Genomic DNA, 72,089 nt, shown 5'->3' with positions numbered 1-72,089 from the left:
GAATATTTTCGAGTGTCGTAGCCCCCACTATTAGGTGGCTTCAATGACTTGTTTGTTTTTAATAATTAGACCATTTCATGTTGCTCAAAATGGGTCCAGAAATCCCGTGTTTCGTCTTATTGTGATAACAACTAGAATCTTGGAAACGATTAAATGAGTGTGTTTAAATTGTTTTCGACCATTCATAGTTTTAACAAAGGATATTTGCTAAGTCTAGTACTATTGGTCGTTCGTTAGAACAAGTAAGAGGGAAAATGAAATGTTGTTTAACTTTTTCCTCTATTCTCTCTACTTTCAAACCCTTTCCTTCGAGCTAGAATTTTGTTACTGATTGAAGCTCTAGAAAGTAGATATTATCCTCTTTGCGAAATTATATTGGTTTAAATTTTATCATTTGTGCATGAATAGAGAATTCAAATGAAGACCCCTTAATTTTGAACTTAGGAGTCTTTTATTTACGTTTTAACTCATGAAATTGTTTGTCTTATGTTAATAAAGTGTTTTGATACAGTTTTCATGATGAATGAGTATTAAAATTTCGTATGAGCAAGCATGTTGTATGCATTTGAGTTCTTTGTTAGTTTGATACTCATGATTTCGTTTCTTTTGCTCTATACTAGTCATACTCTCTAATCATTAGAGTAAATTAAAGTATTGAAACAACAATTATGCACTAAGATTAGTTTTTGAAGTTAAATTGAAAATGGCTCGAATATGTGATATTTTCGTGTTTGTAGCTTGTTCTATGGCGAAGTTCAGTTGCAAACTTAGTTTTCAAAGGAACAAAATAATTATTAAATCATTATGATGCATTTGAAAATTGTAAGGCTCGAGATCTATATAAACCATTTATAGTTTAGGCGATTCTCGAAAGTAGCTTGAATGACATGAATATTTCATTCTGTTAGTTATGGATATTGAGCCCCCATATGTCTGGTTATGCACATTCTTGCTATTTCTCAAGTCTTGGAGCCCCCAATTTGGGGTAGTTCTAATGACTTGGTATTGTTTAGGCCATTCATATCATCATGATGTGGGAATGGGCCTATGTAACCCATGTTTTGCGTTTTGAGAACATTTTAGGATAATGACATGGCTTATGCATTTTTAGCTAAAGTCATGTTTAAGGAAGCAAGTTAGTTCTTTGCTTGTTTATAAACCAAAAACAATTGTAGTTAAGGTTTAGTAATCTTTACCTAATGTCAAAACGTTCATAGAAATCATTGCGCTGATATTATTCTCAAAGTTGATTTAGAATATCAAATAATTTCTTCGTTCTTATCAATTTTTGATTTTAATCTTGTAGGTGGTTTGTTTACCATCCTTAAGCCAACATTCGCAACATGACTAGGCGAGAACAAGTTCGAGAAAAGAAAAAGTCGAATCTTAGTTCATTCCTTTTGGAAATATTTATGTATATACATGTATTGTCCAAAAGGTTATGGAAAATCTGAAAATTATTTATTTGAGAAAATGAAACAAAATTCAGATAGGGAATTTGTTGCGAGAGTAGCAAACACATTATTTGGAACTAGAATTCAAAATTTGGAGAGGTCCAATAAATTTAGTGAAAGTTTGTTTTGAAAATAAAGTGAAGCTACAATTTCTAATAGTCAAAATACATAAACATGTTATTTTTGAAACTGGACCCAAAATGGAAAGAAATGTCTAGCTCGTAATTGAGTGTGACTTTTTTGTCCAAAATTGATGAAGGCAAGTTGTAATTTGCAACTTATCTCGAAAAGATATGAAAATGTGAGCAAACTCTTATTTATTCAATCTTGTCGTCTCTTTTTTGTGTTTGTCATCATTGTCATATTTTTCTAATTGAAAGTGAAGTTCTCTCAATTAAGTAGGCACCGTAGTTTGAAAATGAATATTATCAAATTTAGGTTTGATTGAGTGTTAGAATATTTTGTAAAATCATTCAAATCACTTTCCAAATTATGGTCTTAATTAATTCAAAAACGAAAGTTGGGTTAGACCTATATCTTAGCAGCCCCCAAGTGTGGACTTAGGTGTCTTTTGCAATTCATGTATACATATGCTAGGGGATGTTTCTCATATTCAAAGCCCCAGGATTTACGTTTCCAATTCGTGGGATTTTGCATAGGTTTATCATGAATTGTTTGATCAGGTAGGAAGTAATGTTCTTCCCTTTGTCATTTAAAGTTATTAAGATGGTTTATAATAAGCTTTGCATGACATTGATCTTGTAACATAATTAGCGTGTTCAAATCTGTGAATAGAGTAAAGTGGGGATGTCTTGGCTCTTTTAGCCCCCGGTTTGAGGCAAAGAGCGAATTTTTTTTACCCTTTTTGGAGTTTTTAGTTGCCGATGGAGGGATTATCCCGACTTAGCCCTAAAAAAGAAATGAACAAAAAAGACGGATTTGCATAAAAAAGGAAGGGGAATCCAACTTTTCCATAGAAGAATAAAGAAAGCGAATTTGATATGTTTTCGAAAAGCAAGGATTATTGACTTAATAGTTGAATCATCGTGATGACTTGGTAGTGAGGTGTACGTGTAATAGCGATAACGATCATTTTTGCATCTAGTGATCATTTTCAATCAATGTTTCTCGCTTAGAGAGGATGAATATATCCCACGCATGCGGCCATAAAAATTGCTCCAAATGAGATGGCTAATGCTCAAGAAGTGTAAAAGACAACAATAGTTGACGTCAAGGCTGTCAATATATCAAATCAATTAACTGTATTCACTCGATTTTTTTCTAGGCAACGTATATAGAACTTGAATCACCTCGGTAATAAATAGCCTTATTATTAAAAGAAAATAAGATGATTGTTTTTTAAAGTGATAGTCACCTAATTTTTCTTAGCAAAAGATACGGAAAACATCGAATTTAATTTGATTCGATTGCTTTACTAAAAACGATAGGTGTAATCAAGCCAATGGCTATCAAATCATCCAAATTATTTGAATTTTTTTTTCGATTTTCTAATCATTTCTCAACACTTCATGCACTTTATGTATAGGCATGAGTATTCAATAGTAGGTCCATATATGCAAAGGCCTAAGGTGGCCATATTTTATTAGAATGATGATTTTTGTGGTACATGGTTATGGTCAACCTCAAGGAGGGCCTTTCCAGGGTTGTAACGTGGCTAGGCTCAAGGTTATAAAAAAACATGGATAGGCTCAAGTATACTCCCTTAATCCCTTACTTTTGGTGCTTTCTCAAATTAAAACCTTTCTAATTCGTTTCACAACTCCTACATTTGATGCTTTTTCCTTGCTCTCTTTTTTTTTGGCAAGTTTGGTTTCGGGTATAGAACGATTTTTTTTAACTTTTGCATTGGATTTTCTCCTGTTTTTAGGTTTAGACCTAACTTTGTGTCCCCCTCTTATATTTCGTTACCCCAAATTTTCATTTCATCTATTTGCACCATTCCCATCCCAAGGTTTGGAATAATGTAGGTTGAATAAGTAAGGCTCAATTGACGAGGCTCAAAAGGGTTGCCAAAAGATGGGTTTGTTCTAAGGTTAAAAAACATGGGATCATCTTCGTGGAGTTTCAAGTTACCTCCTGTGTTGGTGTAATCATCATATTCTTTATTTGTGGGCCAAAGATAGGCCTCTTTTTACTTGATAAATCTTGTAACCCAAAGCTCATCAAGATTCTTAAAGTGTTAAGCACGTATGCCTTTTTTGATATTGCCTGTTTGTATGTGTAATTTATTTAATTCGAGCTAATAACAAAAAAGTGATTGAAAAGAGAAATAGATAGACGTACTTGAATATAAAAATATTATTCATTAATTAATGAGCGTACATAAAAAGCAGATTCGACAACATGAATCTCTTAGTCTTTCATAGAGAAAACAAAAAGGAAAAAACAAAACAAGACCTAAGATGCTAAATTTTGAATTGTTGACAACTTCTTAAGATTACGTCTTCGAGCTTTGTCCATTTCCAGCGTAGGTGAGATCCTCTCTAAATATCTAGTCTATCTATATGATTCATGGTTTCATTTATCAAGTCCTTTTCAATTAATGTTCCTATAGTATAGACTTTATGAAATGTGTCTAAACCAAGGTAGTGTAAATGACACTTGTATGGTGGAGACATATTGTCTATGAACTTTAGGACAATTTCATGATCCGCAGGTCTTTGTGAAAGAAGAGTAACCTTTAATCACCACCTAGAAAAGAAGTCAATGAAGCCTTCTTCTTCCCCTTGCTTAAGTAACTCAAGATCGCGCAAGGCAGTTGTGAGCACAATGTTATCTCCATATTGGGCTAGAAACGCTTTTACAACGTCCTCCTAAGTGGAAGTTTATTTTGCATTGAGGTTATAAAACCATGATCTAGCAGTTGGGTCCAATGAAAGAGGGAAAGTACATGCATATAAGCTATGCTCGACCCCTTTCAATGGCATCATTCCAAGAAATCTCATTAAGTGAGTCCTAGGATTGGCCGTAACCTTAAAGGTTGGTAAATCCGTAGTTAAGAACTTTTCTGGGAGAGTCTTGCCACTAGGTTCTGGGTGCAAGCTTGTAATTGAAGAACTTAATCCCTGAGCTAGCTCAAAGGACAAGTTTCTCCAAGGCCTTTAGTCTTTCGACTCTTGCTTTATTCTTGTAGAATTTTTTCTTTTTCTTTCTCTGCTTTTATTTTAGCCTATTCTGCTTTTCTATGAGCCTTCATTAGGGCTTCTTCTTCTTTTAGGACCTTTAGGTTTTGGAGTTCCTCTCTAAGTTTCTCCAATGCTGCTTTGTCACCCATGATTGGACTAGGATGCGAATGTGGAATATGATCTAGTAATTTGTATCACGAGAAATTGAGCGCATTCACTTAAAGTCTTTTCTGCCAAGCATTAAAACAATGAACAAAATTCAAAATTTTTTGTTTTTTATCCTTCTAATACAAATTCCCTTTAAGCAAGTTTGTTAATGAAAAATGTCAATAAATTAACGAACAGTCATTAATGGAATGTCATGATTTATGTTGACCTCAACAAGGTAATCATCTAAGGATTTTACTTTAAGTGAACTGTTTTCTAAAAAGGCAGAAGAGAAAGAAAAGGGAAGTTGGATTAAAAAACGCTCATCAAATTTTTAGAAATATTAATCAACCAGAATAAACTCCTTAAAATGATTAATATACTAGAATGTGGTATTTGTTGATCATTTAGATTACAAATTGATAGAAAAAATCAGATAAAAATCCGAAATTCCCAACAAATACTAGTAGATCGAAAACCGAAATTCCCAACAAATACTAGTAGATCGAATAATTCAATGGGGTTGTTGCCGTGCCGCCGTGACAAGGAGCCCGTTGTGGTGGAGGTGGAGTCGTGCGCGCTTCAATGACAAGCCCTAGATTACCAGAACCCTAAAATTACAAAATTGAAAACCAAATCAACGACAAACCCTAGATTACGAAGGAATTCGGTAGATTAAGAAGACCACAACAAAAATCTTACCTCGAAGATGCTTCAATGGAGGTGAGAAAGCTCATAATCCGCTTCAATGGAGAATAAAGAGCACGAGTTCAATGGAGGAGAGATATGGAGAGAGAAGGAGGTGCAGCTGCTTCAATGGAGTGAGTAAGCTCATAAACGGCTTCAATGAAGAAGGTGGGAATTCAGAGGTGGTGGAAGAGAAGGCGAGAGCGAGGGAAAAAAGAAGATGGAAAAGCAGGGGGAAAGAAAGGAAGAAGAAGAAATACGCGAGCCTGGTTTTATTTTTTTTTGAACAGATTTGCCACCGGTTTGTATTGAACCGGTGGCAAAAGCATTTTTCCCACCGGTTTTTGTTGAACCGGTGGCAAATCTGTTTTCCTCTTTTTTTTTCTTTTTTTTTTTTTTTTAACAAAAACAATTAGGATTTGCCACCAGTTTATCAGGAACCGGTGGCAAAAGTGTTTATCTAATACCAACCCCACTATTTTTGCCACCGGTTTTTAAGAACCGGTGGCAAAAAGGGGGTGCCTTTTTCAATTTTTCTACTAGTTCCTTTCGCGTACGTAATTCTCCCGAGTCGTGTCTTGATTTTGTCTAAGCTACAAAATCCGACGAAATTTGGGCGCATGGGTGTATGAAGTTGGAGGAGCGCACAAGCTTCTGGCATTCAATGATCTTGTTTAAGTAATCGCAGAGGCACGCTTCTAGGGAAATATATTCCCCTTATGTGTTTAATACATGTTTATGCTTTATGTTTGCTATTTAGTCATAATTATTTATGCACGTGGTTCGGGGCGGGGTTTAGTTTCCGCACGGTCTTTGGAACACTGTATAACCCAACAGCGATATCACGAGCCTCTTGTATTTAATTTTTACGACTAAAATTAATTAAAGGGATTTAAAATTGGATACAAAATCTAGATGGCACCTAATTAGATTAGGGTTTTGGTTTTATTGGATAAAAATTGGATTAATACTAAATTATGCTAACGAACCCAGATTTCGACGTATGAGTAGTGAATTTTGGGTGGAAAATGCAGTCTAAATTAGACTTTACCAACATAGTGATTAAAAAAATCCACCCAAAAACACGCTATTCGAAGGGTTTTTCATTTGGAACGAAAAATTTTACATTTTTAGACCTTAAATAATTATGACATGTAATGGTTGATTATGTGAGTGATTGTGTGTGAGGAGGGTGGCCCATGGGATCCCATTTTCTCTATGCCCTTGGCCCTTTAAAAGCCTAGTACTTTACACTTTTTAGTGTGTATTAGGTTTTAAAATTCCTGGCTATTTGGTCGACCTTAAATTAGAATTGAGTCTATCATTACTTTTATTGTTTTAATTTTATTGGTTTTATAATAAACCACTATAGAGTTGCCAATGAGTTTTAGGAAAACTCATAAATCTCGTTCATGCCTTTCTCCCAAGTAGAGTTCCATAGATAATAAGGATGAATCATAAGTTTACCCATGCCCAAATTGGTCTACTAAACAGAAATGAGTTCGGCAGCGAGGATACTAGAAAAACGTTCTCTTTGAGAATCGCAATCCTAGCCCTAGCATGTCTCTACTAGCTCTTCCTTTTTCACAATTTCATTGCCAAATAATATATGCAACGCGATTTCTAAAAACTATGTTAGTTGATTTCATTTACAAACATTAATCACAAAAACTCTACATTGCAACGAATGTCGTTATTCTTTTTTTTTTTTTTAATTCAAATTCATTAGAGGAGCAAGAAATAAAACAAGATTCGCCTTGACTTAAATGATAAAACAAAAATTAATTATTCCAATTCTAGATTTTAGTTAACGAAAAAATACTACGTGAATTAATTAATTAGAGTTTATTTAATGTGATCAGAAAACACTAATTAATTTATTAAAGTTATTTGAAACAAGAAAAAAATAAAAGGTGATTAATCAAAGTGCTCAGGAAACTAACCGTTCTTCTTTTCTTGCTAAATCTACGTTTTAGATGTTTATGGACCTTCCTTGTTCTTTGTACCTCTAAGGATTTCAATGGAATAATTCAGGGTTGGAGAGTATTTGGGAATAGAGGAGAAAAGTAGTATGATAGTAAGAGGGTTTGAGAGATTAGGGTTTTCAGAATTCTAGGGCTTGATTTCAATTTTTTCTATTGTGTTCAAGTCTAAGCGAAGACCCCTATTAATAGGGGTAGGAATCTAGGTTTAGGGTTTTAGAGTCGCGACATTAGGGGGAACTCGCAACTCTTAAAGTTGCGCTGAATGCTGAGTGCAACTTTAAGACTGGTGCTGTGCTGTCGCGCGCAACATTGAAAGTTGCGCGCAGCGCGATTCTGCCTTATTTGAAAACGCTTTTTAATACTTCCATAACATTTGATCGTTAAGTTGGATTTAGGAAAATAAGATATTATTGGAACTCTCTGAATTTCTACTTTTCAATGCCATTAAAATTGGGTTAAAATCTGTTTTGTATCAAAAGATATGACCGTTTTAGTGCAAGGGTGTCGATTTTCGAGCCCGGTTTAGTATTTTGATGATATCTTCTTCGTTTTAACTCGGAATTTGGCTTATAATATACCGTTGGAAAGATCTTTAAAAGGGCTATCTATCTGCATAAGCCTTAACTACATATAAATTTTTTTAATTATTCTGGTTGGCTTGGTTTTCAACAATGTTCCATTTGATCCAATCATTGCATTTGACACATTTGGGTCCGTTATTAATTAAGATTAATCATGTATGAGCACGTTTTAGCCCTAATTAGTAATTGAACTTGGCTCTAATATAATTTGGTCTTAAATAGGGGTTTTATCTTAGTTCATAATGCATTTCGGAGTCCATAAACACTTCAACTTTGATCTAGCATGTAGAACGGATTTTTGTAACATCATCTTACTTCACGTCGGGACAGGAGGCCAAAATTAGGTGTGTACAGTTAGCTCCCACTTTGATCAAGTCTAGAATAGACAAAGATCAAAGTAGTCAAGGAATTAAGTCCGTGACTCATTCTGCAAAGTTCCTTAAAAATTAGGAATCTTTCAGTAGTGTTGAGAATGTCGAAACTATTCTCGGTTCGCTAAATGTTCGAGATAAGTAGCTACTAAGATCAAATTATTTTGAACACAGTGCAATAAAGAGTCTAGGTTGACCCTTTGCAAGTATAGAACACTCTTACAAGTAAACGCTGTCCTGGGTGATGTCATGTCATGAAAAGGTATCGGGTTTAATAAGATTAAAAAAAGATGATAGCCTCTCAATATGACATCGGTGGTATAAAGTCTCTCGATTTGTCATTAAAACATTAGTCCATGGTTTTAGCATACAGAAAGATGATAAAAGGGGGTGTGATTCGGCATTCGTAGCCTAACATTTGAATAAAAGATTGGCATTCGTTGGCAAAACAAAGATTCGATGTCCACAAGATGGAAATACACGTCTCAAGACTGGAGGCATGTATCCAAATCCAGTAAGAGAGATGAAAATTGGCAACTCGCTCAGTAGTTTTGTCCACAAGATGAAAACACGCATCTCAAGACTGGGGGCACTTGTCTAAATAAGTGCAGCTTAACATTGGCTGCTCTTTATACAGGGGGTGGACGGATATCCTAACTGACCTATGAAGCAACATTGTTTTCAAGCTAACCATATTTGCATGGTCGCCTAATGGGGATATCATTGCCCCGTTAGTTGGCGTGCTTTGTTGAATCGTAAGCTAACGCCTTCAAAAGATTCTACCTTTTTTACGAGAGGCAGATCACGTATGCTAGTGTAATTTTACGTAGCACGTATGGGATACAGTTTTATGCTACGCAGTATGATGTGCGGTATTTTTTCTAAGTAACGACAAAAATACTAAAACGTGGCATTTCTTGAAGGGAAGTACAAAAAAAAAACCAAACTGTCTGTGGGAGCTTTTACGTAACGCACCACTACGTGAATATTTTTACATGTCATCCGAAAAACGGCCAAAACGTGTGCATGGGAAGGCTCAAAGCACGATGTGCATGGAAGATGGTGCAAAAAGTTATAAAAGAAGAAAAGAAACTACTGGATGCAAAGCAATAAAAGGTTTTTGAATATTTTAAAAACTTCATGAGAAAGCCTGTCGAGGCGCGAATTTAACGAGCTAAAACATTTGGTTTGGAAGACAAAACAAAAACCGAGAAACGCTCATTTGATTGACCAGTAATCGCGCGCAACTTTGAGGGTTGTGCTGGGGTATCGCACGTAACTTTAGAAGTTGCGCGCAGTGGTCTCGCGCAACTTTGTGAGTTGTGCGCAGAACTTAAACAACAAACAATTCATGAAGAAGCGTGATCTACATCTCGTGCTCTTCTTCTTCATTTGCCATTTTTTATCTCTTTCCATTTTATTGTTATTTGAAGCTAAGGAAAGTAAATCTTGCTCCTTTTTATTGTGGCAAACTTTGAATTTGGTTAATAAAATAGGGAAAGCTGAACGAAGAACCCTAACTTTAGAAATTGGGGTTTTTTTATAAGACTTGTTTTCATGAATTTGTTTGTTCTATGATGTTATAACATGTTTAAGGAATATCTTGCAATTAACAAATTTCATGTGAAATGGTAAAGTATCGAATCCTGTATGAGCATATACATGCATGTATGAGTTTTTCTTCATTTGAGTTCGAAATTGTGGTTGAACTTATTTGTTTCTTACTCACATGGACTATACTTGTTAATTTTAATGTAAATTGAAGTGTTAGAACTACAATTTTGCGTTAAAATTAGGATCGAAATTTTGAGCTTTGATAATGGCACGAAACTGATCTTGTGGCTTATGTTTATTTTTGCCATGCTTAAGTTGCAAATTTGGTTTTATCAATGAGAAAAATAATCGATAGTTATTATTATTCAATTATAAAACTATGATTTCAAGATTTGCATAAAGCTAGTTAGTTTAGGAAATTCTTGAAGACATCATCGAACTGGTGTAGTTTGGCTATATTTCGGGCTTTCGAGCCCCCGTTTTATAATTTTAAGTGTCGTAGACCCCAATATTGGGTGGCTTAAATGACTTGTTTGTTTTTCTTAGCATTAGACACTTCCGTTCATGTTGCTGAAATGGGTCTAGAAATCTCGTGTTTCGTCTTATTATGATAGCAACTAGGATCATGGAAACGGTTAAACGAGTGTGTGTTTAAACTATTTTTGACCATTTATAGTTTTAACAAAGAAAACTTGCTAAATCTAGTAATTTTGGTCGTTTGTAGAACAAATAAAAGGGAAAATGAAATGTAATCATTTGTCTTTTCCCTCTCTTCTTATTACTTTCAAATTCTTTCCCTTAAACTCAAATTTCATCACCGATTGAAGCATGAGAAAGTAGGTATCGTCCCCTTCACAAAATTATAATGTTTTAATTTTTGTCATTTGTGTAAGAATGGAAATTTTTTGAATGATGACCTGTTTATTTTGAACTTAGGAGTCTTTGATTCGCGTTTTACCTCATGAAATTGTTTGTCTTATGATGTGTTTTGATACAATTTTCATGATAAATGGTTGAGTGTTGAACTTTTGTATGAGCATGCATTTGAGTTCTTCATCATTTTGATACTCATGGTTTTATTTCTTTTTCTCCATATACTAGTCATACTATCTAATCTCTAGAGTAAATTGAAGTATTTAATCAACATTATGCACTAAGACTAGTTTTTGAATTTGAACTTGAAAATGGCTCGAATATGTGATATGTTTGCAGCTTGTTCTATTGCCAAGTTCAGTTGCAAACTTAGTTTTAAAATGAACATAATTATTATTGAATCATTGTGATGCATTTGAAAATTATAAGGCTCGAGATCTATGTATACCATTTATAGTTTAGGCAATTCTCAAAAGTAGCTCGAATAGCAAAAATATCTCATTTTGTTTATTGTGGATACTGGAGCCCCCATGTGTGGGTTATGCGCATTCTTGCTATTTCTCAAGTCTTAGAGACCTTAATTTGGGGTAGTTCCAAAGACTTGCTATTGTTTATGGTATTCATATCATCATGATGTGAGAATGGGCCTATGTTTCCCATGTTTTGTGTTTTGAAAATATTTAGGATAATGACATGGCTTATGCATTTTAGCTAAAGTCATGTTTAAGGAAGCAAGTTAGTTATTTTCTTGTTTGTAAACCAAAACCAATCGTTGTTGAGGTTTAGTAAACTTTACCAAGTGTCAAAACGTTTGTAGGGATCATTGCGGTAATAGTATTCTATAAGTTGATTTAGAATAGCAAATATGTCCTTCTTTCTTATCAATCTCTGACTTTGGTCACGTAGGTGATTCATTAACCAACCCTAAGCTAATATTCGCACGATGACTAGTTCAAGTTAAGAAGAAAGTCGAATCTTAGTTCATTTCTTTAAAAAATATTTACGTATATGGGTGTATTGTCCAAAAGGTTATGAAAAATCTAAAAATTCGTTTATTTTGAAACAAGAGAACAAAATTCAGAAAAGGAATTTTGAAGACTATAGAAAATTTGTTATTTTAAAGTAGAATTCAAAATTCAAAAAGCATCCAGTAAATCTAATTAATGAAAGCTTAGTTTGAAAACATAAGTGGAACCACTATTTCTAGTAAACACATTATTTTTGAAGCTGGACTCGAAGTGGAAAGAAGAGCCTAGCTCATAAGTGAGTGTGACTCTTGTGTCCAAAAGTAATGCATGGCAAGTTTTAATTTGCAACTTATTAAAAAAAATATATATATATGAAAATGTGAGCGAACTCTTGTATATCTAATCTTGTCGTCTCCCTTTTTTTGTGTTTGTCATCATTTTCATATTTTGCTAATTGAAAGCGAAGTTCTCTCAATAAAGTAGGCACTTTAGTTTGAAAATTTACCAAACTTAGGTTTTATGGAGTGTTAGAATAATTTGTAAGATTATTCGAATCAGTTTCCAAAATATGGTCGTAAAAACGATAGTAAGAAATTCATTTATATATGTGCTAGGGGATGTTTCTCATATTCGAAGCCCTAAGAATTTGTGTTTACAATTTGTAGAATTTTGCGTAGGTTTATCATAAATTGTCTCGGTCAAATAATAGCAAGTAGTATTTTTCCCTTTGTCATTTTAAGTTATTAATATTGTTCGTAATAAGCTTTGCATGACATTGATTTTACAACTTACAAGTTTGCAATCAATTAGCCTGTTCACATCTGTAAATCGAGGGAACTGGGGATGTCCTGGCTTTTTTAGCTCCCAGATTGAGGCAAAGAGCAAAAAATTATACCATTTTTGGGTATTTTAGTTTTTAAATGGGAGGGATCATCCTGACTTACCCCCCAAATAAGAAATGAACAAAAAAGACAGATATGCTAAATAAGGAAGGGTAATCCAACTTTCCCATAAAAGAATAAAGAAAGAGAATTATATATGTTTTTGAAAAAGCAAGGTTTTTTTACTTAATAGTTGAATCATCATGATGACTTGGCAGTGAGGTATACGTATAATAGTGATAACGATCATTTTTTCATGTAGCGACCATGTTCAATCAATGTTTCTTGCTTAGAGAGTATGAAGATATCCCACGTAGGGGGCCATATCAATTGCTCATGATAAATGAGATGGAAAATCCTCAAGGGTTGTAAAAGACATCTAAGGTTGACGTCGAGGTCAGGCTATCGATATACCAAATCAATTTACTGTTTATACTTGTTTTCTTTCTAGGCAATGTATAAAAGACTCGAATAATAAATAGCCCTATTATTAATAGAACATAAGATGATTGTTTTGAAAGTGATAGTCATCTTAATTTTCTTGGAAAAAGATATAGGAAACGTCGAATAAATTTGATTCAATTGCTCTACTAAATCAAGCCAACGACTATCAAATCATCCAAATTCTTTGATTTTTTTTCGATTTTGTAATCATTGCTCAAATACTTCATGCACTTTATGTATGGGCATAACTACTCAATAGTAGGTCCATATATGCAAAGGCCTAAAGTGCGCATATTTTCGTATAATGATGATTTTAGTGGTACATGGTTATGGTCTATCTCAAGGAGGGTCTTTCCAAGGTTGTAACGTGGCTAGGTTTGGGGTTATGGAAAAAATGGACAGGCTGAAGTATACTCCCTTAATCTCTTACTTTTGGTGTTTCTCAAATTAAAACCTTTCTAGTTTGTTTAATAACTACATTTGATGCTTTTTTCTTCCCCCATTTTTTTTCTTCTTTTTTTTAGGCAAGTTTGGTTTTGGGGTTAGAACGATTATTTGCTTTTGCATTGGACTTTTCCCTTTTGGGTTTAGGACAACTATGTGTCACACTTTTTTGGTTCGTTCCCCAATTTTTTCATTTCTGTTTCTTTGCACCATTCCCATCCAAAGGTTTGGAATAATGTAGGTTGAAAAGATAACACTCAATCGACGAGGCTCAAAAGGACTTCCAAAAAGATTGGTTTTATTTCAAGGTTAAAAACATGGGATTATCCTTGTGGAGACTCAAGTTTCCTCCTTTGTTGGTGTAATCATCATATCCTTTTTTATTAGTGGGCCAAAAGATGGGCCTCTTAATCATGAACTTTGGGACTAGTTCATGATTATGAGGTCTTTGTGTAAGAAGAGTCACCTTTGATCACCACCTGGAAAAGAAATAAATGAAGCCTTATTCTTCCCCTTGCTTAAGTAATTCAAGAACGCAAAAGGTAGTTGTGAGCTCGATGTTATCTCCATAGCTAAAAAGGCTTTTACAACGGTATCCCAAGTGGAAGTTTGTTTTGCATTGAGATTAAAAAACCATGATCTAGCAGTTGGGTCCAATGAAAGAGGAAAATTACATGCATATAACCTATGCTCAACCCCTTTCAATGCCATCATTCCAAGAAAGCTCATAAGTGAGTCCTAGGATTATTCGTAACCTTAAAGGTTTGTAAATCCGTAGTTAAGATCTTTTTTGGGAGAGTCTTACCACTAGGTTGTGGTGCAAGCTAATAATTGAAGAACTTAGTCCCTAAGCTAGCTCGAAGGACAAGTTTTTCCAAGGCCTCTAGTCTTTCGGCTCTTGCTTTTTCTTGCATAATCCTTTCTTTTTCTTTCTCTTCTCTAATTTTAGCCCTTTTCTACTTTTCTTTGAGCCTTAATTTGGGATTCTTCTTCTCGTAGGGCCTTTAAGTCTTTGAGTTCCTCTCTATATTTTTCTAATGCTGCTTTGTCACCTATGATTGGACTAGTATGCGAATGTGAAATATGATCTAGTAATGTGTATCCCGAGAAATTGGGCGCGTTCATTTAAAACCTATTCTGCCAAGCATTCAAACAATGAACAAAAGTCAAAATGAATGTTTTCTTTAATCCTTTTAATACGAATTCACTTTAAGCAAGTTTGTTGATGAATAATGTCAAAAAATTCACAAACAATCGTTAATGGAATGTCATGATTTGTCTTGACTACAACAAGGTAATCATCTAAGGATTTTACTTTAAGTGAACTGTTTTTGAAAAAGGTAGAAATGAAAGAAAAGGAAAGTTGGATTGTAAAGGCTCGTCAAATTTTTAGAAATATTAATCAACATGAATACACTCCTTAAAATGATCAATATACTAGAATGTGGTAATTGTTGATCATTTTAATTACAATAGAGATCTTTAGATTCTCACATTGTCATGTTTAAAGGATAATTACTAATAGTTTAAAAAGAATAATTGCCTCTGAACATAAAATCCAAGAAGTAGTTAAAATATTATCTCGAATTTACTTTTCATTATTCTCTCTCTTTTTTTTTTGTTAAGAATAATATATTTTTTTCGAGTTTCTCTTTTTATATCACTTTTTTTAAAAGAATGATTTCTCGATTTTTTTTCGTTCTTTTCTCTCTCTGTCTCTCTTTCTTTTTTTTTCTCTTTTTTATTTTTACTTTTTGAGGCAATCAATCCCTAGTATGGTTCTCGGGATTTTCTTTTTAAATCATAGAAGAGTTAAATAAAGTATACTCTTAAATAAATGTTGATTAATTACAACTAAACAATGATGACCACAAAAATGAATAGGAATATTGATGACGTCCTATTAAGGGATGCAAACTTCTATTGACGAACCATATAAGAGGTAATGCCATTAGTTTAATTAAAAAGTACGTAAACGAGTCATTATAATCGAACACAGTATCGCGCGTAATTTTCCGTCTTGCGCTAAGGTGGGGAATACAACTTTGAGAGTAGCGTCTACCACATGCGTTTTTCTTTTTTTGCAAAAATAAAGGATAACACAGGGTTTTTTTTTTTTGCGAAAATAAAAGGACGATAAAACACATGTTTTTGGAATTTGTTTTTATTTTCAAAAAAAAGAAAAGACGAACAAAGTAAAATCAATTAAGTTAGACAACATTGTTAGTCAAAGAGATATGATTAGCACCTACTTTTTAATTAACCTTGAAGTGGTTAATCAAAGTCAACATTGAAAATGAGTCAAAGTCAACATATTATCGTTCTCTCCGTATAACATTGCTCGTAATGAGTCAAAGTCAACATTGAACAGTGGGCGAGTGCAAGAATCAGGGTTGCGTAGAATGTCGCGCGCAACTTCTGAACTTGCGCTTTGAGAAGGCGTGCAACTTTGATAGTTGCGAGCATCGGCTGTCATGTTCGACGTTTAGATTTATGTATATACCGAAATGCAGATTTTTTTTTTCAATCGAAATGAATTTATTTATTTATTTATTTATTTTTTTGTACATGCAAATTTTTTTTTAATATCTCTAGGTAACAAGTTGGAGTTTAATCAAATTAGACACGTAGCATATATAAACATATAGTCACATAAGCACGTAAACATAAGGAATAAAACTTTTATAGCATATATTGTCATTCTAAGGTCAATGGTCAAGGCTTGGGTGTCCAAAGGTACCATATCTTAAGAATGACGCACGAATCAATCACTCAACGTGTTAACCCATGGGATGATTCTCCCAACATTTTGTTGGCAATATGGGTGGGATGACTTTTATTAATTTTGGGATAGAAGCCTAGTGTTGGCAACCCCTAGTCAATGAGCCAAATCCCAATGGTTAAAGTGTGCTATTATTATGCATGACGCAATGTTGCTTATTTGGTTTTTACTTTTGTGAAAAAGAAAGATATTACGCGTTCGAGTCTCGCTCTCTAACTAGAGATTATCCAAGTTACCCTTTCAGTACAATTCGTAGGTAACATAAGTAGGAAACCATGAACCATAACCAAAAGCTAATATTGTAACCTCTAAGTCGTCCCTAGTGGAGTCGCCATTGTGAGGAGGGTGGCCCGTCGTTAGGGACCCCATTTCCTCTATGCCCTTGGCCCTTTAAAAGCCTAGGACTTTACACTTTTTATGGTGTATTAGGATTTGAATTCCTGACTGTTTGGGAGACCTTGAATAAGAATTGAGTCTATCAGTACTTTTTTTTTTTTAGAAACCAATAGAGAGTCACCAATGAGTTTTAGGAAAACTCATAAACCTCATTCATGCCTTTCTCCCAAGTAGAGTTCAAGAGATAATTAGGATGAATCATAAGTTTACCCATGCCCAAACTGATCTACTAAACATAAATGAGTTTGGGAGCGAGGGTACTAGAAAAACGTTCTCTTTGAGAATCGCAATTCTTGCCCTAGTGCGACCCCTTCTATCTAGCTTTATTTTCCTTTTTTATAATTTAATTACCAAGTAATATATGCAACACGATTCCTAATAACTAAGTTAGTTGATTTCATTTACAAAAATTAATCACAAAAAATCTACATTGCAACGAATATCGTTATTCTTTTTTAATTCAAATTCGTGAAAGGAACAAGATATAAAACAAGATTCGCCTTGACTTAAGTGATAAAACAACAATTAACTATTCCAATTCTAGTCTTTAATTAACGAAAGAATACTACATGAATTAATTAATTAGAGTTTATTTAATGTGATCAGAAAACATTAATTAATTTATTACAGTTATTTGAAACAAAAAGGAAAAAAAAGGTGATTGATTAAAGTGCTAAGGAAATTAACCGTTCTTCTTTGCTTGCTAAATCTCCGTTTTAGATGTTTATGGACCTTCCTTGTTCTTCGTACCTCCAAGGACTTCAATGGAATAGTTTAGGGTTGGAGAGTATTTGGGAATAGAGGAGAAAAGTAGTATGATAGTAAGAGGGTTTGTGAGATTAGGGTTTTTAGAACTCTAGGGCTTGATTTTTGATTTTTCTGTTATGTTTAGGTCTAAGCAAAGACCCCTATTTATAGGCGTAGGAATCTAGGTTTAGGATGTTAGAGCCGCGAGGTCAGGGGCGAGCGCAATTTTCAAAGTTGCGCTGAAGTGCCGAGCACAACTTTGATAATGGCGCTGGGCTATCACGTGCAACATTGAAAGTTGCGCACGCCACGGTTTTGCCTTATTCAAAATCACGTTTTTAAAACTTCCATAACTTTTGATTGCAAATTCGAATTTAGAAAAATAAGATATCATTGGAAAGCTATGAATGTGAAATTTCCAATGCTGTTAGATTTAGGTTAAAATCTGTTTTGGATAAAAAGATATGGCCGTTTTAGTGTAGTGGTGTCGGTCTTCGGCCCTGTTTAGTATCTTGATAATATCTTTTCGTTTAAACTTGGAATTAGGCTTATAATATACCGTTGAAAGATCTCTTGAAAGGGCTATCCAGCTGTATATTCCTTGAAGGGATATAAATTGTTTAATTGTTCTGGTTGGGTTGGTTTTCACAAATGTAAGATCCATTTGATCCAATCATTGCATTTAACGTATTTGAATCAGTTATTATTAATATTAAACATGTATGAGCACGTTTTAGTCCTAATTAGTAATCATTGTAGGCTATGAGATAATTTGGTCTCAAATAGGGGTTTTAGCTTACTTCATAATGCGTTTCGCAATCCATAAACACTTCAACTTTGATCTAGCATGAAGGACAGGTTTTTGTAACATCATCGCACTTCCCGTCTGGATAGGAGGCCAAAAGTAGGTGTCTACATTATGTATTTGATATACTACACTTATACTCCTTTTTAATGCATGAAATTGGTACTTTTTGGATGATTAATTTGGAGTGCTCAAATTTCCACATAAACTTGAAATTGCTTAAATTTACAATCAGATTGTTCTAAGTGACTTGATTTTTGTTAGATTGTGATTAATGACCTCTAAAATGTTTTAAGATTGAATCTTTATTGGATAATTAAGTTTAATCTTGACTACTTAAACCCTAAATGAACTAAGTTTGAATTTTAATGATTTTGGAAATCAGTTTAAGATTCATGTTGTTCATGTTTATATTTGAACGTTATTTTTCATTGGATGGTTGAAATATTCAAACATGTTGAACCTAATTGAATAAATTATTTTTCATTGGATGGTTAATTAATTTATTTGGTTAGTTTGTCAAAATCACAATTATTATAATCATTGGAAGAGTTAATTTAATTATGTTACACGCTCAAAATTTTTGATTGTCTCAAAATGATCTAAAATTATTAAAGAATGGTCTTGGAAATAATTTTGGATGTTGTACATAATTTGGTTTAATTTAGTTGGACCTAAGATTAATTAAAAATTGATTAATTTTTGATTCAAAATATGATTTGGAATTAAATAATGTCACACGAATTTTCGGGTTTAAAATCCTGAGACTTGCACAAAAATTGTGGCTTGTAGCCTTGAATACACCCTCTCGGCTAGCAGGGGCTGCTCGCGCAGCCCACATGAATGTTGCTGCCGAGAACGATGTGCGGTGTGTGCGAGTGTAGGGGCGGCAATGAGGGTGTGGGAAGGATGCTGGCATGGTGCGGCAAGTATGCGAGCTGATCCGGGGCTGCTAGGCAGCGCCCAGCAACATCAGCATGCTTGTGTGCACTATGTGCGTGCTGGGGCTGCCAGGCAGCACCCAGCACCAGCTCGGCGTGCGGGCTGGGGTTGCTAGGCAGCGCCTAGTACTTGAGTGCGTATGAGCAGTTGGGGCTGCTATGCAACACCCAGCCCAAGCCTTTGCATTGCTACTTAGCTAGGCAGCCTAGCAACACCCAGCATTTGCAAGGGAGCTAAGGGCCTAGTTTCTGTTTCAGCTAGCTTCGAGGCATTGCCTCGATTTGATTAAAACGAGGTGTGACCTCAGTTTTTCCCATGATTGCACATTTTGACAAAGTTTACTTAGTTTGTTTAATTAAATTTAATTGGATTAATTTAATTAATATGGATGCGGATTTTAGTGGGAGTATCATTAATCGATTTTGAGCATCTAAAGCGTTTTGTATGCTTAAGGGGTGCGTTTTTCACATAATTGGTTAAATAACTCGACTAGTTTTTGATTAGGCATGTTAATTGGATTAACGACCTAAGTTATTAACTAGTGCGCACTTTATCGATACATGGATGTGTTTATGCTTGTATTACTTATAAAATTTGCATGGGCCATACTTTAGAAGTAAATAGGTGAATAAAATATTAGACATATTCTTATGCATGTTTACAAAAGTGACTAGTATGGCCGGACTAGGATAGAAAACATGGACTGCGATCTGTTCTGTATTTTTGTAACTCTAAATACGGACTGTGTGCCGCTATGTATTTTCTCACTTAGTTAATTTAGATTACTCCTAGTTTCTAGTACTTGCATACTCAATGGTGAAGTCTAAAGACAACGTTTCTTTGAAGACGGAGCCAAAGGTGCCAAGGAGTCCTTGAAGATTGGATGCTTCAACATATCTTTTCAAGGGGCCATTCTAGTTCACTATTCATTTATATATCTATATTTTTGCTTATATCTTGATATTTAGATGCATGCCTTTAGGTTTTCTCATGTTGAATGATTAGTTAAGTTTACTTAAATCAAACCAACACAGAAACCCTAAGTCCCAAAGAAAATTGAGTTAAAATTGCCATTCCAAAATAACAACTTACTAAAACTTCATAAATTGTTGATGGGCTATGCCAAAGCAAGGCATCATCATTATCTTAGGGAAGTAAGGTATATTAGATATACGCGTTAGTTTTAGTTAAACTCAACAATATTGGTAAGGAGTCCTTAGATGTTGTTGCAAACGAGATAAGTGTCAAGAAGTATTAGATACGATAACTTATCAAACCAAGAATAGTTTGGAACTATTAGAATTTGGATTGCTTACTTTTAAATAATAAGCGTTAAGACAAGCCAAAGCATGCTTAATCACTTATTGATTTTTGGGATCTTGGAATCGTTTTATTCTTGCCTAAATGGGACAAAATTATGAATGTGTGAATAAAACGTTAATAAGTTGAAAATTAAAAATATACTTTAGTTTCAAAGTTATTGGATTATGAATGGTTATTCATTGCAATTCTTTTCGTTTGTATTATAAAGTCTGCAATTAACAACAAAAACATGTCATTGGAACTCCCTAACAAGTTAAAGGTCAACTTGAACTTAACGAACTTCAAAGAGTGGGAGGGTGAGCTTCGCAAGACCCTAAGGAATAGTTCATGAGAATGTCTTGGACACTCCTCTATCAAGCTTCTACACCTCGGGACTCAGCAATGAGAGTTATGAAACTTGGTGTCCCGATTGTGACAAGGTCACAAAGTTGATGGTAAATTCCATTCTAGAGGATTGGAAGAACAAATTCTCCTCATATCTTCTGGACATGCTTCTCGAGTGTCTTTAGGACGTTGTCAACGTGAGAGTCACCAAAAGTCTCCGTGGCAATTATGATGGAAACATGTTTGACGTGACTAGGTCACTATCAAACATGAGGATCAAGCCACCGGAAGAAGGGTGCCTTGGCAAAGAAATTTACCAAGTGAGGTTCAAAGTCTTTGATGCTAGGCTTAGGCCTGGTATGCCTCTCCAAGCCCATGTGCTTAAGATAACAAGACTCTTTAAGCACATGGAGCTACTTAGAATCCTTCTCGAGGATGAGATGGCGGCTCACATTTTGCTTAGCTCACTTCACTCGAGCTATGATGCAGTTAGGATGCAAATGGTAATGAGAAGGAGGCACACTCACTAGGTGAGGTAGTGCAATTGCTTCACAAAGCTAATTTGCTATCATATGGGGCTACCAAAAGGCCATTTCCTGTGAAGAAGAACTTCAAGAGGGAGGATGCAATGCTTCTATTGTAATGGATATGACCATTACAAGAAGTTGTGCCAAAAGTTCAAGGAAGACGTAGAAAAAGGAAATGTTCCTTCCACCTCAGGTATCTTCGCTATAAACTTTTAAAACTTGCATATAGCAACTCATAGGTATTAGATACGAAATGTGGCTCACTCCTTTGTTCTTATTTTTAGGGACTAAGGACAAGTAAGATGCTTTGCAAGGGGAAGTGCAACTACAATCGAGCAATGGAGATGGTATTTCTACCTTGCATGTTGGCGCACTGTTTTGCCTCTGCCTTCATGGGTTGTAATAAAACTAGATGAGTTTTATTATGTTTTTGCTATCACCAAAAATATTTTCAAATTTAGGCGTTGGACGCCAAGTGTTTTGATCTTAAGATAAGAGACAATGGTTATTTACTTTATCTTGATTATATGTTTTATGATATGCCACATTTAGAAAATGGGTTTCATGTGCTTTTTTTAGACAAAAAAGTTTATAATGTTGAAAATACCATGAAAAGGGCTAAGACCAACGAGTCAAATACCACCTACTTGTGGCATTGTCTTCTAGGCCATATAAACATTAAACGCATTCGGAAACATCTTAAGGAAGGCATTCTGGATTCATTTGACTTAGAGTCATTTGAAAACCGCGAGTCATGTGTACTTGGAAAGATGACAAAACAACCCTTTTCCAAGTTAGGAGAAAGGGCTAGTGATCTATTTAGCCTCATACACACGGATGCGTGTGGCCCAATGAACACGACCTTAAGGAATGGTTATCGCTATTTCATTACCTTCACGGACGATTTTAATAAATATGGATATGTCTATGTCTACCTAATGTCGCATAAATCTGAATCTTTTGAAAAGTTTAAAGAGTTTCAGAGTAAAGTAGAGAAATAGCTTGGCAAGAAAATCAAAGCACTTTGATCAGATCGAGGTGACAAATATTTGAGCTATGAATTCGACGACCATCTGAGAAAACATGAAATTCTTCCGGAGTTCACGCCTCCCGTAACTCTACAATGGAATGGGGTGTATGAGAGGGGGAATCGAACTTTGTTAGATATGGTTTAATCAATGATGGGTCTAGCCGATCTTTTGATATCTTTTTGGGGACATGCACTTCAAACAGCAGCACTAACACTAAACCGTGCTCCGTAAAAAACCGTTGAAAAGTCTGCATATGAATTATGTATGAAGAAACCTAAGCGGTTTTCTTTTCTAAAAATTTGAGGTTGCGAAGCATATGTCAAGAGACTCATGTCTGCAAGCTTTCACCAAAATCTGACAAATGCAGCGAAGCATATGTCGGGAAATAAAGGTATATCACTTTTACAACCAATTTGAGAACAAAGTATTTGTTGCTCGAGATGGTGTCTTTTTGGAAAAGGAGCATCTTTCCAAAATGACAAGTGGGAGGAAAATCGATCTTGATGAAGTTTGAGAGAATGAGCAACAAAAGGAACCTGACACATAAAAGGCTTTGGAAGCGCCTGTTGATGAAAGTCAGAGTCAACCCAACAATGTTGATGCTCAACCATTCGCCTCGCATAGGTTGCAAAGGCAAAGAACTCAACTAGAGAAACCTTGGTGTCTTGTTAACCGAGAATCAAAAAATCCTAGTGTCGAATAGTGATGAGCCAACGACATAAAAAAAAGCTATGATGAGCCTCGACTCTGCAAAATGGTTAAAGGCCATGAAATCCGAGATAGACTCCATGTTTAAAAATAAAGTTTGGGACTTGATTGATTTGCCCAAAGGTTACCCGCCTATCGGATGCAAATGGATTTTCAAGATGAAAACCGACAATGATGGAAATGTATATGTATACAAAGCTAGACTAGTGGCTGTGAGGAGGGTAGCCAATTGTTGGGGATCCCACTACCTCTATGCCCATGACCCTTTAAAAGACTGGGACTTTACACTTTTGAAGGTGTGTTAGCATTTGAATTCCTGACTGTTTGGGAGACCTTGAATAAGAATCGATTCTATCGTTAATCTTTTTTTGTAAGAAACTAATAAGGATTCGCTAATAATGAGTTTTAGGAAAACTCATAAACCTCGTTCATGCCTCTCTCCCAAGTAGAGTTCAAGGGATATTTAACATTAATCATAAGTTTACCCATGCCAAAATTGGTCTACTTGGGAGAGAGGGTACTAAAATAAAGTTCCCTTAAGGGGAAATCGCTAATCTGGCCCAAGTGCGGCCTCTACTATCTCTTCCTTTTTCACAATTTCATCACGAAACAATATTTGCAACGTGATACCTAAAACTAAATTAGTTGATTTTATTTACAAACATTAATCACAAATTTAAAGTCTACATTGCAACGAATGTCGTTATTTTACTTAATTCAAATTCTTGAAAAGAACAATAAATAAACAAGATTCGCCTTGCCTTAGGTGATAAAAAAACTATTAATTATTCCAATTCTAGTCTTTAATTAATGCAAGATACTATGTGAATTTAATTAATTAAAAGTTTGTTTAAAGTGATCAAACAACACTAATGAATTAATTAAAAGTTGTTTAAGTAGTAAAAGAAGGGTGATTTATCAAACTGATTTACCACTTTTCCTTGCTAGATCTTCGTTTAGAATAGCTATGGACTCCTTCACTTCAGGAACCTCCAGTGTAAGAACAAAACAATTAAAGGGTGAGTCTTTTGGACAAGAGGGATGATTATAAAGTCACAAAGTTATTGCTGACTTTTTAGGCTAATTTATGTGTGTTCAAAGCTTGTATGAACCTCTATTTATAGGGAATGGGTGAGTTTAGGGTTTCGGACATTCTGCCGCAGCAGGTGGCACGCGCAACTTAACAGATTGCACGCGACTGCTGCACATAAGTAATTTAGTTGTGCTGCAGGAGGCAACTCAACCTTTGGTCTTGCGCGCGGCTTTATGGTAAGATTCGATTTAGTATCTTTATGAAATTCTTATTTTTCGCAAGCGCATCTCTGGAAGTTACGCTGGGTGACACACGCAAATTTGTTAGTTGTGCGCGCCAGGCTAGCGCAACTCCTGGAGTTGTGAGCAGCTTTTTCCTGCGGTAGCCCTAGATTTTAACCTAGGCGCTTCTAAATTCGTTAAAATTAGGTTTAATATCGGGATTAGGCCTAATTTCTTAACGACCTTAGTATTAACAAGCTTTGGTTCGTTTCATTTGGGTCAAGGTAGTTAGTTTTATGTGCTTAAGCCTTAATTAGTAGTCTTTAAGCGCTTCTTACTCCAATCTAGCACAAAGATGGATTCATTTATCGTCATAGCACTTCTGGTCGGGATAGGGTACCGTAAGTAGATGTCTATAGTTAGCCCCCCTTTGATCGAGTCTATAATAGACGATGATCAAAGTAGCCAAGGAAATTAATCCGAGACTCATTCTGCGAAGTTCCTTAGGGGTAAGGAATCTTTCAGTAGTGTTGAGAATGTCGAAACTATTCTCGATTTGCTAAGTGTTCAAGGCAAGTAGCTGCTAAGACCAGAAAAGGTTTTTTTCTGGATTTAGTGAGCTAAAGAATCTAGGTTGACCCTTTGCTAATGTAGAACGCTTTTACAAGTAAAGCCTGTCTTAGGTAATGTCATGCTATGATAAGGTACCGAGTTTTAAAAAGATGAAAAGGGGATGATACCTTCTCAATATGTCATCGGCGGTCTAAAGTCCCTCGATTTGTCATTGGAACTCTAGTCCATGATTTTAACAAAATAAAAGATGATAAAATGGGGGGTGCTTCGGCATTCGTAGCCTAACAATTGAATAAAAGATTGACATACGCTGCCAAAACAGATATTCGATGTCCACAAGATAGAAATACATGTCTCAGGACTGGAGGCACAAATCCAAATCCAGTGACAGAGAAGAAAATCGGCAACTCTCACAGCAGTTTTGTCCACAAGATGAAAACACGCGTCTCTAGACTTGACGCACGTGTCTAAATGGGTGCGGCTTCATTAGGGGCTGCTTTTTATACAGGGGGTGGAAGGACACCCTAACTTCCGGTAAAGCTAGATTGCTTCCTAGCTAATCGTATTTGCTTCCAACGAGGGGCGTCTGACCCCGATGGTTCGGCGTGCTCGTTGAATAGATTAAGCTAAAGCCTGAACAAAAACAGAAGTTCTACCGTTTTTAACAGGAGGTAGATCACGTTGCTAGTGCAATTTTACGCAGCACATACGCCGTACAATTTTACGCTATATGATATCCGACATTTTTGTTATGGATGCAAAAAATACGAATAACGGGATATTTTTAAAGGGCGGTACAGGAAAATGCCAAACTGCTTATTAAAGCTTTTACGTAAAGTACCCTTACGAGATTTTATAGAGGCTTTTTCTGAAAAACATCCAAAACATATGCTTGGGGCAGGCACAAGCACAATGTGCATGTAGGATGATGTAAAAAAAACTATCAAAGAAGAAAATAAACTACTAGATGCAAAGAAATAAAAACTTTTTGAAGGTTTTAAAAACTTCGCGAGAAAACCTGTCGAGGCGCGAATGCAATGGGCTAATGGTTTGGAAGACAAAACAAAAACCGGAAAAATGGTCATTTTGGCTGATCAGTATCCTCGTGCAACATTGAGGGTTGCGCAGGGGTGTCGCGCGCAATATTAAAAGTTGTGCGCAGTTGTCGCGCATGACTTTGTGAGTTGCGCGCAGAACTTTAACAACAAACAAATCTGAAGAAACATGATCCGCGGCTCATGCTTTTCTTCGTCATTCGCCATTTTCGATCTCTTTCTCTAGATCTCTTCATTGTACCAAATTTTAAATTTGGTCAACAAAATTGGGAAAATCGAAAGAAGAACGAACCCTAATTTTTGAAATTGGAGGTATTCGATTCGACTTGTTTTCATGAGTTTGTTTGTCCTATGTCGTTGTGACATGTTTAAGGAATATAGTGCAACAAATTTCATGTGAAGTGGTCAAGTATTGAGTCATGTATGAGCATACACAAGCATATATTTTTTTTTCCATTTGATTTCCGAATTTGTGCTTGAACTTATTTCTCTCTTTTTTTTTCTTTGCTCATACGGACTATACTTGTCACTTTTAATGTCAATTGAAGTGTTATAACGACAATTATGCACTAAAATTGGGATCGAAATTTTGAACTTTGATAATGGCTCATGTTTATTTTTGCCATGCGTAAGTTGCAAATTCGGTTTTATTAATGAGAACAATAATCGATAATTATTATTATTCACTTGTAAAACTATGTTTTTAAAATTTGCATAAAACTAGTTACTTTAGGAAATTCTTAAAGACATCATCGAACTGGTGTAATTTGGTTATATTTCGGGCTTTTGAGCTCCCATTGAATATTTTCGAGTGTCGTAGCCCCCACTATTAGGTGGCTTCGATGACTTGTTTGTTTTTAAGAATTAGACCTTTTCATGTTGCTCGAAATGGGTCCAGAAATCCCGTGTTTCGTCTTATTATGATAACAACTAGGATCTTGGAAACGATTAAATGAGTGTGTTTAAATTGTTTTCAACCATTCATAGTTTTAACAAAGGATATTTGCTAAGTCTAGTACTATTGGTCGTTCGTTAGAACAAGTAAGAGGGAAAATGAAATGTTGTTTAACTTTTTCCTCTATTCTCTCTACTTTCAAACTCTTTCCTTTGAGCTAGAATTTTGTTACTGATTGAAGCTCTAGAAAGTAGATATTATCCTCTTTGCGAAATTATATTGGTTTAAATTTTATCATTTGTGCATGAATAGAGAATTCAAATGAAGACCCCTTAATTTTGAACTTAGGAGTCTTTTATTTACGTTTTAACTCATGAAATTGTTTGTCTTATGTTAATAAAGTGTTTTGATACAATTTTCATGATGAATGAGTATTAAACTTTCGTATGAGCAAGCATGTTGTATGCATTTGAGTTCTTTGTTAGTTTGATACTCATGATTTCGTTTCTTTTGCTCTATACTAGTCATACTCTCTAATCATTAGAGTAAATTAAAGTATTGAAACAACAATTATGCACTAAGATTAGTTTTTGAAGTTAAATTGAAAATGGCTCGAATATGTGATATTTTCGTGTTTGTAGCTTGTTCTATGGCGAAGTTCAGTTGCAAACTTAGTTTTCAAAGGAACAAAATAATTATTAAATCATTATGATGCATTTGAAAATTGTAAGGCTCGAGATCTATATAAACCATTTATAGTTTAGGCGATTCTCGAAAGTAGCTTGAATGACATGAATATTTCATTCTGTTAGTTATGGATATTGAGCCCCCATATGTCTGGTTATGCACATTCTTGCTATTTCTCAAGTCTTGGAGCCCCCAATTTGGGGTAGTTCTAATGACTTGGTATTGTTTAGGCCATTCATATCATCATGATGTGGGAATGGGCCTATGTAACCCATGTTTTGCGTTTTGAGAACATTTTAGGATAATGACATGGCTTATGCATTTTTAGCTAAAGTCATGTTTAAGGAAGCAAGTTAGTTCTTTGCTTGTTTATAAACCAAAAACAATTGTAGTTAAGGTTTAGTAATCTTTACCTAATGTCAAAACGTTCATAGAAATCATTGCGCTGATATTATTCTCAAAGTTGATTTAGAATATCAAATAATTTCTTCGTTCTTATCAATTTTTGATTTTAATCTTGTAGGTGGTTTGTTTACCATCCTTAAGCCAATATTCGCAACATGACTAGGCGAGAACAAGTTCGAGAAAAGAAAAAGTTGAATCATAGTTCATTCCTTTTGGAAATATTTATGTATATACATGTATTGTCCAAAAGGTTATGGAAAATCTGAAAATTATTTATTTGAGAAAATGAAACAAAATTCAGATAGGGAATTTGTTGCGAGAGTAGGAAACACATTATTTGGAACTAGAATTCAAAATTTGGAGAGGTCCAATAAATTTAGTGAAAGTTTGTTTTGAAAATAAAGTGAAGCTACAATTTCTAATAGTCAAAATACATAAACATGTTATTTTTGAAACTGGACCCGAAATGGAAAGAAATGTCTAGCTCGTAATTGAGTGTGACTTTTTTGTCCAAAATTGATGAAGGCAAGTTGTAATTTGCAACTTATCTCGAAAAGATATGAAAATGTGAGCAAACTCTTATTTATTCAATCTTGTCGTCTCTTTTTTGTGTTTGTCATCATTGTCATATTTTTCTAATTGAAAGTGAAGTTCTCTCAATTAAGTAGGCACCGTAGTTTGAAAATGAATATTATCAAATTTAGGTTTGATTGAGTGTTAGAATATTTTGTAAAATCATTCAAATCGCTTTCCAAAATATGGTCTTAATTAATTCAAAAACGAAAGTTGGGTTAGACCTATATCTTAGTAGCCCCCAAGTGTGGACTTAGGTGTCTTTTGCAATTCATGTATACATATGCTAGGGGATGTTTCTCATATTCAAAGCCCCAGGATTTACGTTTCCAATTCGTGGGATTTTGCATATGTTTATCATGAATTGTTTGATCAGGTAGGAAGTAATGTTCTTCCCTTTGTCATTTAAAGTTATTAAGATGGTTTATAATAAGCTTTGCATGACATTGATCTTGTAACATAATTAGCGTGTTCAAATCTGTGAATAGAGTAAAGTGGGGATGTCTTGGCTTTTTTTAACCCCCGGTTTGAGGCAAAGAGCGAATTTTTTTTACCCTTTTTGGAGTTTTTAGTTGCCGATGGAGGGATTATCCCGACTTAGCCCTAAAAAAGAAATGAACAAAAAAGACGGATTTGCATAAAAAAGGAAGGGGAATCCAACTTTTCCATAGAAGAATAAAGAAAGCGAATTTGACATGTTTTCGAAAAGCAAGGATTATTGACTTAATAGTTGAATCATCGTGATGACTTGGTAGTGAGGTGTACATGTAGTAGCAATAACGATCATTTTTGCATCTAGCGATCATGTTCAATCAATGTTTCTCGCTTAGAGAGGATGAATATATCCCACGCATGCGGCCATAAAAATTGCTCCAAATGAGATGGCTAATGCTCAAGAAGTGTAAAAGACAACAATAGTTGACGTCAAGGCTGTCAATATATCAAATCAATTAACTGTATTAACTCGATTTTTTTCTAGGCAACGTATATAGAACTTGAATCACCTCGGTAATAAATAGCCTTATTATTAAAAGAAAATAAGATGATTGTTTTTTAAAGTGATAGTCACCTATTTTTTCTTAGAAAAAGATACGGAAAACATTGAATTTAATTTGATTCGATTGCTTTACTAAAAACGATAGGTGTAATCAAGCCAATGGCTATCAAATCATCCAAATTATTTGAATTTTTTTTTCGATTTTCTAATCATTTCTCAACACTTCATGCACTTTATGTATAGGCATGAGTATTCAATAGTAGGTCCATATATGCAAAGGCCTAAGGTGGCCATATTTTATTAGAATGATGATTTTTGTGGTACATGGTTATGGTCAACCTCAAGGAGGGCCTTTCCAGGGTTGTAACGTGGCTAGGCTCAAGGTTATAAAAAAACATGGATAGGCTCAAGTATACTCCCTTAATCCCTTACTTTTGGTGCTTTCTCAAATTAAAACCTTTCTAATTCGTTTCACAACTCCTACATTTGATGCTTTTTCCTTGCTCTCTTTTTTTTTGGCAAGTTTGGTTTCGGGTATAGAACGATTTTTTTTAACTTTTGCATTGGATTTTCTCCTGTTTTTAGGTTTAGACCAAACTTTGTGTCCCCCTCTTATATTTCGTTACCCCAAATTTTCATTTCATCTATTTGCACCATTCCCATCCCAAGGTTTGGAATAATGTAGGTTGAATAAGTAAGGCTCAGTTGACGAGGCTCAAAAGGGTTGCCAAAAGATGGGTTTGTTCTAAGGTTAAAAAACATGGGATCATCTTCGTGGAGTTTCAAGTTACCTCCTGTGTTGGTGTAATCATCATATTCTTTATTTGTGGGCCAAAGATAGGCCTCTTTTTACTTGATAAATCTTGTAACCCAAAGCTCATCAAGATTCTTAAAGTGTTAAGCACGTATGCCTTTTTTGATATTGCCTGTTTGTATGTGTAATTTATTTAATTCGAGCTAATAACAAAAAAGTGATTGAAAAGAGAAATAGATAGACGTACTTGAATATAAAAATATTATTCATTAATTAATGAGCGTACATAAAAAGCAGATTCGACAACATGAATCTCTTAGTCTTTCATAGAGAAAACAAAAAGGAAAAAACAAAACAAGACCTAAGATGCTAAATTTTGAATTGTTGACAACTTCTTAAGATTACGTCTTCGAGCTTTGTCCATTTCCAGCGTAGGTGAGATCCTCTCTAAATATCTAGTCTATCTATATGATTCATGGTTTCATTTATCAAGTCCTTTTCAATTAATGTTCCTATAGTATAGACTTTATGAAATGTGTCTAAACCAAGGTAGTGTAAATGACACTTGTATGGTGGAGACATATTGTCTATGAACTTTAGGACAATTTCATGATCCGCAGGTCTTTGTGAAAGAAGAGTAACCTTTAATCACCACCTAGAAAAGAAGTCAATGAAGCCTTCTTCTTCCCCTTGCTTAAGTAACTCAAGATCGCGCAAGGCAGTTGTGAGCACAATGTTATCTCCATATTGGGCTAGAAACGCTTTTACAACGTCCTCCTAAGTGGAAGTTTATTTTGCATTGAGGTTATAAAACCATGATCTAGCAGTTGGGTCCAATGAAAGAGGGAAAGTACATGCATATAAGCTATGCTCGACCCCTTTCAATGGCATCATTCCAAGAAATCTCATTAAGTGAGTCCCAGGATTGGCCGTAACCTTAAAGGTTGGTAAATCCGTAGTTAAGAACTTTTCTGGGAGAGTCTTGCCACTAGGTTCTGGGTGCAAGCTTGTAATTGAAGAACTTAATCCCTGAGCTAGCTCAAAGGACAAGTTTCTCCAAGGCCTTTAGTCTTTCGACTCTTGCTTTATTCTTGTAGAATTTTTTCTTTTTCTTTCTCTGCTTTTATTTTAGCCTATTCTGCTTTTCTATGAGCCTTCATTAGGGCTTCTTCTTCTTGTAGGGCCTTTAGGTTTTGGAGTTCCTCTCTAAGTTTCTCCAATGCTGCTTTGTCACCCATGATTGGACTAGGATGCGAATGTGGAATATGATCTAGTAATTTGTATCACGAGAAATTGAGCGCATTCACTTAAAGTCTTTTCTGCCAAGCATTAAAACAATGAACAAAATTCAAAAAATTTTGTTTTTTATCCTTCTAATACGAATTCCCTTTAAGCAAGTTTGTTAATGAAATGTCAATAAATTAACGAACAGTCATTAATGGAATGTCATGATTTATGTTGACTTCAACAAGGTAACCATCTAAGGATTTTACTTTAAGTGAACTGTTTTCTAAAAAGGCAGAAGAGAAAGAAAAGGGAAGTTGGATTAAAAAACGCTCATCAAATTTTTAGAAATATTAATCAACCAGAATAAACTCCTTAAAATGATTAATATACTAGAATGTGGTATTTGTTGATCATTTAGATTACAATAGAGATTTTTTTTTTAGATTCTGATATTGCTCATCTTTAAGGGATAATTACTATTGATTTAAATAGAATGGTTGCGTCCGAATATAAGATCTAAGAAATAATTAAATCATTTTCTCGGATTTATCATTCATTATTCTCTCTTACTTTTTTTTATTGAGAATAATATTTATTTTTTAAGTTTCTCCTTTTGTATCATACCTTTTTTTTTAAAAGGGTTTTTCGATCTTTTTTTTTTTTGCTCCCTGCTCTTTTTTTTTTTTTTTTATGAGGCAATTATCCCAAGTAAGGTCCTCGGGATTTTCTTTTTAAACCATAGAAAAGTTAAATAAATTATACTCTTAAATCAAGGTTAATTAATTACAACTAAAAGATGATGACCATGAAAAATAGGAACATTTAGGAGTGGGAATATTGATGACGTCCTATTCGGAGATGCGAACTTCTAATGACGAACCTTATAAGAAGTAATGTCATTAGTTCAATTAAAAAGTACGTAAACGAATCATCAAAATCGAAAACAGTATCGCGCGCAATTTTCCGTCATGCGCTAAGGTGGAGAGTGCAACTTAGGGAATAGCGCCCCATCCACATGTTTTTATTTTTTTTTTGTTTTTTTTTTTTGCGAAAATTAAGGATGACGCAAGATTTTTACTTTTTGAATTTTGAAAATAAGAGAAAGATAGAAGACATGTTTTGGGAAAAAAAATTTAAAAAGAAAAAAAAAAGAACGATTAAAAGACATTTTTTTTGGAATATTTTTTTTATGAAAAAGAAAAGACGAACTAAGTAAAAGCAACTAAGTTAAACAACATTGTTAGCCAAAAAGATATTATTAGCACCTACTTCACGATTAACCTTGAAGCGGTTATATCGTTTCCCCGTATAACATTGCTCATAACGATTCAAAGTTAACGTTGAACAGTGGGCACGTGCAAGACTCAGAGTTGCGCGGAAGAGCCACGTGCAACTTCTGGACTTGTGCTCGGAGGGGGCACACAACTTTGACAGTTGTGCGCACCACCTTGCAGGTTTGACTTTTTTTTCTTTTTTTTTTCTCTTTTTTTGGTCGAACTACTATTTTTTTTGCAAATTTTTCAATATCTCTAGGTAACAAGTTGAAATAAATAAGATTAGGCACGAAGCATATAAGCACACATTCATGTAGTCACATAAGCACATAAAAGGAACCGTCAAAGCATACATTCTATGGTCAAGGTTTGGGTGTCCAAAGGTACCATAGCTTAAGAACGATGCAGGAATCAATCACTCAACGTGGTGACTCATGTCATGATATGTTATGATTCTCCCAACATTTTGTTGGCGACATGGGTGGGAAGATTGTTATTGATTTCGGGATAGAAGCCTAATGTTAGCGACCCCTAGTCAATGACCCAATCCCCAATGGTTAGAAGGTGCTTATTATTATGCATGAAGCAATGTTTCTTATTCGGCTTTTACTCTTGTCAAAAAGGAAGATATTATACATTCAAGTCTCGCTCTCTAACTAAAGATTATCTAAGTTAGCCTTCGTTACAACTCATAGGTAACCTAAGTTGGAAACCTTGAACCATAACCAAAAGCTAATCTTGTAACCTCTAAGTCCCCAGTGGAGTCGCCACTGTGAGGAGGGTAGCCCATCATTGGGGATCCCACTTCCTCTATGCCCATGGCCCTTTAAAAGCCTAGGACTTTACACTTTTTGAAGGTGTGTTGGGATTTAAATTCCTGACTGTTTGGGGGATCTTGAATTAAGATTGATTCTACCATTACGCTTTTTTGTAAGAAACTAATAAGGAGTCGCCAATGAGTTTTAGGAAAACTCATAAACCTCATTCATGCCTTTCTCCCAAGTAGAGTTCAAGGGATATTTAGCATGAATCATAAGTTTACCCATGCCTAAATTGGTCTACTTGTACCAGAAATGAGTTCGAGAGCGAGGGTACTAAAATAACATTCCCTTTAGGGGGGAATCCCTATTCTAGCCCAAGTGCGGCGTCTAATAGCCTTCCTTTTTCACAATTTCATCAACAAACAATATATGCAACGTGATACCTAAAACTAAGTTAGTTACTTTTATTTACAAACATTAATCACAAAAAGTCTACATTGCAACGAATGTCGTTACTCTTATTTAATTCAAATTCGTGAAAAGAACAATAAATAAACAAGATTCGCCTTGGCTTAGGTGATAAACCAACAACTAATTATTCCAATTCTAGTCTTTAATTAACGCAAGATACTATGTGAAATTAATTAATTAAAAGTTTGTTTAAAGTGGTCAAACAACACTAATTGATTAATTAAAAGTTGTTTAAGCAAGAAAAGAATGGTGATTCATCTAAGTGCTCGAGAATTTACCACTTTTCCTTGCTAGATCTTCATTTAGAACAACTATGGACTCCTTCTTATTCGGGAACCTCTACCGTAAGAACAAATCAATTAAAGGGTGTGTGTTTAGGACTAGAGGGATGGTTATAAATTCACAAAGTTACTACTGACTTTTTAGGCTAATTTATGTGTGTTCAAAGCTCGTATTGAATCTCTATTTATAGGGAATGGGTGAGCTTAGGGTTTCGGACATTCTGCCGCCACAGGTGGCGCGCGCAACTCAACAAGTTGCGCGCGGCTGCTACACGCAAGTGATTTAGTTACGCTGCACGAGGCAGCGCAACTTCTGGTCTTGTGCGTGGCTTTATGTTAAGATTCCATTCAATATCTTTATGAAATTCTTAATCTTTCGCAAGTGCATCTCTGGAGGTTGAGCTAGGTGTCACACGCATCTTTGTGAGCTGTGCTGCCAGGACAGCGCGACTCCTTGAGTAGCGAGCGGTTTTTTTCCTACGCCAGCCCTAGAATTTAACCTAGGTGCTTCCAAAATCCGTCAAAATTAGGTTTAATATCTAGATTAAGCCTAATTTCTTATTGGGCTTAGTATTAATAAGCTTTGGTTCATTTCATTTAGGTCAAGCTAGTTAGTTTTATGTGTTTAAGCCATAATTAGTAGTCCATAAGCGTTCCTTACTCCAATCTAGTACAAAGATGGAATTTTTTATCGTCATAGCACTTTCGGTCGGACAGGGCACCAAAAATAAATGTCTACTGTGGCAAAAGGTTGTAGGCAAATTCGTGGCATTAATTATGATGAAACCTTTTTACCAGTCGCAATACTTAAGTCTGTTTGGATAATCCTAGCGATTGTTGCGTATTACGATTACGAAATATGGGAAATGCATGTCAAAATCGCCTTCCTTAATGGGATTTTGGAAGAGACTATGTATATGAAAGAACCAGAGGGTTTTGTAGATCCAAACAACATTGGGAAGGTATGCAAGCTTAAGAAATCCATTTATGGATTAAAGCAAGCAGGATTTGGAATCTGTGTTTTGATGAAGCGGTAAGCAAGTTTGGCTTCATCAAGAATGCAGACGAGTATTGTAACACCCCCTAATCTCCCTCTACGGCAATACTAGTATAATATGTATAATTATACCGTAGAGATAGACTTAGGCGTATTGCCGCATGATTACGCAAGGTTACTCAAACTACTAATTAAAATCATAACTTCGCAGCGAAAACTCAAACTCTTTCTTTCTTAATACTTAATAAAAATAGTTACCATTGTTATGAGTACTCAAAATAGAAACAACGACCAACATTCCTAAACAAGGTGAAGAATATCCCAAGACTCCCAAATGCTCATTTATTGACTCCACCTGAAAATAGTCAACACTACTTATCATAAAGGTAAATAGGGCAAACCAAAACAAATAGGAGATACAGATTAGCAAAATATTCTAAGTACGATAAGTGTAATATAAGTAAATTCAATTTATTAGCATACATGCTTTTAAAACCAATTTCAATAATTAATTCAATAATTCCAAACTCGTGATTCAAAACCAATTCTCAAGATTCTCAAAAATAATTCCAATAACTCAATAATTCAATAATAGTGATTATTAAAATCAATTGTTTTCAAAAACCCAATTCCTCTCTAAGTGTGCTTACCCCCCCCCCCCCATGCTAATATCTTTATGTTGAAAGGCTATCCTTGAGGAAAGACTAGGTCATACAAATCCCATAGTCTTCAAAGAATCCGCATAATGGGATTAATATAATAACCATTCTTGTAAAGCTTTTAATAAATAATTCAATAAATTCTCTTTAAATCAATAATTCCATTCTTTATAATAAAACAATTCAAAACTCCTTGTTATTTAATTCAACATGCTTTTAAAATCAAACTTTTGAAAACATGACAAATAATTCAATTATTCAAAATATGATAATAAAATCAATCCTTCAAATTTATTTATTAAAACCAATTTATTTAAGCATACTTTATTTCATAAATCATAATTCAATTCAATTTAATTCAATCATCATAAAATCGTTCAAAACATACTATTCAATCCAATCAATTTCAAAGATATCTAGCCACCTAAACGTACCTTGGTTCTTGCTTAGAAACACACAAAAAGAACTTCAAGAACTCTTGTCAAATACACGCTACAAGTAAATATAACCTTAATCAATATAAGGTTAACAAATAATCACAACAATTAAAATAAAACCCCTAACTATACGTACAAGAACCTTATAAAATTATTTTTCATAAACTTGAATAATAAAGTGATTTTTATTTAATTAAAAACACTCATAATAATTTTTATAAATCCCCCATAATAATAATAATAATAATAATAATAGTAGAATTAATTAGGAGAAGAGAAGAAGATGTAGAAAACCAAGGAAGAGGAGGAAGAAGAGGCACGGCAAGGCAGCAACACGCCGACAGGTGGTTGTTGCCGATGGTCGACAGCGATGGAGGGTGGTGGCTGACGGTGGCAGCCGGCGGTGGAGGGTGGTGATTGTGGTGGTGGTTGGCACAAACTGAGTGAAAGAGAAAGCAGAGAATTAGAGAGAAAGAAGAGAAATTTGGTGTGAGTTTTTAGCTATGATTCAAGGGGTATTTATAGGCTAGCTCATGCAAAAATTTTGGTAGAAAAATTAAGGAAGAATTATGGTAGTTTTGGTTTAAGGAAGTACTTGGAAAGGTGAGCTAATGAATTAAAGAAAGTTTAGTTTTATGATGACTAAGGAATAATTAATTATGGAAAGTATGTTGTCATGAAAAATAATATGGTAAATGGCATTGCTTGGGGAATAATAAAGAATGGTTTAAGGTAAATAAATAAGATGGCTAAATCTTTATGAGATTGGAAATAAGAATTAAGGAAGATTATTAAAATACAAAAATTACCAAAATAAATATCTCAAAGATATCATATGGTGGCTGAAAATTTGAGCTTTCCTAAGCGCATATTTTTAGACCTCCTTATTGATATTTAGGCATTATTTTGCTAAATTCGGCCTCAATTAAATAAATAAGAAAATATAATTTTCTTAGTTAAAATATCCGAAATATGTATATATAAATCGGTTTTTAAATAAAATAAATAGATAATAAATCTTTTCCATAATCCAAAAATAATAATTAAGTTTTAAAATGCTTTTGGCGCCAAAATTCAAATATCATTTTGCCTCCAAAATTTCAAATAGTAAAATAATTTACTAAAATACCCTTTTAAGTGAATATTAATTAATTAATTAATTAGTAAATACGTTTCAAAAATACGGGGTATTACAAGTCTTGTGTTTACAAGAAGGTTAGTGGGAGTGACATTGCATTCCTAGCCTTATATATCGATGACATATTGCTCATTGGAAACAACATTCCAATGTTCTGTGAAGACTTGGCTTGAAAAGTTTTTTTTAATGAAAGTCTTGAGAGAGGCACAATATATTTTAGGCATCAAAAAGATCTATCGAGATAGACTAAGAAGATGATTAGATTGAGTCAAAGTACTTATATTGATAAGGTACTGGCACAGTTCAATATTGTAGACGCTAAAAGGGGCTACTTACCCATGTCTCATGGTGTGACTCTCAGCAAGACTCAGTGTCCAAAGACACCCTACGAGCAAGAAAGAACGAACGAGATCACGTATGCTTCGCTGATGGATCAACCATGTACGCCATGATATGTACAAGGCCGGATGTGTTGTACGCCTTGAGCGCTACGAGTCGTTACCAATCAGAACCAGGAGAGGCGCATTGGATTGCGGCCAAAAATTTCCTAAAGTACTTGGAAAGGAGTAAGGATAAATTTCAGGTCTATAGTGGGAGTGAGGACTTGGTTGTTGAAGGTTATACTGACATGAGCTTCCAGACTGACATAGATGACTTCAGATCGCAATCAAGATTAATATTATGTCTGAATGGAGGAGCGGTGAGTTAGAAGAGTGCCAAGTATAGCACAGTTGTAGATTCTACAATTCAAGCCGAATACTTGGCAACTTTAAAAGCAGCTTAGGAGGCAGTTTGGATTCGAAAGTTCATTGATGAACTTGCATTGGTGTAGCCCACTCAATCAAGGGACCAATAGACCTTTTTTGTGACAGTAATGGGGCTATTGCTCATGCTAAGGAGCTAAGGAGTCACTAAAAGATCAAACATGTCTTACGGCGATTTCACTTAATAAGGGAATGGGTTACCAGAGGTGAAGTTAAGATTTGGAAAGTGGACACGGAAGATAACGTAACCAATACTCACTAAACCTTTGTCTCAAATGAAACACAACAAGCATGTTGAGGCAATGGGAATTAAGCACATTAGAAGATGGCTTTGCTTTCCTATTTTGTATGTTTTAATTAAGTTTTGGATATCTTGATGTAAAACACTATGTTAAACATTTATATATGAACTAATTTTATTTTGCAAAATTATTATTCCATAACTATTTAATTATTGTTTAGAATTAAATAATGAGTCAATTCGATGTGACGATATTCAAGATATGGTACCAAGACAATGTCTTGGATAAAGAAACACCTATTAAGTGAACATTGAATGTCATATCGAAATCATCCCTAATCAAGGTCATTTAAAAGTTGGACGACTAATGACCATGTGATATAAGTGTGTAGTATGATTTATATTACCGTTTCTTGTGCTACGAGGACATAAATGTCATAAATCATTTGCACAGGTATCGGTTTAGAACTACACTGGATCGTCCTATAAGAATTCCTTAAGAGATTTAAAAATCGTCATAATTATACACCTCATTAAGTCTATCGGTACCTTTTCCTCAACCATGAGTATTGTAAATTTGCTTGTTTAAGTACTAGTCTGTTTCAATGTTGTCAAACGACTGCCACAAAAGGGGATTATAAAGGCAACACTCGGGCAGCTAGGCTCTTAGTAAGTGAAGCTTGACAAATACAAGATTAGGAATTTCCTCCTATTAACAATAGAAATTATGTCTTTGTTGTTTACAAGGCCTCTCAAAGAGTGAGACAATGAAAATGCATGGCCGTGCTCAGATGGATTTTGGATAATCATCTTTACTTGACAGTCAAGCTCGGAATTTTGAGGAACACTTCCGGACATAATAAGGATGACGATAAATCTTACCTTATAGTTCATGAAGGGTTATTCAGCAACATAAGAAGGGGAAATACACATACTGAACACTTTTCCGGAAGGACGAGTGGGAGATTGAAAGGAATGGTGTCCTTCAAACAAGTTTATTATTCCGATAGAGGGTTTGGAATTAATTAGGGAAACTAGTTATTTAGTGAAGTTAAGTGAAGTTAAGTGATCGAAATGTCTAGCTGGAGGCCGCTTTCGATCAGTGAGATGAATATAATTAATCTCACAGCTAGCTCTTGACTGAACCAAACGGGTCACACCTAATCGCGTAAACAAACTAAGGTGACGAATTAATCCGAAGGGTTAAATACGTCAATAAAGATATTTCATACTCAGACAACGGATTTCGAGCTTATAGCGTCGAAACCAAGCTTCAAACGCCAAGACGATTCTAGGAACCGACGAGACGAGAAAATAATTCAAATAGTATAACCTATGTCAACACCTAGGTGTAGGCTCATAGTGGCCTAGCAAGTAGCTAGTCATGCAAGGGCTAAGCTAGCTAGGCTACCAGCTACAAGGCATGGCTTAGCCGCAAGCCCAACAGCGCGTGTGCGCTGGGCATGCTCGCCAAACCTGCTAGTAAGCTGGTATGCCCAACCGCATGCTTGTCAGGCGTTAGCACGTACACCGTGCTGCTAGGCTGCTTTGGCAGGCCGCATACTAGCAGCCCGCCAACATGCAAGGCCTGCTTGCGAGTGCTAGCTTGCGAAGGGCCCGTTGATAGGGCCAGCAAGGGACTAGGCCGCCAGCAAGGCAGCCTTGGTGCCCAAGGCTGGCTAGGCCAGCTGGCGCACGCCTATTGGATCCGGGTGAGGCTTGGGGAGCAAGGGAGGAAGTGGTCCTCCCGTTGTGGTTCTCACCTACCCTCTCTTTTGGGTGTTGACATGTATACGTTGTTTGATTATTTGATTTTATATTTAATTTATTTTGGAATTAAATTAAATGCTAAAAATTCACTTTTATTGAAATTCCTACATGGAAAAATTACCTTGGAATTGGAGAAGCCAACTCTATAAATACCCAAGTTAGTTTTGGGTATTGATACAAGATTTGGGCTCGAAAAAGGCATCTTTGTATAAAAGTGAAAAAACCTATGGAGTATGTAATTCTCTTGAGTCGTGTCATGATTTCGTCTAAGCTACGAAATTCATCGAAGTTCGGGCGTGTGGGTGTACGAAGTTGGAGGAGCGCGCATTTGCGGTTCTAAGCTTCCGGCATTCAACAATTGTGTTCGAGTAAGTGGAGAAGCACGCTTCGAGGGTAATTTCTATATTCCTCTTATGTGTTTAATACATGTTTATACTTTATGTTTTGTATGCTATTTAGTCGTAATTATTTATGCATGTGGTCCGAGGCAGGGTTTGGTTTCCGCACGGTGTTTGGAACACCGTAAAGCCCAACATATTTTAGGGGAAAAAAGGTTAAAAGACGAAAAAGATTCAATACGGGTACATATTTTTGAAACGCCCAAAATAAAAAGTGCTACTAACATATCATTATGAAATGAAGATAATATATCATTTTATAAAATTAAGTGTGTTACAAGTCAACATAGAACAAGTGCAATAGGCCAACAATGGCGGCTATATAGCATGCACCTTTTTATTGTACTATAGAGTAACTTTAATTTATCAAGTGCAATAAGGAACAATTATTACATAAGGCCATTTTATTGTACTATAGAGTAACCCTTCTATTATGTAGTCCTTGATATTGATCTAGTCTACTTTAAGTACTAGATGAGGTCATTGGAATGTAGAAAATGGTATATTAAAGTCCCTAGGGGACTCCAAGTGCCTTAGAATCCATAGTAATTTTGTTTCCATGTAGAGGTCTTACAGTGACAAATCACAACTGGGTTTAAATCTTCATCTTTTAATCCAACCAAGTTTACAGAATTGGCTGTTGTCAAACTTGAGAAGATGTCGGCTAAAGGCTACAGGCTAGATTCCAGCCACATGATACTTATGGAGGCCTTCGGCAGATGCCGATGTTGTTGAGGCAGCTTCTAAATGTTCAAGAGCCTACGTATAGTTGGCAAACTTGAGAAGATTTTCTAATGAATTGACACAATTTTGCCACTTACTAGGATTCCGTTCCTCACATTTGTTCAGTGTGAGGTTTATTACATAAGCTGTTTTTGAGTGTAAATTAATAGTGAAATATTCAAGGTTTTCATCGACATTTAAAACGGAGTAAGACATTTTTGAATGGGGAATGTGATTACATTTAATTTGAAGAGAAAAAAAAGTAACAAATCTCAATTTGAAAATTACATGACCAATACCATGACCATGACCATAACCATGAAGATTAACACCATCGCTGTCATCAAAATCAATAATATCAGTATGACATTTTTCATCATCTGAGTTCACCCAAGTATTTTAGGTTGGTTTTTTTTACGTTATTATCAGTAAAAGGGAATGTAATTGCGATTGCATTAGGGAACCTTTGGTAGTTTTGATATACTTATTTTATTATAAAATAATTACACGTATTTTTGTTTTGTAACTCAGTACAAAAGTGTATATATGCTTTTATGCTCATGTGATTAATATGGAGTATTTATAACATTTTAATATAAAATATTCTATATTATATAATATATTATTTTTTTATGTTTTTTTAATAGTTGCAACATTTTTCTTTTTACGCTTGTCGATGCATGATTTCAATAATTAATATATTTAATTTTCACTATGTAAAAATTATAAACATTTGATATCAATATAGTACAAATCTAGACGAATCTAACAATATCCCACGTAATTATACTTTTACTTAAGTGTAAATGAACAAAGCAAGTCAAAGTGAAACACATGAATAGTGTAAAAGTCTGTTGCAACTATAAAAAAAAAACGAAGGAAGTATAATTTAATATATATATATATTATATGAGCATATATATTATATAACTCATTAGTATATATATTATATAAAAACATCAATAATACTCCATATTAATCAAATGAGCTTTTTTATAGGTTTAATTGTATTTTTGCATCCCTCAAACCACCCTATTTTGAATTAACCACTCGTTTTTTTTTTTGTTTTTTTTATTTAACCACCCACAAAAACGGAAAAAGTTAAGTTTCACCGTCTCTTTACTAAAATTATCAATTTCATGCCAAAACTTGCTTGATGCTCATTGCACCCTTTGGATCGGATTTGTGGTCAAAACACCTAAAAGGTATCGAAAATGCTTCATTTTATGTGTGTTAGTGTTACTTTGATAGAAAGTCCAGGTCTGCCCTACATTCTTCCTTTGAATACTTTAATAGAAAGTCCAATTCTGATTTTGACACTTTCAGATCCAAACCCTCCAAATCATAGTCTGCTAACTGATAGCATTAGTACCCCCATGCCATTAATTTTTGGATCCAAAGCAACTTCATTTAAATTACATCAACACCCCCATGACGTTAGTACATCACGTTCAAATAAGAATTGGGTGTTGCCCAAGGGTTCACCCAAATTCAGTCCAAGCTAATTCAGGTATATAGCACACAAAAGTAGTCCTAAACTATCCAAAATTAAGGAATCAAAGGGCATGCATCAAACGGTGTTAGATATGAAAAATGACGACATGGTTTTACTTCACTAAGAAAGCCGTCCAACTTTCTAAACGATAACCGCTAATGATCAAAAGTAACTTTAAATACTTATAGTTATTTCATTTCTATTTCCTCACAAACTTCATTTAAAGAAGTGTTTCCTTCTCTCTCTAGCTACAATCAGATCATACTTTTTTCTCTCTTTAAAAATCTAAAAGTTTCTCCATTCTCAAAAGAAAATTTCTCTAATAGCAGAAAAGGGTATCATTAAGCCACTTAAAGCGATTAACATTAGCAATCGTAGCAATTTCACGATCTATATGTGCAAATTATAAATGAGGAAGCGATCCTTCACATGCCAGGATTACTTGTTGACAATCCTCAGGTCGTGTTAGAGCATTAGGGAACACTGAGCTACCCATGGGAGTGTCCCAACCACCACTTGGCAAAGGACAATAATTACTCAAAGTGGAGCCGTAACTATATCCATCGCAAAAGCACAAGTTTAACGGGAAATTCCCTGTTTCTCATACTGAGAAACGAAATTTGTTTCTCATGGGGGCATTTTTATGAATAAATCAACAACTTTTCCATTATTGTGGGATCTACAATTGAAAAAAGTTGTTGGTTTATTTACAAAAATGACATGTGAGATACAAATTTTGTTTCTCACTATGAGAAACTGGGGCATCCCTAGGTTTAACCGTTGAATCTATAAGCGATGGGTTCAAGAGATACAGGGGCCTGCTGTCCCAAATGCCTTTTCATGTGGGCAGTGACCATTATTTGGTGAGGAACAACATCCTCCCCAAGATAAGGTAGAGGTGAATGACCTGGTCAACGCTGCGTTGGTTTGCAAGGACTGGGCTTTGGAAGTTAGGGCTATCTATCCACGCCCTGAGTTTAAAGGCCACCTGGAGAGCTCAGAGATGAAAAGGTTAACGCCAACATCCCTAGCGATGATGACTTTTAACTTGCTACACAATGAATATATATTCCTGTACATATATTTAGGCCTATTATATTTTGTAATGAACACTCACAGTCAACAGATATGTTCTTGAAGTGTTCTTTTTTGTTTGTATAAATTTAAACATTTTAATCAAGTAATTTGGATGCTTTTGCATCAATCCTAGCATTTATCAACTCAATACTTCATGAAATTGCCTAGAGTTTTAATTTTTACGGTTTTAAAACGCCATCAACCATACAAATTAAGGGCATATGTTACATCCAAATTTAAAATTTTGTTAAATTTGAGGGGGCATATGTTACATCCAAATTTAAAATTTTGTTAAATTTGACTTTTTAAGGAAAGTTGACCAAAGGATTGACCCGATGTAGGACGTTTGACTTCAAAATACTTAAGAGTCAAGCGATGTATGGATCGTTATCTTAAATGGATGATGAATGTATTATCAGGCCCTATCAAGCAGCCAACAATCAAGGAAGGAAAAGGCCTTTAGCGAGTTAGAGGTAAATTCAAAAGAGATTGTTGGCGCCAAGAAGAAAAAACCGTCTTAACAGTTGAAAGGAGATTATGGACAGATTTTCAAGAGGCTTACGCCTATAAATAGAGGAAGAAAGGACATCAATGAATCAGGCAACAAATGAATTTCATTTTCTTTAAGATTTGTTTAGCGCTTTTATAGTTTTTCCTTGGCTTAGTAGCCAAGTGATAGTTTAGATTACCTAACATGTATTGAATATCGTTCGATAATTTCAATTGTATGATTATGGAGGTAATTCTTCCTTCTTATAGTACAATTACAGCCTTGAATTTATCCTTTAATTGGTGGAAGTGTTGTATCGTCAATGTTAGTTTGTTTGTTTCTTTAGATATAATAATTCAACTCTTGTTTAACATCTTCAAGGATAACTTCCTTACTTGTTTGTTGTGTTAGGTTGGCGAGATTATCAAATTATAACCAGTAACAGTAGGGGCAGCCCCTTAATATCCTAGAACAAGATAAGGTTTTTAACATGTTGGTAAAGAACAATATTTACCTCAACAATCACATAAATTGAGGTAATTCTTAGCATGCAAAACGAGATATTTTCAATATTATATATTTTACAATTACTACCTCAAACCGAACCAAAGGTCAAAAATGACCCCCGAAATCTTAATAAAGCAATTTTTAACATGAAAATCCATGTTTTATATATTAAAAAATGGAAATTACTATTAAGAGGATGTGAAATCTAACATTTTGCGTTTTTGTGGATAGCTAGGTTTTATAAAAGGAAATTTTGAATTTTAACACCATAAAAACAACTTAAAATGGATTTTAACTCTAAAATAAAAAAATAAAAAAATAAAAACTTTTATTTTAATACCACATAAAAAATTAAAATTTTGAAATTACCACTAATTGACGGTTTCCGTAACATAAAATGTTCGTAGGGCCCACCTTTTCTTTTTACCTCCAATTTTCAACCTGGTAATTATGATTCTTCTTCCCTCTTTGATTACCCACTAACCTTCTTCATTCAATTCACTTTGAATACCTTCATCTACCCAAAAAAATCTTCAACCATTTGAAGATATTATCACATCTAACCTAAATTGTGGGGTTGAGGAGTGGATTTCAGAGGAGAGGTGTCAACTTTGTACGAAAACAACTCACAAAGTATCGTCAGCCATTTTCATCAAACAAAAAGTTCAAAAGTTGTTGGGATACTAACAAAGACAGGCAAAGATTCCAAAGAAGTTTTTTTATCCTTTTGTAGTATTTTGTTTTTATTTGTGGGGTTTAATTGATGTCAAAGTTGCAAATTAATGATGAAATTTGGGCTAATTTTGGTAACTGGGCAAAAATCTTAAAATATTGAAATTAGGATTGACTGTGCGACTTAGGTTTTCAAGAATATTTACTACCTTCATTTCATATTTTTTGCAACTTTGGAATATTTTATACTTCACAAATAATACCCTAAAGTTGCAAAAAATATATGAAATGGAGGTAGTAATTGAAATTAATGATTAATTAAAGTGGGTGATTGCTTAGTTGGTGTATTTATTATTTATTTTACATGTTGAATTGGCTGCATTTTATATTGTAGTTTGTCTCAGAATTAAGTGTTTTTTTGTTACACAATAATGTTGGAAATAGTGCTTGAGGCTGTGAAATTGGAGATATAATATGCTTAATTTGATATGTTTAAGATGGTATTTCAATTGTTAAATGGCTATTAACTTGTACACTGTTTTTTACTGGTTTTACGGTTGGTAGAAAATGGACAACAACAGTATTAATGATACGGTTGATATTTGTCTATGAGTGGGGGTGATTTTGTGCCTCAAAAAGTTAGCAAAAATAACCAATTGTTTGTTTGGTGTGGTGGGTGGTGTTATTGGAGGATAAATGTGAAGGTATCTAAGTTGGATGTTCATTTGATAGGAGATGTTGATGTCCATGGTTTTGTTAAGTATAATATGCTTGTGCCAATGTATTACAACATTTAGTACAAACAAAGGGGTAAAACTTTTAACACGCGTAAAAGGAAAATAGTCAACAGTGAGGAAGTAAAGGGGCTTTTAGAGACAGTCAATGCAAAAGGTTATGTGGAAGTGTTTGTCACAGTAGCAGAGTCTATTAGGCCCAACCTTGAGCAGGCCCAATCTACTCAACAGAGGCCCACCAAAAAGGGAAAGAAGAGTGCAAGTACAATAGTTCTGCCTCTTAGGAAGAGCCCTAGGTTTTAGAAACCAGAAAATGAAGTCTTTGAAAGGGAAGACATTCCATAACCTAAAACCATACATCTTACAAAAAAAAGGAAAGGAAAAAATAGATAGGTTTGAAATATATGCATCATCTGGTAGTGGAAAGGGGCAGGGGAAGGCAATGGGGAAAGGGAAAGCTTTGTTGTTGTTTGAGGATGAGCATGAAGATGATGGGAGTGCATCTAAGTACTCGAGTACTAATTTCAGTTATGATGATTTGAATTGGGAACCTGGAGGAGAGGAATTTGATGAAGGTGATGAATAGTGGTTTATTCAAGCATAAGAGAGATTCTGGGCAAGGTGAATAAAAGTCTGAAAAAGGGTCTTGGGAGTGAAATAGATCAGGGGATAGTGAAAGATCATAGGTCACAATTGAAAATGAGGAGTTGGACATAGGTTTGATTAAGTCAAAGGAAGAGAATGAGGATGATTTTGATGAGTCCAGAACTTCAGGTGGTTCTGATGATGAAGATGAATATGCTCCATGGTTTAATGCAATTGTTGACTTCACCAAACCTATTCAGTTGAAGTTCAATAATGCTTAAATTATGAAAAAGGCTTTGAGGGTGCATGTTATTGAAAACATGTATGAGTTTTACCTTACTACTTGCATAATGACAAGACTAAGATCATAGTTGAGTGTAGGTATAGATGTGATTGTAAGTTTAATAGCTACACTTGTAGGATGTCTATGTGCACTTGTGTAGTGGGAGTGAAGTGTTATAATAAGGTTCATGATAGGAAATTGCAAAAGCGACAAACTTGGCAAATTAAAAGCTTGAAATTAAAACACAACTGCATGAGGACCAAGAATGCCAAGACCTGTAAACTTCCTTCTGTACCAGATTTTGACATGCCAAAGTCAGCAGGGAGACCACCTTTCAACACTCCTTGGATGGAAGAGCAGAGGAAGGTGAAAGAGCAAAAGGCAACAAAAAAGGTATTGGGTTTAATTGTTGTTAGTGTCATTACTTTTGTCAATTTAATATTCAAACCTAGTCAATAGTTGTATTATACTTGTCACAGAGTGCAAAAGGGGCCGGACCAAACAACATTGCTAACAAAAAATTTCCCTAAGAACAACCAAGTTGTATTCCCCTAAGCAAACAGCCAACTCAGTCATCTCAACAGTCAGCAAAGCCAAAGTCTAAGGCCAAAATTTAGACCAAGACTCCTTCAAGTCAACCATCAACAAGTACAACACCAACTGGAGTGGTTACCAGGGCAAAGCTTCAAACTTACAAGATTAATCTAACTCATTAATGTACTAATAAATTTAGTTGCTAGACAATATTTTTAGTTTTTGTAAGGCTGTGGTTGACTCTTAACTTAGTATGAACAGTAGTAGGATAACTTAGTCTTTTTGAACAATTTCAACAGCACTACTTTTAACAACTAAACCATGATTCTCATTCATTTATGTTTGAATGCAAAGTGTTGTTTATATATAAAAGACTTGTTTATATTACTTAAATTACCACTTCAAACATTTCATTGTTCAGAGCAAATTAAAAAAAAAAAAAAAAAAAAAAAAAAAAAAAAAAAAAAAATAGTACAAACATAACCAATCCTTAAATTCATTACAACTTAGGACAACTTAGCAGATTCATCAGTTCACTAAACACCCCTAAGTATAACACAAAGTCCACCCATTGCTATAGCAACACAAATGTTTATGGTAACCCAAACAACACAATTCAGGGAGGACATCTTTCCTTGCTTGAATTCTCTATTCATTTTCTTCTTGTCAGCATTTAAGGCCTTGCACACACCTCATCTTAGATTGTCAACTTCATTAAGCAAACACTTCCTTTGGGAAATGATTTCATCAACTTCCCTTCTCGATTCATTACCTTCACCCTTGAGCAGCTTCTTATCCAACAACAAATTGTTGATAATATCTGTTGATCAACCCATTCAAACATCTTGCGGCCCCTTAGTTATTGGATCAAAAAACTTGCAAGATCTAAACTTCCGCCTTGGGTTCTCCCTAGTCCAGCTAGTCAGCTTTGACAATGAAACACCACATTGGCATTTTTTGTCCTTTGAAGGAGAAGAGCTAATATATGACATAACCTACATTAATTTCAATTCACATCCAAAATCACTTTCACCCTGTATACAAACTAATTAACATTCTACACAAGTAATTTTATTATAATTACTTATTACAAAATTCCCCAATTCAAAATTGTGATGAACCCTAATTTTGTAATTGGGCAAATTGAGTAGTAAATCTCTTAATTAATCCATCAATTCGATATAATAAAAAGAAAATTTACTAGACCTAGTGAATTTATCATCTAATAAACAAAAAAAAGGATTTTAATTTGTGCTAAAAATTGTGAACTTTCGTACTTAGTTATGTACATACATACCTTATAGCAGCTTCAATCTCTTGCTCTTTGCTGTAATCGTGCAATTCCCTTTATGAATTCGATTCGCTAAAATTCAACATTCTAAAGTATCAAATTAATTGTGAAGGGGCGGAAGATGGGGATTATCGTGACCATTTAAAAGGAAATCAAAAAATTATCTGTTTGAGTGGGCCTTAGTAACTGTTTTGTTAATGGAACTTGGCTTTAGGTGGTAATTTCAAATTTTAATTTTTCATATGGTGTTAAAATAAAAGTTTTTTTTATAGTGTCCTTTTTTGTGGTGTTAAAATTCAAAATTTCCTTCATAAAATAAACAAAAAAACGGATGGTTAAATCAAAATAAGGTGTTTTGATGAGTGGTAAAGTATAATTTTTTTTTTCCTAATTTATATCTTATGTCCATCCTATTCTTAAGTCCAAATCTTCCCTAATCTACTCTACATTTTAAAAATATTCTTGAATCTTCAAATAATTTCCACACTAAAGGTAAAGTATGAAATTTTAATCTCTTTCCTCTTTCTTTTCCTTTTTCTTTTCTTTTTTCCTTCTTTCCTTACCTTTTTATGACATTGGTCAAGCCAAAAGAGATTCTCAGATATGGCAAACTATGGTACGTAAATCTCGCGTAATAGCCGCCCTAGTTGATATTAAAATTTAAACTAAAGACAATCACGACTTTATTTAAATTTAATAAACTATAAGATATTAATGACTAACATATATACTGATAAATGTGTTAAGTCAAAGGGAGTGAGTATGATAAACATAACCTTGGAATTAATATAACACGACTTTTTACACCTATTCAATTTCACTTTCGTCAAACTATTCCCACCCCTAACTGGTCATAAGGCCCAAATTTAACATCAAAACAACAATTGTTGACTTAAATAATGTTTCATACTACTATGTTTGACAATTCAATCATAGGCGTCATGGCTTGCAAATTTCCAATAATACGATCATAATATTATTTCTTTAAGCTGGCTAAATGACGGAATACATAAACCATTATTGGAATCTAAGCATGTGAAAATGTGAACTTTGACTATTATTTTTCATTAATCTATTTTTGTACTACACATAATTTTTTTTTTTTTTTTTTTTTTTTATTTTATTTTTTTTGGTTGTGAGAGGATCATCAAGAAGGACCTCAACCACGACAGGTTTCTTCTTATTAGAGGATCATCACTTAAGAAATGAAAATAATACGAAGGATCATCATCATTTACGGTTTGTTTAGGTAGCTAAGTGAAATGGAAAGGGTAGGGAGGAAAGATAAAGGAAGGAGAAAGTGGTGTTATATTTTCCATCCGAATCTTTCTAACATTGAAAGGTTTTGTTTTATCATATAAAGGGGGATAAATGAATCCTTTCATTTCTCTTCCCTTTCATTTGCTCTTAGGCTCCTACGTACCAAATGATATTTAAACAAGGGAGGATGGAACCCTCCCACCCCACCCCACCCTACCCTTATCCTTTTTTTTTCCTCTCTTCATTTCCCTCCAATTTTATCTATCCAAACAAAGGGTTAAGAAAATGAAGAATACAAACCATTTCTCTCTTTATTACTACTTTCTCACTCATGCACATGAAACTTTAGTAAATAAAACCTTACTAATGAACAATTAAAATGTTTTTTTTTTTGGACGGGATGCACAATTAAAATGTAACATTTAATTTCTTAATCATTATCTAATACGTTTTGACTTATGCATTATTCACCCATTCTCCCCTAACAATTTTTTGTAATAGGTTTTCTCATAATTGTCTCAATGCTTAATTTCAAAATATCAAATTTTATAATTTTCAATTAACAATAAATAATAATATTAATGATTAGAGCTTTGAAGGTATATATTAACAAACATGATTATGAACGCATGTCACCAACTTAAATGAAATGGAGGAGATAGTAATTGAATTTTACAAGAATTGAGGTATGAAACTACCTTCATTTAATAATTTTCTTAACATTTACTATTTCAAGATCTTCAATTACAGATATATACCTTAATTTTACTTTTCATTTTTGTCATAATAATAATTACAAAATTCATCCCTTATCGATGATCAAAAAGATTGTTATTCCTCTCTCTTATTATGTACTTATTTTTCAATATACTCTTCTACCCAATCACATACTCTCTTCTATTTTTTTTTTTTCAAAACGTGTTAACGTGGGTGTCTAATTAAAAATGTATTCTTAGAGTAAATTAGCCCTTAAATTAATAAAGCTAATTAAATAAGTAGCTGCTGAATGACTTTGGGTCATGACTCAATGCATTTTCATTGGCATAAAATTGATAATTTATTATATATTTTTTGTCATGACATGAAATGTCAGAATGATTGAATAATGGGAGGTATCATATTTTTTTTCAAATCATTATTTTTATTTGAATCCTATAATTAGTCATAAAAAATTACTCTTTTAGTAAACAATATATCAAATTACTTATGTAAATTAATCTCTTAGTCAAAGCTAAAAGTCAACAAATGACACACACAATAAAAGAGTATGTCATATGGTAGAAAACACCTACAATTCTACAAAGGTAGTTAAGAGACGCAAGTCTTTTGCACCATCTAAGATCTGCATTTATAAATATGCGAATCTTAACATAAACTTATTACCTCAAAAAGTCGTACTATCATATAAGGTAGCTACTAGCTAGGCTATCATATTAAACTTGATTAAGTCATATTTTACTATCATATATATAAGGTAGACTATCATATTGGTGGTAGCAACTCGATTGAGCAATCGATGATGGAGGTTGAGAAGAACGAGAACTTTAAGAACGACAACATTCTTAAGGATGAAAATAGTCTAAAGAATGAAAAAGCTCTTAACGATTGGCTTCCGATCACGGCCAGTCGGAAGGGGAAATGGTGGTATGCTGCCACTCATAATGTTACTAGTATGGTTGGTGCTGGTATTCTTGGTTTACCTTATGCTATGTCTCAACTTGGATGGTATGTACACTTTTTTTTTTTCATTTTTTTTCCAAGTTTATTTATGTAGGTTTCTTATCAAATAACAATCTATTTAAAAGTTTGATAAAGTAGTCATATATTGTTTTTTTAATTATAGAGTTAAATCTTGTTAACATTTGCATTAAAGTGGAAAATTATAAAAAGGTGGTTTTGGCCTTACATGGTTACATCACCAACTTATTATTAATCTTTTACCGTGATTTAATTTATTCTTAAACGAAACTTGGTAACATGATATTGTAGTTGCCTATTTATTTATATATTTTTGGGATGTAATTCCATCCATATATTTGAAGGTTATTGACTTAATTTTTTTTTTTAATGAGATGATCACCCATATAAACACGAAAACTTATTGAGGTGGAGAGTTGAATTTAAAGAAGTATTAATCTGATTATAAAATGATTAAATAAGTTGATGTAATATAACTGAGAATAATTTTAATTAATTATTTAAATTTCATTAAGGTTATTAAAAGTTGGGAATATATTTGGGAAGGATTCACCCTGTCTGCTTTTGTTATTTAGAATCAAATTATATCGTTCAATTCTGATAGTTAGTTTCCATACAACTCGCTCGGTGATCTAATCTAAAGTGTTGTGGATCATCTAAGTGTTGACCTGCATGGGGCAATCTGTAAATGACAATAGCTTCGCATCACAGTGTACATTTGTATGATGTGGACATCCAAAAAATTAAAATCATCGATTTACATCATTACCCTTGTGACTCTCTCTAAAACAATATGATGAGAAATGATTTAATGTATTTCAGGGGTGCGGGTGTGACAATCTTAGTAATGTCATGGGTGGTAACGTTATACACACTATGGCAAATGGTGGAAATGCATGAGATGATACCAGGAAAGAGGTTTGATAGGTATCATGAGTTGGGGCAATACGCATTTGGGGATAAATTGGGATTATGGCTTGTTGTGCCGCAACAATTGATAGTTCAGGCGGGTTGTGACATTGTTTACATGGTTACAGGAGGGACTTCACTCCAGAAGTTCTATAATATTGTTTCTCCGCATGGAAAACCCATCAAGCTCACTTACTTCATTATGATCTTCGCCTCCGTTCAGTTCTTCCTTTCTAATCTACCTAACTTTAACTCCATCACTGGTGTCTCCTTTGCTGCCGCGGTTATGTCTCTCAGGTAAGTTTTCGTGCCCTTTAAATTTTGTTGTGTATATTAGTATATCATATTCCATGTATAGAAAAGTTTTAGAATCTTGCATTGATTTATAATCTCTTTTATTATCTATAGTTATATAATCCATGAATGCATATTTGTTGGACTTCTTGTATAAATCAAATACTGACTTTAACTTCTCTAAAATCTTTTTTGAATATTTTATTCCTACTCTTTCATTTGCTATTTATTTCTACATGATACTTGACATTATTGGCTAATTTTATAAACATTACTCCCTAGGTTTTTTTTTTTTTTCGATGGTTACATTTTTTTTGTTATTCGATGAAATCACTTAATAGGACAACATAGCCATATTTTTGGAAGAAAAGTACTCTATAATAAAATAATACATCTTATGTTATTTAGTTGAAGTTTTTTTATATCACATTTATCAACATACAAATTCAACTCTAAATATATCTGTAATTAGCAACAAAGAAACATTACAAACAATTGATATTATAAAAATCTAAATTGAAACTATAACAAAAGTTAGTCAAAATAAAGTTTGTAAGCAAATATCAAAACGTATTAACTAAAGAAGTAAAGGAAATATAAATCATATATTTCAAACAAGAAAAAGTAAAAGAGTAAACCATTATCTTGAATAGCTAAATATAGTAAGCCTTACTATTATTTCAACACGGAAAAAATATATACTCCCTCCGTGTTTTAATAAGTGTTACATTTTAACCGACACATAGTTTTAGGCAATTTAATTAACTTAAATAAAATAAGAGGTAAGTGGGGTAGTTAAAGTATTAAAAAATTATAAAAGAAAGATAATGAGATTAATAGTTTATTGAAAAGTAATGATTGTGAGATGAAATATATAATAAAAAAAAGTATTAGTGGATTTAGGTGGAGACTATGAGAGAAGAGATATATAATATTTAAATGTAGTTTTTTGTTATAAAAGAAAATGTAACATTTATTAAAATACGGATAGAGTAAATACTGTCAAACTGATATGAGAAAGTGATTTGTATTGATTTCAGTTATTCTGCCATTGCTTGGATAGCTTCATTAATAAAGGGTGTACAACCAGACACAAGTTATGACAGTAGGTACAACACTCATGCAGGAGAAGTATTTGGATTTTTAAGTGGGTTAGGAACGGTTGCTTTCGCTTTTTCTGGTCACAATGTCGTGTTGGAGATCCAGGCAACAATTCCTTCTACCCCGGAAAAACCTTCCAAAAAACCTATGTGGAAAGGATCTCTGCTCGCTTATATTGTTGTTGCATTATGTTATTTTCCCGTAGCTTTTGTTGGATACCTTGTGTTTGGCAAACTCGTTAACGATAACATTTTGATCTCACTTCAAAAGCCTAGTTGGCTCATTGCTACCGCCAATATCTTTGTTGTTATTCATGTTATTGGAAGTTATCAGGTAAGTCAAAGTTATTATGTAGTTTTATTTAATTCTTGCTTCGAATGAGTCATAAAATTTATGAAACAATTTCTATATTAGGTCTTTGCAATGCCGGTTTTTGACATGATGGAAACTTTCCTTGTGATGAAAATGAAATTCAAACCTAGTAGCACGCTTCGTCTTATCACTCGTTCTACATATGTTGGTAAGTAGTTTTTTTAATTATTTATTTAAAATTTGATGGTTTGACATTCCTATCCTTATAGTGATCTTTTAAAAAAAAGTTAAAAGAAAAAATGATATTGCATCATATTTATTAATTAAATTATAATTTGTAAATTATTAATTATTGGTGTGTGGTGATCTTGTTAGATTTTTCTCTTATCTTAACTATCCTAAGCGCTTGATTGTGAATTATTTGTATGATCTTTTATGTAGGTTTTACAATGTTCGTGGGAATTGCATTCCCATTCTTTGGTTCCCTTCTAAGTGTGTTGGGGGGAATCGCTTTTGCACCCACTTCCTATTACGTAAGTCTCTATTATTAATACATAGATCATATACGTGAACTGTACTTGTCTAATATTAACGTTAATTTTATTTAATGCAGTTACCATGCATAATATGGCTAATAATATGCAAACCCAAAAGATACAGTTTATCCTGGTATTGTAACTGGGTAAGTTTACTTCAAAGTTTATTTTGATTCTACAAAATTTTGTTCTTCCTTCTTCTACTTTAAGCCTAATAAGCTATGTTTTTTCCATTGCAGTTCTCCATCATTTTTGGTGCTTCGTTAACGATTTTAGCCCCTATCGGAGCTGTGAGGGATATCATAGTTCAATCTAGTACCTACAAATTTTTCTCTTAATCACTTTTATATTTTACTACCCAGAAATGTTACAACTTAATAGCGCTATTAATTTAATAGCTAATTAATCACACGTTTGTCGCTAATTATAATGCACTAATTTTGAGATTGTACTTTTGAGATTGTACTTAACTTGTCCAAGGATAATCCATATATGCTTAAACATAATTCAATGCTTGATGGTGCTATAAACTACAACATTTTGAATATTTTATTCTCATTTGTCAATATTTCTGATCTTTGTCTTTCAATAATTTGTTATTCATAAAGAATGAAAACACGAGAAATATTCTACCTATAATACACTCCTTATTAACTCTTAAATAAATTTGGTTCACACTAATTTATTATAAACCACTAATATTAAGGTTACTTTATTTGAATATTAATATTTAAAAATAATGTCGTTACACTAATAAAATGGTCACTATGACAAAATAAAAGTTATTATGTTTAAAATAAAAGATTGTGTTACAATAAAGGTCATATATATATAAGAGATTAATATGTTTTATAACGAGAGTTTTAATACACGGATTAATATGAATATAAAGGCTAATATGTTGAAATTAGGGTTACTATGTTAGAATTAAGGTCACTGTATTAAAATTAAGGTCACTATGTAAAACTTAACGTCATGTGGCACGTGTGGATCTCAAGATCTACATATATTTGAGGACTTTTTGTGAGAAAATACCTAATAAAACCTAGATTTTACGAGAAACTATCTAATAAAAAAATGTTGTAAGAAACTACCTAATAGATAAAATGTTGTAAGATACTACCTTTGACCAAATTCCCACCGTGACTTAAATTTACGAAGTTGATCCACCTTTAAACACCCCTGAAACTATCATGAGGGTTAGTTTTCAAGGTGGTAAGGTTATTTTCGGGGTAGTTGGAGGATATTCCGAGTTGGTGAGGGTACATTAGTGCTTTGAGATGGTGGTTTTTGGGGTTAGAGGTGGTGGTCTTGGGGTTGAAAGGTGGTTTAGGTGTGGTGGAGGCGATTTTAAGCAAGTTGTGTTAGTTTTGGGAATGAAAGCGGTGGTTTCTAGAGTGTTTTGAGGTCCGGTGGAAATCAGGTATATGTAGTATTTTACAACATTTTACCTTTTCTTAGGTATTTTTTTTACAACATTTTACTTTTATTAGGTAGTTTATTACAACATTTTTTTTATTATTAGGTAGTTTCTCAAAAAATTTGGGTTTTATCAGGTAGTTTTTGACAAAAAGTCCTTTATATTATTGTGAAATAGGTCCTCAAAATTTTAATAAAAGTCACTATGTTAAAATTAGAGTCGCTATATTAAAATTAAGGTCACTACATGTTAACATCACGTCAGTTAGCACATCAGGTGCACAATAATAATATTGTGAACCAGGTCTACACAAATTTTTCCTATACTCCTTCCGTTTCGTAATAATAGTAAAAAATTCATTATTTATCCGTTTTGTAATAATTACAATACTTAATTATTTGATAAGGGCGCACTACTAGTACTACGTATATTATTTCTCTTTCCTACCAACCCAACTTATAATATTTTTTTTTTATTATTTGTTCTCTTAGTAGCAATAAAATACAATGCTTAGCCCAGCAACATGCTGTGTCTACTAATGCGTGCACAAGTTAAAAAAAAAAGTAGCAGAATCCTTATCAGTAGGATAAGTTTATAAACTAAATAATGTTGTCATTCTGAAAATTTTATTGTCATTACACCTAGCCTATTATATTGTCTAGCTACTTTGTTTAGATAGTCAGTTTGATTCCTATCACTAGTTATATTTAAATTGCCGTTCAGTAGTATTAAAATATTGTCATTCCGCGTCAAGTTATTGTCGGTAATAACTAGAACTTTTTTACGGTCATTTAAATTCGTTATAATGTCACTAAGTCTAACTATATTGTCATATTACCTGGGATTGACGATTTGTTTTCAGAGCCATACGGTTATTAGTAAGTTATTAATTACGTAAAACGGAAGAATTCTAGACCATTTATTGAGTGTAAGAAACCAGAGTTCAAGCACTACTATAACATTCTTGAAAATACTAGTAATTTTGGTCTAGTCCTTAACTATATTGTAGATCAAATTGGTGAACTAAAAGTAGAAGTTGATAGCATACATTGTCATTGCATGAATATTAAAAACAAGTTGCTAGCGACAACATCTGATATTAATAAAAATTTAAGTGAGCTAAGAGAACAAGTTAAACAAGTACAACCTAACTTTCTTTAACAAACGAAGTTAGACATCATTTTAACAAAGAAAAATCACCTAATAAAGAAAAGATTATTCCTAACAAATATAAATGTCCTTTTTAGAACTTAGATAAAAATAAGAAGTTTTCTGTATCACTCCCTAAAAGAACCACTAGTGAAAAGGAAAAGAACAAAGAAACTAAAGATGAGCCATCATCTTCAGGAGAAAACGATTGAAGAATTACAAACCTTATTTAATAAAGAAGAAGACCCTGATAAACTAAACGAGATCATGAAAATAATTTCTGAAAAATAGATTGTTCCTGATAATTAAATAGAAGAAAATAATTATGTTAATTAAGAAGAAGATTATATCAACAAATGGGGTTAATGAAGCTTAAAGATTTAGACTTTTTACCTATTGAAGTTGTTCAACAAAAGATTGATCACGAATTAGGTAAAAGGATAATTAAAAAAAATTACGTTGGAGAAGAAATAATAAATAATGTAAACAATGTTATACAAAGACCTAGGTATCAAGGAGAAGGGAGTTGTACACGATCAAGATACATACCAGGGAAGACTACTCGCTTTAGTGTTAAGGTTATGCCAACTCAAATACCTAAGCAAGAAGAAGTAACTCTTGAACCTATTATCCAAACTGGTTATAAACTCAAATTAAATGGAGTAAGAGATAGACAAGAGGTTTTAGATCAGCGGAAAAAGAGTATGAGTAGTGTGCTTAACCTAAACACTTAATGGACTTCTGAAAATTTCTTGAATTACATTGAACATAGCTTCTATGGTTGTGTAGAAGACTGGTATGATGGTATTGATAAAGAAGTTAAAACCTAATTACGAACTAGTGAATCTCCTACCAAAATGTTTAGACAATTATGTCAATACATTGATTTAAAATTCATTGGTCCTAGAGCTGACCCTAATGAAAAACGAACGGAATATAAAAAAAATTTAAGTAATTTGTCCATCTGTAATATGAAATATGTTGAGAACTACATTATGGAGTTTGAAACATATTATTATAATATTGGTGAAAATGAAACAAACCTTGGAATGTTTTATGATAAATTACCAAGTCCTCTTAATGAAAAAATCAGTGAAAAATATCAAAAATGGAGAGAAAAATATATAGCTAGGGATGCCCTAGGTAACTGAATTGCTTTCCTAAGAAAATGGATTGAAAAAAAATGTATAGAGGTTGCAGGAACTTAACAAATAAGGAGACAATTTCTCACTTGTCTGGATTTCCCAAATGACTATGGATGTGAAAGAAGGAATTATTACACGAAGAAACGCTATAAGAAGAATAAATTTGATAGATCAGGAGGAGAAACCTATAAGAAGAAGTATTATAAGCATAAGTATAGAAAGCCTAGTAGATTTTTAAGAAAAAGCAACATATTGTGCTGAGAAAAAAAAAACATGCAAGTGTTGGTCTTGTGGAGAACTAGGACATTATGCTAATGAATGTAAGAAAACTAATCATAAACTAATGGAAGCATTAGATAGTTAGGACTACATAAAAATACCGGAAGATGAGGCTTTAGAATTAGCTTTGAGTAATAATAAAGGAATAGTAGAAATAATAGAAGAAGTAAATGAGTACAATGAAGAACCTGAAAACAGTGAATTCGAAGATGAAAATTATGAAGAAATCAATAACATGATGGAAGGAGAAGTATTCGAAAACTCTGAGTCAGATGACGAATAGGATAAAAGTAAAATGACTATAGGTCAACTAAAAAGAGCTGAATATTTGATCGAAGATAAAGACCTAGATCAAATGAACAAAGAAAGCTGGAATTCCCACAAATTACTAAGGATAAAATCTTTAAAATTTCTTTCTTTTAATCTAGAACCAAATATGTATGTGAAGAAATGGAAGGAATTATAGTAATCGAGGATTGTGAAAAGAAAGCAACTGAAATTAATATTATAAGCTGGAAAAGCATTAAGAACCATAAAGAAAAAGAAAATTATAGTTATATTTGTATTGGTGCAGTACAAGTATACATAACTCCTTTATAGGATTTTGGTAAAAATGTCAAATGTTTAAGCTTTGTTTGTGATGTTAGACATAAAGAGTTCTATGATCAAATTATTTGTGGTATCACATGTAGCTTAAGTCAGGGAACTGTAAGTTATATATGTGAACCAAGATATTTTGTGAGCTTAGAAGATTCATATACTCCAAAGTTTCTAGCAATCAAGTTACTAACTCTAAACACTTAAAAATGTCTCCCCAACCAAAACCCAATGACGAAACAATTTCTCATTGTCTAATTTGGTCCGTTTAGCGTAATGGATCTAAGAATTAGTTGAATAGTCCTTTTTTTTCTAATACAAAATTATTTTTAAAGCCATTTCATCCATTTCATTAACCAAAACTTAGCCCATTTTCCCTTTTCACAACTCCAGTCCTAAAATCGGTCAAAACTTAATTTCATACCTCATATTTTTTATCTAAATATTGCATGGTTGGATGGAATTTGAAATAATCTTTCCAATGATATATCATAAGCCCAATTCCGATTAGAAACGAAAAAGATATGATTAAATTACCAAACTCTATCAAAAATTGACAATGTTCCACTATTTCAATCATATCTCAAATTCTACAAAAGATATCAATCTGATTCCAATTGGGTTGGAAAGTAAACTTTCAGAGCTTTCCAACTATATATGATATATTATTTATATTATTTATATTTCTAGATCAAAAGTTATGATAAAAACAAAAACCGCAAAATTTATGTCCCTCACTACGCGTTTTCGAAAATCTATCTTCTTTCAAAAATCTATCTTCACCCGATTTAAAGCCTATAATTACCACCATTATTTCTGATTTTTGGAGAAGAATTTGACAACCATACAAATCATATCACTAATAATTAAAGCCGGTCTCGCAGCCAGGCAACGAGCACGACACTTGGCATTCTAGTTTTTCGCAAAGTGTCGGGCCATGTAGGCGACAAATAGGTATTATCGTGACACATGTGATGCTACGTAAAAAAAAATTTGATAGATTTTTAAGATAAAAATGTTGTATAGAGTTTTATTATCGATATACTTCTAATATTTCATATATACAAAATTGATCATAATTTTTAATAAATATCCTATAATTCGGTTTTAGTTGTATCATAAAATTCGTTTCTAAAATTCTTTAAAATGAGATCCATTTATAATATATTTAATTTATTGAAAAAAATAATAGAGAATCATTGAAAATAATTTTTAATTAGTAAAAATAATTTTAATTTGGTAATAATACTTTCAGTTCAATAAAAATAATTTCTATTTAAATATCCTTTATTATTAAAAGGCATTATTTAACTAAATTTAACATTCAATCCAAAAAGTTTATCCTAAAATTTTACCAACCATCTGGGCATCGCTCGGGTACAAAACTAGTATTTTATCAATCTAAAATCATCCCAAAAGGCTTAGACTTAAAGCTTCAACGTACAATTTCTATTGTTCTTAGCTTTATTTCTAATCTTATTCAAGTAATTCAAAATCCAAAACAAGATACAAAGGTTCTACCTTTTTTACCAAGGCGTGAAGGTATGATCCCGAGGGTAATATTAATTTCCCTAACTCTTTAATTTAATTCTTGTGAATTATTATTTTTATTGAAGTTACTAACAACTTATTCATGATATAGTATTCAAAGTTGCACATTCGAAGTGAATATTTAATTCTTTGCTTTATTTACTCTAATTATTTTTATTGCTTTGATTACTAACATCATGTTTAGGATCATATTTTTAATTATTTTGTAACATGCTAGGATTGTTATTAATCTGTTTAGTATCATGCCTAGGATCTTACTTCTAACAATATTTTCATGATAATGATTATGATGTTAATTATATGTTGCTTGATTATCCATGATTTATTGTTTGATCACGCCTCTTTTGTAGATTTAAAGGAAATTTATAATTGAAATCACACCTAATAAGATAATTAATAATTGGATTTAGGTTTGACATGATTTTAATTCAAGTGATCACATGTATTAGATTTAATTATGCATTAATAATCAACCAACATAGATTAAACAAATTTAGGGTTAATTTGATGAATGTATGTTAATCGAGAAACACGCATGAACGTCAATAAGGATTAAGTAGAGGCCTATTCTAAGACGGGTTTGATCTCTTTGAAAGTCAAGTTTGTGCCATCATCCCCGAACATCCAGTCATGTTCCAGACCACTATGGAATTAGCAATCTCTGTGACTGTGAATGGGGTGTAACCTTCACAATCGTGAACGATATACAAGTTTCTAAAACTTGTTGGTCGACTATCTTTCTCTAGCTTCTTTCCTAGGATCGCTGGCATGCCCAAAAAACATGACCCACATTAGGTGAGATAAAATTCCCTACGGTTTATGGCGACTTCGCTGGGGAGGATTTCTAATTAATTCCTAATTTGTTTAGCAATTAATTAGAATGAGTGGATGAGACTTGAAAGATTCGTGATGTTCATGCGTGTAATTTTGATTAGCATTGTGGCATAAGCATAAAAAGGTACGCATTGAAAAGACCATCCATAATGTGTCGAAACATAGGAATACATGTAGGAAAGGCCGGAAATATTTTTCACAACTAAAATTGGGAAGACGCTGCGAAAATCGAAAAAATATCAAAGATTGAGTCTACCGCAGACCGCAAGAACTATCGCAAGGCGACACTCAACGTCGGACGACAACCCCTTCGCGTCGCGACATGGTTGTCGCCAGACGATAATCACTGCCGTCCAGCGACAAGATCTAGCGATTCTGCGCTTGTCCTCCGTCTTTGCGTTTTGCCTGATTCTAGTACTGTCTCGACGATTTTATTTCTTGATTAAGTTTTTTCGACCTTTTTGAACCCATATGTGTTTTACATGTTGTTTTAGTCCTGGGAATTCATGCTTCATCGACCCTAATAAACGCTCCATGCAAAAAGGGTTCTTTCGAATTTGTTGAATTCACCAAACCATAAAGTCGAGTTTAACTCACGGGGTCCCGTCCATTACACCTACCCTTCTAAGGTAAGGATTCCGTGCGATGCGTCCAGACTCTTAATTATGGACCCTCTTGGACACCAAAATCCTTGACCTTAGAGAATTAGAGCCATAGTTAGGATTCAAAATCATTGCATCATGTTGTGACTACTTGACTACTTGTGCATACCTTCTTTGTGATTATAATAACCCTTTGCTTTGACTTGTTTCTTGTACATATGTCTATTTACGACCTATATTTACTAAAAAAGAGAGTGCAATGACTGCAGTTCGTGCTAAAGCAAACTCTGAAAAGGCCAAGAGGACTTTGCTTAATTAATTTGGTTAATTAAAATGAACCCATAAAGTATAAATATGCTCAACCTAGAAGACTTGAGGCCTAAACCTTCGAAAGAACGACTGAAAACAAGTTATTGTGATGCTCCAATATTGGCGTACCACTTTAGATTTGTGGCGCATGATGATGGTAACCATCGCGACACGACAAGCTTGTCTCTTCGCGATGGAGCCATTGTCACACGATGGTACCATCGCCATGCGATGGTTCTGTTTTTCTTTTAAAGTCTTTAATTCGAGTCCCACTACTATGGTTAACTAGTTTTAACGTCAATATACATACGGTCTTTTCTTGGTCTTTTATGAGTCTTCCCATATGTTTAGTCACATGGTCATGACACGAGTCTTGTAAATATCACTAACACCCACAAGTCTTCACACACACCTTGTATTGTCTATCTACCATGATAATGTCTTAAAAACATGCATGAGTCATCTTTTCTGTCATTTGAGTTGAGGGTTTGTCCTATTCCAGGAAATCTCCATGTCTTTTCACAAATACATCCTTTCCCTTTACATGACTTTCCAAACATTACATACCCTACCATAAATACACCTTTCTTCTTAGACACTTTCCACATTCACATACTTTCCCTATACACATATACCTTCCTGCATACTTTCTTCCTACATGCTTTCCCCATACAAATCATTCTCCCTCATACACTATGCACTTTCAGGAATTTCCTGATCTATGCATGTTGAATTGAGTTCGAGTCATGTGATTGACAAGAAATGTCCATCGTTTCCTTTTCTACAGCATTTAGTCGAGGAAAGAAGAAGGACGATTAGTTCGAGATAATTCCTATTGTGCTACATACGTGAGATCTTCTTCGAAAAACGACGGTTCGAAAGAAGAAACAACCAATGGCGTCCACTAAGGAAGACGTCAATGCTCTCCAAAAATCCAGTGATACTCTTGCTGATCTTTTCAAGGGACTCTCCACTCGAGTGGAGAAAGTTGAAAATACCGATGAACAGGTTCCACTTGAGACTATCAAGCACATCCAAGAGAAACTAAGCCAAGTTTCCAATGACTATAAGTATCTTGATATGAGTACCAATGGAATCTCACTGGATAAGGAACTTCTTTCGAACAAGTTCTCTACCATTGACATTCCTAAGTTCAAGCCTACAGATAACCTTTACTTTCACTTGAGAGCTTTTGAAACAGTCATTGAAATCAAGGGGATTGATAAGCAACTCTTCCCTTCCATTTTCTCTCTTTCATTAAAACCGGTATGTCAACAATGATTCTTTTCCGTAGACTCTAAGAGGACTTCCACTTGGGACAATATTATGCATGCCTTCATAGACAGATACAAGAGTAACATCCAAATTGAAACCGATCAAAGAGAGCTTGAGAATTAGAAGCAAAAGGATAATGAAGGCTTCACTAAATTCTATACTAGGTGGAAGGAAGCTTCTGCTAAGATGATTAAGGCCCCAGACGAAAAGGACTCTGTGCGAATGTTTGTCAAAAAACTTCAAGACAAGTATTAAAAGCACCTAAGCTTCTTGGGGTTGACTACTTTCAAGGAAGTCTATGACATAGGTAATGAAATTGAAGATGTAGTAACAATGGAAACAATGGTAAGAACAGGAAGAACGACAATCCTTCTTCCTCTTCTTCCTATCAAAATGTCAACTACGTACATTAATAATGTCAATGCCGATTAAATTTGGGCCCGTAACAAGGATAATTCAAAAATCAAGAAACCCAGAAGAGAGTTCACACCTATTAAAATATCCTATGATGTCGCTTTCGGCCGTCCCTACGATCGAGGCTTAATCAAGCCTATTGGTCCTACTGAAGATTCAGCACCAGAAAAACGATCTTCTAGATGGAATCCCAACTCTTATTGGAGGTACCATCGAGGCAATGGTCATACCACGGATGAATGTTATATACTTCAAAACTTTACTTAAGATCTCATTGATACAAATAAACTTCCGTTCCTTTCAGCTGGCAAGAAGACTGAGTAATTATGAGACGAAGTACAAGGCACTTCAATTTTGTAGGATTTTCATGAATTTGCTTTCTTATTTTGTTTTCCCTTTCCCTAAATAAGTCTACCATAGGGCACCCTCTATCTTTTTTTCCTAGATTTACTTAATGAGTTTGTTTTCACCCTTTCCATTTCAATAAAATGAGAATTTATTTCCTTACATATGATCATTGCATTGCATTTCAAAAAAAAAAAAAAAAAATCCACGCCGAACTAAGTACGAGGTAAACCTATGGTTTGAGGCATCCCTTGTAGCCACATCATATCACCTTTACGCTTTCAAATATACAATCTCTTTGTTGATGATTTAGAGTGTTGTATGGTGCGCGCTCGCGCCCATGTTAAGCGCGCCCGCGCAATATAGGCGCGGCCACGATGAGAGCACGCCTAAACCGTGCACCTCTCTAGAAATCAGCATGTTGAATGAAAGTGGGAGGCGCGCCCGCGCCACCTGGTACCGCGCCCGCGCTGCAGACTGCACTAAAATCGCCCCCCTTACTGACTTCAAGTTCATTTCGCAGGTATTCTGGGAGGAGCGCCTGCTTCGTCATGTGAAGCGCTCGCTCCTCCAAGTGGACCGCCCGCGCCTATTTGAGTCGCGCCCGCGCTACTTTCCAGTTCTGCGGTTTTTGCTGACGATTATTTCCTTTAATAAAAGGATGTTTTATGAGATCGAAAAGAGACAGAACATTTTATTCTTTCTCTCCAAAAGAAGAAATTCTCCACATTTTTCTCTCAAACTTCTTGCAAACTATTGTGAGAAAAACTCTTGAAATTTAGCCAATTTGTGAATTGTTCATTGTTCTTTGATTCTAGTTCTAAGAACGAAGTTTGTTGTCAATTGTATCTCAAAGAGGATTTCCGGTTTAACCCAAGCACCGCGTGGGGGAAATAAACCTCTTTAGAAAAGTGTTTACACGCCTTTGACAGTGTATCAAGGTTTGAGACTCAAGTGGTCACAAGTTTTCTCATGTTCATGTTCATCATCATCAAGGATTGGAGTTGAGGCAAGTCTAGATTGTATCTTAGTGATTTATCTTTGTAATTTCAGAAATACATTTTTTATTTGGTGCTTGATTGTATTACTTTGATTAAGTATTTGGTTGTTGTATAATTTGATTATTATACACTATTTAGGTTTTGTTCACACAATCTTAAGTAAATTCTTTGTTTGAATTGCTGTAAAACCTAACACTCTTTTGATAAACCACTTTGAGCCTCGTCTAACGATTGACCTTTCTTTTTTACGCACATCTACCTAACCTTGGGATGGGACGGTGTGCAACTTATGCAATTTTCAAATCTAAGTACTAAAGCTTGAGTGATTTTTTACTAAAGTCCCAAAAATTTTAAAGTTCAAAAAGGAATAAAAGTGTGCAAAAGGGAAAGTGTTCCAATGTCTTTGATATTAACATGCCTCGTATGCGTCTCTTATCGAGTGCTCGGCACCGTGCCTGAGAAACATGAATGACAAGTGAGTAATAGACCGCATGATTGAGATTGGCCACACTTATCTAAAGAAGATTAAAAAACAAATCTCAAATTCCAAAACAAAAACAAGTTCCAAAGTGAAAACGTCAAGCATACAAATACCAAGATTCAAATGCAAGGTTGCAGACCTTAGGGGTTTATCTTGGTCTTGAGCCTTTATCCTTTCTTCTTCAAACTTTAGCTTAACCCTGTTACAACCCTTTAAAGACCTCCTTGAGGTGTACACACACTTGTGCGAGGTTCGGTTAGAGCTACGTTTGGTCTAATTCCTAACGGGTACGTAGGCAACCTCACTTTGGGGTGCGGCTGTAATAATTATTCATCACGTCCATTCACATTCATGCATGATCATATCAAGGGATTTCCAATGCTCATTCCTATCCATTTCGAGCTAGACTTGGGGGCTTGATTCCCAATTTGAGCTGAATTATGCTATTGTATTAGCAATTGGAAAAGCCTATTCTAAATAGATTAGAATTATTTCTTACAACTATATCCAAAATGTAAATATGGAAATTGGATATTAGAGTAGGTTTCTTACCATCTTAGCCAATAATAATTTATGTCCTCTATATACACATAAATAGATATATCTTTAAGTAAGCACAAAAAAAATTAAAAAATATTTATGTAGCTTGGAAATATTGAATAAAGCGGAATAGCCTCGTTAATTTCAAGAGAATGAAGAATTATTCTCTTTAAATCTATTTTTTCAACTCGATGCAATGCTTGAGCCACACATTAATTGTCGATGAAATTATACTTACCTTTTTCGTGGAAAAAAAAATATACTCACATTGAATGTCATAGGAATTAAAATAAATACTAACGTAGATAAGTCATAGGTTTGATAGATAATTGTCCACAATTGCTAAAACCTTTTTACTAATAACACATTCACAGTCTACACTCTTACCTTTAGGGCCTAATTTTTTCATTTTATTTTCACTAAATTCTGGTTTGATAAGTTTAGACAAGTTCATTAAGCTTAAATTGGTTCATTTTAGATAAGCTCAATTTAGGAAAAATAAGTCTTAAGAAAGGATATCCAAATACAAATTAGAACTAAAATAAGTTTTCATAAGTTTAGATCAGTGAGTATAACACACCCTTAGTCCTTAGGTAGCTGGTCAATTGACAAGATTGGTGAAAAAAAAATAGTTTAAAAAAAAATGAACCTATCGACAATTTAGTGAAAAATCAGTAATTCCGCCGACAAATTGGTAAAAAGAAATAACTCTAAGCAACAATTTGCTCAAAAAAATAATCTCAAGCGACAATTAGATCAAAAATCTATTTTTTCTGACAGACTCTACAAAATGTCTAATTTAAATCATTTTCATGCATCTTTTTCAATTTATTTTTTTCATTAAATTTTTTTAATTAATCTTTCTTCCCCATTTCCAATTGGTGGTTCGTGCATCCGGGTGTACCATCCGGATTAATCAGAAAAAAATGACTTATAATTATAAAGAACATTATGAATTTATAAAAGAACACAACATTGATATTTAAAGGACACGGTTTATTTCAAAGAAACCATTTGTAAAAAAGGTAAAAGATATTTGATAATTGATATTTACCACACATTTAATATCAAATCATTCCAAAATATTCATTCTTCTGAATTTCTTGTATCTAAAATTATTTTCACCCAAAAATAATACAAGGTTTCCTTTTCAAAATTCAAAGTTTAAAAATTTCATTTTCAAAATTTCAGTTTCCAAATTATTTTATTTCAATCATTTTCTTTTAAAAAATTCTCAAAAAAATTGGTCACATTTTATCACATTTTTTATTTTATTTTTATATTTAACTATAGTATTCATCATAATTAATATAATGATAAAGAAATAATATTTGTAATATAAACAACGTAATTTGTATTATTGATACGTGAACATGTTTAATCTAATTATTTTATAGAATATTGTTTATAATGTAAAGAACATATAGTTCAAACCCAAAGAACATATTTATCAAACTCAAAGAATATATTTATCAAACTCAAAGAACATATTTCATTCCATTAAAAAAAAATTATATACAGATCCAAGAAATGATAAAAAGAACATTCATCACAATAGAAAGAACATCATCTTCAACCTCCGAAAATAACAGGAAAAAAAATTTAAATTAAAATGTACCTTCTATCAAAAATGAATTCGTCAATTACATCGATTGATTAAAATATTCATCGGAATTATACATTAACTGCGTAATAACATTGAATCATTTCGAAATTCAAAATTTACCATGGTTTCCCTCTCTAAATCAACTCACTTTCTCTCTCTTAACAAAAATAAATAAAATTTTGTTTACCAAAAGTAATTTGGAATCAATCAATCAACTATATACTAAAAACACACCACCAATGATACGTGTCATCTCCTAGTGTGTCCTTAGTTTTTTATTTTTTAAAAAAATTTGTATATAATAAACAAATCTTTTACATAAATATAACAATATTCTAGAATACAAAGTAAGTAATTAATGTTATATTTATGCAAAAGATTAGATATATCCTACAAAAAAAAAACGTTAATAAATTAACTTAAATCATCAATTATATACTAAAACACACCCACCAGCAATGACACGTATTATCTCCTAGTGTGTCCTTAGTTTTTCTTTTGATTTTTTTAAAAAAATATTTTATTTAATAAACAAATCTTTTACATAAATATAACAATCTTCTAGAATACAAAGTAAGTAATTAGTGTTATATTTATGCAAAAGATTAGATGTATCCTTTCAAAAAAGTAAACACATAAATAAATTAACTTAAATAAACTATATACTAAAAAACACATCAGCAATGGCACGTGTCATCTCCTGATGTATCCTTAGTTTTATTTTGTTTTTTTTTGAAAAAAAATTGTATTTAATAATTTACATAAATATAACAATCTTCTACAATACAAAGTAAGTAGTTAATTTTATATTTATGCAAAAGATTAGAATTATCCTTCCAAAAAAGTAAACACATTAATAAATTAACTTTAAATCAATCAACTATATACTAAAAGACATCAATCAATCAACTATATACTAAAAGACACAAAAGCAATGACACGTGTCATCTCCTGGTGTGTCCTTAGTTTTTTTTCTTTTTTTTAAGAAAAAATTGTATTTAATAAACAAATCTTTTACATAAATATAACAATATTCTAGAATACAAAGTAAGTAATTAATCTTATATTTATGCAAAAGATTAGATATATCCTTCCAAAAAAGTAAACACATAAATAAATTAACTTAAATCATCAATCAATCATCAACTATATACTAAAAGACATACTAGTAATGACATGTGTCATCTCTGGGTGTGTCCTTAGTTTTTTATTTTTTTATTTTTTTAAAAAAAAAATAATAATTTGTATTTAATAAATATTTTTTACATAAATATAACAATCTTCTAGAATACAAAGTAAGTAATTAATGTTATATTTATGCAAAAGATTAGATATATCCTTCCAAGAAAGTAAACACATCATATCCATCCTTAATAATAGCCCTTAATGTACCATAATTTATTAATAATATTACGTTATTAGATATTTGTGTATAAAAAAAAATATTATAGTATGTAAATTTTTTTTGTTTGATATTTAACAAATGTTTTTTTTTTTAATTTATTATTATTATTATATTATTATTATTATTATTATTATTATTATTGTTATTATTTTATCAATCTTCAAAATAAAATTGACGTAGTATCATTTTTTATTGTATCAATTTATTTTTTATTATTTTATATCATACTTAACTTTAACAAAGAATTCCTAGCTATTTTATCTTTAGTATGTATACACATACAAATATAATGCATGTATTATTATTATTATTATTATATTTTTTTTTTTTGAATAATGTATGACTCACTTTTTTTTTTTTTTTTTGTAAATAGAAATATTATTACCAAAAAGAGCTGAAAAAATCAGCAAGAGATAAGATACAAGAAGCCCGAAGGCCAAAACACCAATGCACCAAATCCCAAACAGGCACACAACCTCTAGCCAAGGCCCAGGGCCCCAGCCCATCTTCTAGGAAGGGTTTCTGAGAGCCTAGGACCAAAATAAGGCCCTTCTGAACTCAGTGGAGATAAGCAAACCCTCTAGGAGAGCAACCTAAAACCAAAGGAACAGGACAACAAGCTACGAAAAAAAAACAAGCAAACAAAACCAGACAAAACAAAACTAAGCCAAAAGAACACAAACAACCAAACAGACCCAGGCTAGGAACAAAACAGCAGCAGGCCAAACCAAAGTCAGGAGGAGCCAAAAGAACAGAAAAATCAGGAAGCAATAAGCCTACTCCTATCAGACTTCCGACATCTACAAGCTACCTTTCCTGACAACAGCATCAACAGAATCACAAACCCCATTGAACACGGTATTGTTCCTTTGGATCCAAATATTGTAGACAGCCTCAGCAAGGAGCATAAGATGCAATCTACCACCAGGCCTTGAATTTCTACAGTATTTGACATCCCACTCAATCTCTTGACTAAAGCTTAAGCATGTCTCTAACAGTTAAGAAGAAATAATAGTCTTTCCCAGATTCTGCTAGAGTAGCTGCACAGAAAAAACAAGTGTTGGACACTCTCTGCCTCTTGAAGACAAAGAAGACAAATAGGATCACAAGAAGGGTTCCATTTGATTACTCTATCCTTCGTTAATAACCTATTCCAATTAGCAAGCCAAGAATGAAAACACTCCTAGGAGAAGCAGCATTGTTACAGACTACTCTCCTCCAAAGGACCCTTAAGCCCTGTTGTCTAATCTTGCTGTAAATCTTTTTGATTTGGACTTTATTGTTCCTCAACAGAGAATCCCAACCACCAATATCATCAATAATACTTCTGCATTTCATGACTTTCTTTAAGTTCCAGGAACTTCTCTTAGGAATGCTAGTTGACCAGAAATCAACATTCTTGAAGTAATATATGTGAACCCATTTGACCCAAAAAGAGTCAGCCTTATGAGCAATGTCCCAGAGAATCTTACACACAGCAGAAATATTCCACTCATGCAAGGCAATACTATTCCAGCCACCACAGGTTCTAGGCAGACAAACGGTGCTCCAAGCCACCAGAGCTTTCTTAGAGGGATTAGTAACCCCAGTTCACAGGAATGCTTTAAACCTACTCTCAATTTCACTCAAAATCTTCTTTGGTAACACAAAAATTTGAGCCTAGTAGGTTTGAACTCCAAATAGAACACTCTTTATGAGCTGCAATCTCCTAGCATAGGAAAGAAACCTTGTGACCTAACTTTTAATCCTGTTAGTGACCCTCTAAACAAGAGGCTTACACTGCTGGATAGTAAGTTTCTTTGAAGAAAGAGGCACTCCCAAATACTTAAAAGGAAGAGAACCAGTAGACATACTAAGGAACCTAAGAAGAGCATTCTGGTCAGCATCCTGAATTCCACCAAAAT

At 33.6% G+C, this 72,089-nt stretch overlaps 1 protein-coding gene and 1 long non-coding RNA gene across 2 annotated transcripts; one reads left to right on the top strand and one right to left on the bottom strand.

Moving 5' to 3' along the window:
• Positions 1–48,260: 48,260 nt before the first annotated feature.
• LOC110702860 lies at positions 48,261–50,615 on the bottom strand. Its single transcript, XR_002507605.1, has 2 exons — positions 49,129–50,615; positions 48,261–48,826 (listed from the first exon to the last, which is right to left on the bottom strand). It is a non-coding gene; the product is annotated as an uncharacterized LOC110702860 (long non-coding RNA).
• Positions 50,616–51,632: 1,017 nt separating this feature from the next.
• Positions 51,633–55,763, top strand: LOC110702859 (lysine histidine transporter 1-like). The gene is made up of 7 exons (XM_021880603.1): positions 51,633–52,107; positions 52,903–53,286; positions 54,324–54,717; positions 54,799–54,904; positions 55,138–55,229; positions 55,310–55,378; positions 55,472–55,763. Exons 1-7 carry the CDS (start codon positions 51,899–51,901, stop codon positions 55,568–55,570), a joined length of 1,353 nt encoding a protein of 450 aa, XP_021736295.1. The 5' UTR covers positions 51,633–51,898; the 3' UTR covers positions 55,571–55,763.
• The last annotated feature ends 16,326 nt before the right edge of the window (positions 55,764–72,089 follow it).

This window comes from Chenopodium quinoa, unplaced genomic scaffold, assembly GCF_001683475.1.
Source record: "Chenopodium quinoa cultivar QQ74 unplaced genomic scaffold, ASM168347v1, whole genome shotgun sequence".
Classification (NCBI taxonomy): domain Eukaryota; kingdom Viridiplantae; phylum Streptophyta; class Magnoliopsida; order Caryophyllales; family Amaranthaceae; genus Chenopodium; species Chenopodium quinoa.
This window is presented reverse-complemented; position numbering and strand designations above follow the sequence as displayed.

Bases quoted from the DNA above. Each gene is read 5' to 3' on its own strand.
- LOC110702859 (XM_021880603.1), top strand. From the start codon at position 51,899: ATGATGGAGGTTGAGAAGAACGAGAACTTTAAGAACGACAACATTCTT. The intron at 55,230-55,309 runs GTAAGTCTCTAT...TATTTAATGCAG, and splicing joins TTGCACCCACTTCCTATTAC to TTACCATGCATAATATGGCT. The intron at 55,379-55,471 runs GTAAGTTTACTT...TTTCCATTGCAG, and splicing joins TATCCTGGTATTGTAACTGG to TTCTCCATCATTTTTGGTGC.